Below are 67,373 nucleotides of genomic sequence, written 5' to 3' on the forward strand. Positions count from 1 at the left end.
ACCTATAGCAAATGAATGCAATACAGTTGTACAATACAAAATATCCAGTTAAGAAATGAGACACATGAGATTCATATGAAATGATGCCCAGCAAAGCTGAACTGAAAGAATATACACAATGACCGTAACAACGTAAATAAAAGATTCACTCATAAATTAACATCCTAGAACATGTAAGCAAAACCTCCTATCCCACAAGCAGAGAGGAGGGAGACTGCTAAGACCAGTCTTTATATATTATCAGACTGCAGGGGAAGTGTAGAGTTGTTTTTCTGCCGCAAAGGAGGATTCAACCTGGATCTAGAAATGACTGACATAAAGAGAAAAGGCATCAATAAAACATTTTTTAAAAGGCATCAGCTTCATTGGGATCTCACGTTGAGCAATAAAATGTTTATCAATACAAGGAGATAGTACATATCGCTCTTTCTCATCTTAGCTCCACCACTCCTCACTGACTCTACATCCTCACCTCCAAAACTCTTCATGAGTTTTCATGAGGTTGGTAGGAAAATGTCCCTTCCTAACTTCTCAAACACCTAGCTCATACCATCTGCCATAGAGGGATGACTGGCTCATTTGAGGAAGGCCTAACCTTACACTATTAGCTTGAATAAGAAGTCATTCTCTCTAGATTGAGATTTTTCCAGTACCAGAAAACTATAGCTACAGTTACATTTTTTCTTCTTTTGGTAAGCCTATTTGAAGAGGAGGTTGGAGAGCAGGGATGGTATCTAGCTCCATCTTTGTAGCACCAGGGTACTGTGGAGTGCCTTGCGTAGAGTATGGGCTCAGGAAAATGTGTGTTGAATTTGCTGACCTGAACTCTTCCAGATTTGTGACAAGGGTGAGACACTGAATGGCTCTGTTTTTGGAATCCTTCAAAGCACCAGCCACTTAGTTAGTAACGGTACCCCCCTGGCCATCTTAGAACAGATTCATTTGGATTGATCCGGAATAGGCACTTTAAATGACAAATACTGAAGTTAGAGTCACATGATCAACATCTTACGAATTTAATGACAAATACATTGTACTGGTAGCCAAATACCAGAACATTATCCAGAAAACAATTATTAAATAAAAAACAACCTGAAAACAGTAAGGGAATTCCATGCCCCCCACCCCACCCCATCCGCAACACAAAATCTGTTATCCTGAAATTCTTTAAATTATCATTTTCACAAATTACACTGCATTCAAATGTGCACAAGTTCAAAAATTACAGTTCAGATTGTCTTAAAAAACAAATTCTTAATTTAAATGACACATGCATAGCCTCTGATGAAGCTGGAGAGATCCCACAGAGGGGCTATGCAACAGCTCCGGGCGGGCTTAGAGTACTGGCAGAAATTCTCATCTTGTTTGTTTCCAAATCCATGCACGAGCTTTGAAAAAACTTAATCTCAATTAAAACTACTTGACTAAATTCCTAAAGAATCCAGATTTTAAAAAAATTGACCCTGTGGTGACAAATAGATTGATGGATAATAATTATTTTCATACTGCTTAACACATTCAAGGGTGCCACAGAGAGGGTAAGAACATTCTAAAAGAAAACTAGAGACATAAAACTGAAAACTTTGGGAGAACCGAATACAAGCATACTCTATACACATGAGTTCCTGAAAGGTTCCATCGATCATAAAATAGAATCAATCAGGAGAGAAGCAGTTATTACACCTTTGTCCCTGCCCCCTACCCCAACCCTACCCCACCCCTTTTGGTTAAAATCTTTTGTTTACTTAAAGTAGGGCAAAACAGCATTTGAGTTGTAGCTGGCTCTTTTCTGTGGGAATGAGACAAAGAAGTACAGGTAAATGAGATTCTAAAGCAACCTCCTCCCCAACTTATTTCAATGATAAATTTCCAATCTATTCCCTCTGCCCTGCCACTCCCCACCCCAAAAAAATTCCCAGAGAAAGGAGTTGATCTTTTGACTTTCAGAGAAGTTAATGTTATATAAAGGCAAAAAAGCAAAGAGCTAGTTTGATTTCCCAAACTGGAGAAATGGCCCATGATCAAGAGGGCCTGTTATTAAATAGTAATAAACAATGTAGCCAAGAGGCATCCAGAAGTTTTTTCCCCTTAAAGCTATAAATTTAGACTGTTAAGTCAAGATAATCACTGGACACCTCTTTTGCTTTTATTATCCCCTAGTTTTGTTTTGTTTTTTGAAAAAAAAATCCCTTCTAAAACTACATTCATAATTCAAATGTTCATTTGCATTTGTGAGACCCAAGTGGAACAAAGTCATCAGGGCATGTGCAACAGATCACAATTCTCAACAGAATTCAATTAAAAATGAAATACCTTTTAAGTTGATGTTTTTTTGTTTTGTTTGTAGCAGTGTAGACATGCCTTTTTTTTCCTATAGTTCCCCCAAAGTTCTCCTGGGATAGAACTGCCCATATTAATTCTAAGGAAATCTTCAGATAACCTTTGCCAAGAGCGTAAAGGGTAAAAACAACAATCTTGGCGCTTCCTTCCCTCCAGGTTGGAATTGCCAAACCTAAGAGTCTGTGAGGCAGGTCCATGGAGATACAGGGTACTGGCTCAAAAGCCCCACTTTCTTACTTGTTCCCATTCTAAAGGTTTTTCTGGGGAAGGGGAGGTAGAAGGGTGGACTCTAGCACAGCACCCTTGATCCATAATCCTTTAGTGTTAACACATGGCTAACAGAGGTTAGTCTTACAAAAGAGGGAATACTCTCCCTGTTCCTTTCTAGAGCAGCACTAGATTTTTCCAAACAAGTAGGAATTTAGAAAAAACCCTTGAACTAGGCAACAATTAATTGTCCCAATTAGCACAGAGGCCAGATTAGACCTATTTGATACTCCCATGCCTCTCTCGAGATCAGTTTTTGACTGGGGCCATAATACTGATGGATCTTATAAGCAGTGTGATGAATGGCTATAATAATAAAAATGATAATGCACCTTTCTAAGGATAAAAGTGCTATTTGGTATTCTTATCAGCACCTACAGGATGCAGTCTTTGCTAGTGCTAGGTAAGTTTTTGCATTTATACTTTTCCCAATCACTGCCCACTGTGGGTACCATGAACAAAGTTTTCTTTTAGAGGACACCCTCTATATTTCTTCTGTGAACTAACAAGAGAAAAGCTGGATTGGAGAGAGGCTGAAGATTCAGTGTTTCTCCTTCGCCTTCAAGTGAAGAAAGCAGTAAGTGAGAAGCAAAATGAGAGAGGAACCAAAGGACAATGGACTCAGTGTATTTGCTCCCCTGGGAGCCTCAGAGGGGGCCAGCAAAGTGAGTGGAAAATGGCATCTGGATTTACCTGGGAAACAAGCAGGACACTGTACTGAGAGAAACAACCGCACAGTTCCAGACTAGGGCTGTTTTCCCTTTCATTTAAAGTTACACACGTATGATCTAATATAAATCACGGACCTAGCACTCAAACTCCAGGACAGAAGGGGGAATATTTGGTACATGGGGTAGAGAGAAGGCTTTAATGAGGACCAGGTGAGGATACCAGAAAACTGGAAGCAAAAGCTGGGCTGGCTATGGAAGCTGAATGAAGTGGCTCCTTCTCTGAAGCTACTTCTCTCTTGAAATGTGCTACTTACCACCCCAGATCCCCTGGAAGCCTCAAAATAGCAGCTAAATATGGCCCAGAGAAAAAGGGGACGGGTGGAGAAAATACAATTCTCCCTTCCACATTCCTGATGGGACACCTTGCCTTCCTTGGCTCCTGAAGGGAAAGGGTTTGTAGGTCCTGAGGAGAAAGACCATTAATTAGAGCACCTGTCACAGGAGGCTCCTAAACCAGGAAAGAAACCCTTGCCTCCTATTTCCCTCCCTACAGTTTTATCTCTCTCTCCCTTCTCCTCAGTACTAACCACACACTTCCCTAAGACCCTAATTGCTGTCATCCTATTTCCACTCCTTCCCTCTTAATACTATACTCTCTTCCCTCCCCTCAGCCACCATCCCCTTTCTTGGTGACCCTAAAACGAGCACTTGTAAAGATGGTAAGGACTTAACTGTGTGGCTCACTCCAACTGCTTTTCTCATGAGAAGGAGCAAAGAGACAATTATAAATCTCCTGAAATTGTTTGTAACACTACTAGAAAAAAATCCCTACTCCACCCTTCTTCCTCCAATGTCCCCATTAGACACTTTCTGGGTTCCACCTTACCCCTCAACTTTTCTCCAAAAGCCCACCCAGAGAATATCCAATTCTCAGGGACTCCCCATTTTGGAGAAGAATATGTGCCCTCCTCACATGTTTACTCCCAAACTAATAACTCCACCCCTCCCCAGCCCCCCACCCCCATCACTCCCTGCCAGTCCTAGCAGAGGTGCAGCTTTTGGTGCTGGGCCAAGTGGGTTTTGTAGCGAAAGCCTTTCCCACAGGTGGCGCACTTGTGCGGCTTGTCTCCAGTGTGGATGCGGCGGTGGCGGATGAGGTGGGAGCTTTGGATGAAGCTCTTGCCGCACTCCACGCAGGCATAGGGCTTTTCCCCAGTGTGGGTGCGCTGGTGTTGGGTGAGGGTAGAGAAGTCACTGAAGCGTTTCTCACACTCTGCACAACCAAAGGGCTTCTCCCCAGTGTGCACCCGGAGGTGGTTCACCAGGTGTGAGTTCCTCCCAAAACCCTTGCCACACTCACTGCAGACATAGGGGCGCTCACCTGAGTGAGTGCGCTTGTGGGTGAAGAGGTGGGAGCTGACGCTGAACGTCTCCCCACATTCAGAGCACATGTAGGGTTTCTCTCCTGTATGCACACGCTGGTGCTTCACCAGGTCTGAACGCCAGCTGAAGCGCTTGCCACACTCACCGCATCCATGTGGCTTCTCACCAGTGTGGATACGCTGGTGGTTGGCCAGATGCGAGCGCCGCATGAAACCCTTACCACACTCCCCACAAGCAAACGGTCGCAACACCGCTGCCCCAGCTCCATTAGCTGCAGCGTGGGCCCGCCGATGGCTCAGAAGGTGCGAGCTGAGACTGAAGGCCTCCCCACACTCAGGGCACGAGTAAGGTTTCTCCCCTGTGTGCAAACGCCGGTGTTTGAGCAGGTCTGCACGCCAGCTGAAGCTCTTGCCACAGTCAGAACACAGGTTGGGGCGTTCGCCTGTATGCAGGCGTAGGTGGTTTGTTAGATACGTATTGCGGCTGAATCCTTTACCACATTCTCCACATCGGTATGGCTTCTCTCCTGGGGTCCGGGGCAATACAGAGCCCAAGGTCCCTGTACCTCCCAGCCCCACCATCCCTACTACTCCCCCACATTCTGTAGCAAAGCCATAAGGCTGGACACCAGCCACGGCAGCCGCCTGGGCCAGGCGATGCATGCGCTGGTGCTGAATAAAGGCTGTGCCTGGGCTGAAGCTTTCGCCACAATCTGAACAGATGGTGGGAGCTTCCATGATGCTGGCCATCAAGCTATTGAGCTCCCCAAAGTCTACAGCCATTGGGTGATGGAGATGATGGAAACGGCGCTGAACAGACTTGCCCTCTCGGTGGCACTTCCCTACGGAGAGGCGTCTCCTCCAGGGCAGGGTGGGGGTCTCTTCCTCCTCCTCTAGTCGGCTCTCTCCAGCACTCTCATCCTCCTCCCTGGGACTCTGGGTTATGCTCTCTGACTCAGACAGTCCTGAGAACATCCCCATCTCAACCACCTCAGGATCTTCCACATCATCTTCATTTTCCTCACGGAGGGCTGCCTCTTCTTCCTCACTGAGCAGCCTGTCATCTGCTAGGGGAAAAAAGAATGCAGGTAGGATTTATTTTTCTTTGAGTTTAGGGGAATTTTTTGTAAAACCAAATGAAGCCAAACACTAATCTTCAAAAAAAATGTGTATGATATCCCATCTCAACCCTGTCTCCAGAATGCTATTGTCAACATCAATCTCCCTTGATCCTTTTGAAGAAGGTCTTGGGAGAAGACAAGATTCATGTCATTGGTCAGTGAGACCCAAGGGGAGGTCCTCTACCCCACTCAATCATTGAGGTGAAGTGATGCTGTATAACTCTATGCCCCACCCTCTCTAGAAACCCTGCTTTCTCCATGGGAACTAGAGGAGGCTCAATTTATATTTTCCCTTTTTGGGCTCTTGGAGCAGCTGTAGAGAGGGAGTTCCAGGCAGGGGAAGAAGCTGGCCATTCAAAAAGCCTCTCCACACCTTTCCAAGGTAGTCCCGAAACACTGTGAATCAGAAAATACGACTACCCCCCTCAGCCATAACAGACGAATAAGCAGTAGGAAGTTCCAAGCACTTTGCAAAATACAATTAGTCGTTCTATATAATGTCTCAATGAACCAAGCAAAGAGCCTGGAAATTGAAAAGCCAAAAAATCTAGGCCCAAGTCGTTGGCCATTCACACACTGGGTGACTTTTGGGGAAGTCACTTCATCCTTCCGTGCCTCCAATTCTTCACCCCCAAAGATGGGGGAAGGGGAGAAGTGGAGAGAGAGAAATAAGCTTAATGGTAAGCATGATCAGGGGGCTGACCAACTTTACCCTAGGTCGCTGTCTCCTTCCCACATTTAATCTTGTCATTGCAAAACTGAACATGACTGTGAAGCATATTTTGCAAAATGCTACATCCATGGGGGAAGAACAGAGCTAGAAAGTAAACACAAAGAGCAAAGCTAAAGGCCCAGGTTAGAGGTCCAGGCCAGACTTCATCCAGTTTCTTGCTTCTTATTCTCAAGCAGAAGGTATTACAAGAATTAAGCCCAAGGCTGCTCAGTTAGGAAAAGCTGCATGCCTCTCTGCATTGTAGGGGTTTGGAAGAAGAGGCTGGGGATGTGTTAGAGGAAAGAACATAGTCTTAATATCCCAGCCATGAGATATGTTGGGTAACTTCCATACCCTGGGAATCCAGGAGGTGTAACGAAGCCAGCCAGTGTTCTAAGACACAAACTTATGAAGACTAAGGCAAAGCATACCCCTTCCATCTAGGAAGCAGTCACAGCTTCCTTCCATTTACATCTCTTCCCCCATACCTACCAGCATCACCTCAATCAGGTCTGGATTGAGGGTAAGGATCCACTCTCGGCCCGACACTGGAAAGGGCTAGGAAACGGCAGAATCCAGGTGTTACGGAAGGAGATGCCAAGCTGGGTCTCCACAGCATGTTGGTGGTACTGTAGCCCATATTGCCTCAGTCTCCCCCAGAGGCCTCATTCAACACCTAATGCAACTGCTGGTTACAATACTAGAGGAGTTAGAACTGAACGTACTTAGGGCAGCTTCAACGGAAATTCCAGTTTTACATATAATGCACTCCTCACCTGTGTAGATGTCTGTCACCATCTCCCTCTCCTCTGAGTCCTCCTCTCTGTATTTCTCGTCCAGCAGGTCCGAGCCCACCTCCCTCTCCTCCGAGTCGTCCTCTCTCTCATCCATGTACTGCAGGTCTGAACCCATCCCCCTCTCCTCCGAGTCCTCGATATCTGAGCCCATCCCCCTGTCCCCTGAGTCCTGGAGTTCAGACACACCCAGTTCTTCCTCTTGTTCCATCCGGGAAAACCAGGCCAGGAATTGATCAGAGATTCCTGCTCACAGACGAAAATACACACAAACACACAAAAATAAAAAGTTAAATGATTTTGTGGGTGATTTCATTAATTCAACAATTCAACAAACATTTATTAAGACTCTACTAGGGACAAGGTACTGTGCTAGGGATACAAAGATAGAACACAGGTCCTGCTCTCAAGGAACATACTAATTAATGATGATGAGAAGAGATCAAATATGCAAATAGCTATGATACAAGGGAGGGTGAGAAAAGATGAGAGGAGAGATGTGGGGAAAGTTTTCTAGGAATGTGCACGTTCTAGGCAAAAGGAAGATAAGGAAGGGAGAGTATAGGAGAACATTTCATGGAAGAGGTGGCATCTGAGTGTGTCCTGAGAAGATAAAAATAGGGGCCAGAGGGGAAAGGCCATTCTAGACATGGGGAAAAGTGAGCAACGTCAAAGGGAAGGCACAGGTGAGATGGAGATAGAGATACAGAGGCCAGAATGTACGGTATGTAATGAAGAATAGTCTGAGATCATACTGGAGACATAAGTTGGAGACAGATCATGGTGGGCCTTGGAATCTAGTCGGGAGTTTGCACTTTATTCAGTGGGCAACAAAAAGTCTAGAAGGTTTTTGTGTAGTGGAATGACACAGCCCTAGTGACATTCTGGAAGAACATTTGGGCAGTGTTTGAGCAAAGGATGGATTGGAGAAGGAATATACTGGAGGCGAGAAGACTAATTGGTCTAGTTAAGAGTCTATTATAACATTTTAGGTGAAAAAAGACGAGGGCCTAGGCAAGTATGGTTGTAGTGGGAATGGAATGCCACAGAGGATTCAAAACATAATAATAGGGCTTTGAAACTGGGAAGAGGAAAGGGACATTGAAGAGAGAGGAGGAATTAATAATCAAAGATGACTCCAGGTTTATAAGCTTGGGATACTGGGGGATGGTGGCAAATGGAGAAGATACGGAGATGAAATACAGTCTTGAGGAGAAAATGATAAACTCAGTTTTGGATACAATGGGTTTGTGGTACATCAAGGTGGAACTATCTAGCAGTAAGTTGGAAATACGGGAGCGGTGCCTGGGGAAAAGTTATGGATGCAGAGATAATGACTGCACCCTTGGGAGCAGATAAGATTACCTAAAGAGACAACATAAAGAGAGAAAAGAAGAGTGTCTAGGGCAAAATCTTTGGTGAGCACCTGTGTCAGAGAGGTAGAAGAACTGTAAAAATGCAGTGTGACAGAAGCTCTGTGTGGAGTGGATAAGGAAGATGAGGTCAGTAAAAAAAGACCACTGGATTAGTTTACTGGGAGAAAACTTCCGGTACTGGTGGGGTGGAAAGCCAGACATCAAGGACCTTAAGGAAACAGGGGCAATAAGATGTAGAGTATAGGTTCCCAAAGTGGGCATTACCATCCCCCAGGGGGAACTGGAATGATGGGAGTGGTGGAGATGGGTGGTAGTAGTCTTGGGTGCAATTGGGAGGTGTTGAATAAAAATAAGGAGGGTGGTGGAAGCATAAGGAAGAGATTAGAAAATTCTGAAAAACTGTACATGTTTCATCTACTGTGGACAGTGTTACAGTCTTCATGATTAAATTATTTTCCAAATAAACACACAAAATGCAAGTTATAACCAATCAGTGGTCAAGTCCGCTGACAGGTCTTAACAAGCAACTGTCAGCAGCTAAGCCTATGGTGCATTGTCAGGAAGTCCAGCATGTGTCAGCAGGAATGTGTGCATGTAATGACTTTACAATACAAAACTATAGTAGATACTATATAGTAATATTGCATCATCAAAATTTCAATGTAGGAAAAAAACTCCACAAATTTACAATAAATTATAAAATTTAAGATGCATTGTTTTTTAAAAAAATTATATTTTTTTGAAATGATGCAAATTTTAAAAAAATTAAAGAGTTAAAGAAAGTAGATTTCCAGGGGTGTGCTAAGTAATTTTTTTTTTTTGAAAAGGGCACAGTAGGCCAAATAAGTTTCAGAACCTCTGGTTCAGAGTATTACTATTTGAAGTCTAGCAGTAAAGGAGAGGAGAAGGAGACAAGACGATAATTTGAGAGCAAAAAACAGTCAAGGAAAATGTTTTCGTCAAGGGTAAATAATTCTATGGTATAACGGTAAGGTCTAATTAAAAGAAGGAAGTGCAAAAGAGGAGGAGGCTGTGATTAATGAAGCAAGGAAAATTTGGTAGTGGAGGGGACTGAGTGTAAAATAAAAACAGAATAATAATAGCAGCTGGCATTTATACAGATTGGCACAACAGTTTACATCTCACTGGACTTTAAAGCATTAGCCCCACCCAGTCACTTCTTAGAGACATTATCCAAGCAAGAGTAAATGCAAGTCAGTGGCAGACCTAGAAATCACAAGATTCTTGGGCCAGGACACTTATCATCTGCTACTATTTCTTCCTTCACTTATCTCACAAAATGAGGCAGCCCTTCTCCTTCCCAAGGTAAAGCCAAGCACAAATGATTCCATTCTGTCCCATCTTCTCTAGCAGATGGCCCCCTTCATCATCTCTACCTCCACTTATCTTCAATCTCTTCCTGCTATATGGCTGCTTCCCTGATGCCTACAAACATGCCTATGTCTACTCCATTCTCAAAATACCTTCACTTGACTGATCCTTCTCTGCCACCTCTTGATTTTTATCTTTTCTCATCTTTGACACTACATTCCTTCAAAAATCTATATGCCTGTACTTCCTTTCCACACTCTTAATGCCTTACGATCTGGCTTCCAAAGTCAAAAATGCTCTCTCCAAAAGTTACCAATGATCTCTTGATTGCCAAATCTAATGGTTTTTTTTCCCCCTCTCAATCTTCATCCTTTCTCACCCTCTTCTCCTTGATACCCCATCTTCTCTCTAGGTTTTCATGACACCACTCTCCTGATTCTCTTCCTCCATATAAGAGAGCTCTGTTCTCTCTCCTTTGCTGGACTTTTACCGATGTCATGCCTGCCAAAGGTAGGTGTTGCACAGGGCTCTGTGGCAGGGCCTCCTCATTCTCCCTTTATACTAATCCACTTGGTGACATCAGCTCCATGCTAATTCTGAGAATCTACTTAACCAGCCCTAACCTCTCTGCTGACCTTAGTCTCTTATCTCCAGCTACCTACTGGATATCTCCAGCTACCAACTGGTTATCTCCAACTACCTACTGCTTATCTCCAGCTACTACTGGATATCTCCAATGACCTATTAGATATCTCCAACTAGGTGTCCAGTAGACATCTTAAGTTCAACAAGTCAAAAACTGGATTCATTAGCTTTCCCTTAAAATGCTTCCCTCTTCCTAATGTCACTTTTATTGTTGAGCCTACCACTGTCCTGTCAGTCACCCAGGCTTGAAACCTAGATGTCAGCTCGGACCCCTCACTCTCTCACATACCCCCACCCCCACTCCATATTCAATCTGTTGCCAAGGTCTTTTGATTTTTACCTTTATAATATCTTTCATATGTGCCCCCTTCTATCCTCTTGACAGCTAGGGGCAGCTAGGTGATGCAGTGGATGGAATGCCAGGACTACTCTTCATGAGTTCAAATCTGGCCTCAATTTACTAGCTGTGTGACCCTGGGCGAGTCACTTCACCCTGCTTGCCTCAGTTTCCTCATCTGTTAAAGGAGCTGGAGAAGGAAAATGGCAAACCACTTCAGTATCCTTGCCAAGAAAACCCTAATGGGGTCACAAAGAGTAGGACATGACTAAAATACAACCGAACAATAAAAACAACAAAAATCCTCTAACACTTCATCACCCTGGTACAGGTCCCTGACACCTCATATCGACTACTACAATAACTTACTGGTTGGTCTGCCTGTCCCTTCCTACTCCTGTCCACTCAACTGTCGGAAGTGCCTCTTTCCAAAGATTCTAAGGGTTTGATCATGTCATGCCCCACCCCCCTAAACTGCAGTGGCTCCTGATTACCTTCAGAATCAAATATAAAACCCTCTATTTGGCCTTTAAAGCCCTTCCAACCTGCCCCTTCCCCCAGCTTTCCAATCTTACACCTCACATTCCATATACTCTGTACAGCAGTGTCAAACTCAACTAGAAATAGATCCCTATGTTGGAATACTAACTCAGAAAACCACAGATTAACATTATGTTGTATTGTGTTTTTACCCATTTTGTCCAACATTTCAGTTTACAGTTTAATTACAGTTTAATCTAGCTTGGGCTGCACTTGGGTGTTCTGCTGGCCACCTGCAAGTGAGCCTGACGTCCCCGCTCTGTGAATTACTGCCCTTCACATACTCTATGTGACATTGATGCTCTTCAAACAAGCCAAGCCATGCCACCTTCCAACTCTGGGCATGTTCCCTGGTTGTCCTCCATGCCTGGAGCTCTATCCCTCCCCCTCTCTGCCTCCTGGCTTCCTTCAAGTCCCAGCTAAAATCCCAACTTCTACAGGGAGCCTTTCCCGACCCCTCGGAATTCTAGGACTCTCCCTCTATTGATTATTTCCAATTTATTCTGTCTATAGTTCGTCTGTATGTAGTTAGATGCATGTTTTTTCCACCACTCAGACTATGAGCAGGGCCTGTCTTTTGCCTTTCTTTGCATCCCCAACCCTTAGCACAGTGCCTAGAATACAGCAATTGCTTAATATAAGCATTTATTAGGCATCAACTTATATATTATTTTTGTGGTTGTTTCACTTGTGTCTGACTCTTTGTGGTCCCATTTGGGGTTTTCTTGACAAAGATCTTGCAGTGGTTTATCATTTCCTACTCAGGCTCATTTTACAGATGAGGAAACTGAGGTAAACAGGGTTAAGTGACTTGCCCATGGTCACACAACTAGTAAGCGTCTGAGAGGCCAGATTTGTGCTCAAGTCTTCCTGCCTCCAGGCCTGGCATCTATAGCATCTTGAAACTGTAACATATTTGACAGGAATACTCAGTATGCCCCTATGTGCCTTCACGTTCCCACAGTCAGTCAAACATTTGTACCTACTGTGCGCCAGGCACTGTACTAAGTGCTATCATTCCTTATTCAGGTCTTCTACTCTCTGGATCAGGCTTGGTCCCATTTACCTTGCATTCCCAACAAAGAAAAATGCCTCATAGAATGAATGACTAGCACATGAACTGTGTCAAACAAATACATTACAATAACATCACAGATCCCTGGTCTGCCATTTTAAAGATATAGGCTTGGTACCAACAGAGACAAAAATAATCTATTTCCGCCACCTGTTACTCCATGCATACAGCAGACCAGGTTCTGGGCCAAGGTTATCCTGGTTAAAGGCCTGAAGAAACACCAAGGGTTTTCCTCCCCTAGAATAAGTCATCAGGCAAGGTTAACCTTCCCCAGAGACAAGCACGCTTTGAACTTGACTAGGCTGCTCCCGAGGCCTAAGCAAGTTGCTGTGGTCAAGTCTTATCATTTCTACCTACAAAACATCCCTCCTTCCAGGTACCCTTTGGATCTCTCACACAGCTACCACCTTGGTGTAGGCCCTAATCACCTCACTCTTAGATTAATACAAGAGCCATTTCGTTGGACTCACAGCCTCAAGTCTTTCTCGACTCCAGTCCACCCTCCACTCAGTTGCCAAGGCAGTTTTCCTAAAGAGCAGACCCTCTTCCCACCCCCTCACCCTTAATCAACTTCAATTTCTCCCTCCATTAGATCAAATATAAAACCCTCCTTATGGCTTTTAAAGGCCTTCACCACCTTTCCAGTCTTGTGCCTTCTTCCCTTCCACACAGACCATGATCTAGCCACCCAGACCCAACTGGCTGTGTCCCTACACAGACCACTCCTCTGGATGCTTGCCCTATTCACCCCTACCCCACTAGTTTCCTTCAAGACTCAGCTCCAAGTCAACCTTCCATCTGCAGTGATGCTTTTCCAGGTCCCTCCACTGCTAGATGATGCCCTCCCATGTAGACTGTACACTCCCACACACATCTTGTGCATCCAAGGTTGCTTTCACGTTGCCTCCCCCATCTGAATGTGAGCTTCTTGGGGGCAGAGACTGTTTCTATATTCCTGTCATTAAGCACAATTGCTAGTACATATTAAACCCTTAATAAATGCTATTTGACCAGCAACCTCCTAGATGAAAGGAAGTTAACAGTAATTAATCATTCTTCCTGCAGCTAACTGTGATTCACAAATTACAAACACATTTGTATTTACAAAGAGATTAAACAGATACAGAGACAAAGCTACATCTACCATCTTGATGCAGATTAAACAGTGGGACTATAAAAAAAAACTGGCAAGATGACACCATGTCCAGGAATTGGTGGGATAGTCAAAGAGTTCCAGTCCCTGGGTGTGTCTGTAAGAAAGCAAGGGGCATTTATCGAACAGGAAAGCAGAAGGAAGTTCGAGTCGGTGGCCAGGTGCCTGTGCCGTCAGAGTGGGAGCTGCGAACTAGGGAGTGAATATGGATGAAGGAAAGTAGGTCTCTGGGTGCCAACGCCTCCCACCCCCACTTCTCACTGTAGCAGGAGAGTGAGGATGGAGGATGGGTACCGAACAACTGTGAACTAATTCTGTGTTTAGAATGACTGAGTGCAGGGAGTGCAGTGTATTCTAGAGCCAGGAAGAAGCCTCTTGTCTGTGTAGCTGGGCAGAGCTGCCAGGTAGCCTTGGAGTCCTAGTGTCCATCTCTATGGACAGAGTCCAGCATTTTAGTGGCCATAAGGAGAACCCCCTTTACAGAGACTGCATATTTAAATGGCACAGATCTGAGATCCCAGTAAGGAAAGGAGTGGAGGAAGACAAGCCCAAGCTTTGGTGTGAATGAACTTACCTGAAGCTGGAAGCTTCCCTAAGCATCCCAAAAGGTACCCCTCTGTTTTACCCTTCTAGTGAAAAGGCAGCAGTCCAATCCCTTCCAGCTGACAAGTACTTCCTTATAATTAAGCTAAAACTGCGCCTTGTTTCTATAACCCATGGATGTCAATACTTTTTGCTCAGGAGCCAAGCAGGCTATAAAACAGATCTTGCTTCCAACCACGCTGACCAAACCAATTATTCTCTGACCCAGGTGCCTGGAAAGTATTTTACCTAAACCTGTAGGCTCCTCCATATCTGAAGTGAACAGCTTAGGAATCTGACCCAGCTACCCCCTACTGATTCTGGGCTTAGTCATTACGGAACCTGGCAATATGGATGCCCTGTCCACTGGTTCTTCCCCTATTTATGCTGGGTTAACTCTCAGCTCCTAGTCTCCTGAGAAAAAATCTTTTTCCCTCCCATGTCCTCCCCACACACATTCTTCCCTAGCCCTGTCAGTACCACCCCTAGTCAATTACACAACAATTGTATGTCATTGTAAATCTTCCTCTGTCCCTCCTTTATACATACTCTCTCTTTGATATCTCACCAGCTGTCATGGATTCAATTATTATCTATGTACAAATGACTATCAAATGTATATATCCTGTTCTAATCTCTCTCAACTCCAGTCCTATGTCATTTTCCCACTGACTTCTCCAATTGGATGTCTTGTTGATATGATCAAACTCAGCATGTCCCAAAAGAATTTTATTTCCCCTAAAACTCATTACCCTCCTCCAAACCTACCTATTCTTCAATTCAGTAAACATTTATTAAGTGCCTACTATGTGCCAAGCACTGGAGGAAACCACCACTCTTCTAGTGTTTCAGATATGTCATCTATGAGTTTTCACTATCCCTCACATAAATCATCTGCCAAGGTTTGCTGGGTCAGCCTTTATGGTATCTCACCCACTTTCTTCTCTAACAGAACTACAACCTTAATTTTCAGATTCTATTCACCTTTCACCTTGGACTATTTTAACAGTCAACTAAAAGCTCTGCCCAATTGTGGTTTCACAACACTCCAATCCACCCTCTTTATGGCTGCCAAGTTAAAATTCCTGGGAACATGTCTGACCACAACCTGGAATATGTCACTCACCCTGCTCAAAAATTGTCAGTGGCTCTTCCCTGCTTCAAAAAAAAATTACAAACTCCTGAGCTATGGCCTTGAGCCCTCTACTTCTTGTTCCCATCTACCTTTAGGCCATATTTCAAATAACTACACACAAAGTTCAAGCCAAACTGGTCTGAAGCTCAGATGAAGAGCTGGAACATGGCATCCTGCCACTCCCACCTATCTGGGCCTTGGGACATGCTAGCCAGCCCCCAGGACTGGGACACATTCCTCCTCATTTCTGCCTTGCTTGCTTGAAGGCACTACCTCCTAAGTGAAGCCTCTCCTATTCCCTGAAGCTATGGTGCTCTCCCCTTCTGGAAATTATTTTGAATTTACTCATCTCTGTACATGTTGTAACCAACCTAGTATGATAGAATCCCACTCCATGAAGGCAGAATCTGTTTCCTTTTTATAGGCCAGAGCTTTAGAAGGCACTCACTAAGTGTTTAGTGAACTGACTTCCACATGAGAGCCTTTCAAAGAGTTAAATACAGCAATCATGTTAACTACAAGTCATCCTCTCTAGGAATTTCAAGAATTCTTCATGTGCCCTCTTATTGTCCCTGGCTGATCACCTCTGGACATGCTCTGGTTGTCAATATCCCTTTTCAAAAGTATTCGAAAGGGAACACAATACTCTTAAGTGGGATCTGACCTTCACAGGGCCCATACTCTGGCCAAGATATTCCCGTGGGTCTTGCTTTAATCCACGAATAAAATCAAGGACTTAAGATTCAATTATCCTCAAGGTCCCTTTCTAGCCCTATAATTTAATACTGATCCTTATTAAATTTCCTCTGCATATTATCGTAGACTGTTTTCTGAACCTTAGCTATCTAACCCAATGCATGAGCCATCATTCTTAGATTCATGCCATGTAAGAATTTGATTTATAAATCTTTTTATCCTTTATATGACCTTTAAAAGCACAATGTAGATAAGTGTTGAACAGGAACAGAAGACAGCCATCCAGAGTCCAACAGAAAACCACTCAAGATGTTATTCCAGGCTGGCATTACTGATCCACCGGTCCCTGATTGGTTACCAACTCAATTAAGTCTGCCATTACCCAGGCCTCTTCTCTCCACCCATTTCACAACAGTATCGTGGGACTTTGTTAGGATATCTCTTGAAGATATACTAGGTCAGGGGTGTTCCCTTCAATGAGCTTAATAAATCCTATAAATTAGGGAAATAAAGCTATTCTAATCTTTGATGAACTCCGTGCTGGACCAACACCAACACTTTTTAAAGTGCTCATAGACCAGTTTTCATAAGTCATTTAATAACATTATCAGAAACTCAGTTCCCTTGTGCTATTAAGGCTTATAGTTTGAAGGACTCATAAAGTTTCTCAGGATTAATAAATTTTAGAGTTAAAAGGCACCTTGGAGATAACATAGTCCAACTCCCTCCTTCCTTCTTTCCTTCCTTCCCCCCTTCCTTCCTTCCTTCCTTCCCCCCTTCCTTCCTTCCTTCCTTCCCTGCCCCCTCCCTTAATAGAAGAGGAAGACACCAAGGCCCATAGAGAGGAAGTGAATTCTTGAAGATTACACCTGTGGTAGGGTCCATGTTCTTTGCATTACACTACAACTTCATCTCCATTAGAAGAAAGCTACGTTAGGGCCCACATGAATTTTGCATGTTTTCACTGTGAGCCACCAACGACCTAGAATCAATTTTATCCAGCATATGCTTACCTGTGTCCTCCACTCTTAGATGCAATGAGTGATTCCTTTGGCTTGCTAACACCTGCAAGTCTGCTTCCTGGGAGATGGGAATCTTTTCTCAGAAGCTGCATTAAAGAGAAAATTAAAAAAAAAGGAGAAAATAAGCTCTCTCAAAAATCATTTGGCTAAGGCAGAAGGCAGGCAAAGACAGTAAATAAGATTTAGTCTAATGGCAAGTTAACAAGAACTAGAAAGACTCCTTGCTCTCCGTAGGTTGAGCACCCACCCTCACCAACAAAAATGGTGGTTAGGGGAACGGCAGAATAGAACGTACAATGAGGAATGGAGAGCCATGGACTCCTACAATCCACGGGCCACCCTCCGGGAGGTCAGTGTTACAGACTTGGCTGAATCGCTGTTGTTGTTGTAGACAGAAGCAGGTGGGCCCAGAAGGGAGATGGGAGCAGCTGGTCCTTTTTGGATGGCAATGCTGATCTGTGGTCATCGGCCAGTTATTTAACTTCTCTGGGTCTCACTAAGATTATTCATTTATTTAGAGTGGCTGAGAGTATGCCAGCAATAATAGACTCTTATCAGCCCGCGGCGTGGGGAGGAAGACTCCAATAAGGTAAAGAGAGATCAGAACAAAAGATGGGCAGCTTGGTGACTCTCAAGGGACAAAGCCAGGAGACACAGCTGCTCACATTTAAACTTGGAAAGTAGTTTATTATTTGAGTTGTTCATGTCCATCCTTGACGAGAGAAGAAAATGATGACTTTGGCAGCTATTCTGCCAATCCATATAGCAGCTAGTAATGGGTAAAGGCAAATCACAAAGGCGAGGATCAATACCGTGGTCATAATGGTTCATCAGCAGCCAATCAGGCAGCAGCTTTGTGGGAAGATATGTGATCAGGAAGAGTCAATTATGTGGCCAGCTGAGTACACCAAAGAGCACAGGTCATATATGTGATAGTATAGGTCAAAACCTGGATTTCTGCCCAGAAATTTGGGAGTTTACATAGATGGCACTATTAAAAGTGGACTGGAAGTGGGACCTTCAAATAAGATGGACAATATAGCTTCAGATAACAATAAGAAGGGAAGCTCAATTTGAGTTAAAACTATAAAAGACCTAGACCCCAATGAAAGCAACCACTGACCCATGGAAGGTGAATTAGTCTTATCAGAGTACAACATTTGCTCTAAATCGGGCTGGATATATGCTGATAAAATTCCACAAACAAGACTCAGTCACTGCTCTTAAGCAACCTTGCATCTCACAATTAAAATGCAAAGCAAAATTGGAAAGTGCAAAAAAAAAAAAAATACAGCCAAGATGCTGGGAGGAAGCTGAGGAAGGAAGGATCACTTCAAGGTGAGGCAAAGAGCAGAGAGTTAGTAAGGGAGATTTCAAGAAGGAAATGGTACTCAAGTCGGGGGAGGAGCTACAGCAGATAAATGGAGGTCAAAGCCCATGGCAGCAGGCAGGGGGGTCCACTGAATCTGAAAAGGCAAAAGGGAATTCTGAAGCAATCTAGTCCAACTGTGCCAAAATAAGAATTCCCTTTTTAATAGATTTACCATGAGGCTGGACTGACTCTTCTGGACTTCTCTATCATGGCTCAGAAATCTCTTTATCCAGGAAGATCATTTCAGCCCTGTAATTGGCACCTCAAGAATTTCTGCATGCCCCTGGGACCTCTCCCTCTGACTGGACAGCTCCTAGAAGACTCTCTATTCAAGGAGGGGTGACCAGGTCAGGCATCTCTTCACTTCCATAAGGCTGCATTCCTCTCTAATTCTTCATCAGCCTCTTCCCTTCCCCTTCCTGCTCCCTTTACACCCACCATTTTAAATCTAGCGCTTAAATGATCTAAGACAATTCCAAAAGACTCACGATGGAAGATGCTACCCACATCCAGAGAAAGAACTTTGGAGTCTGAATGCAAATTGAAGCATACTACTGTCTTCGTTGTTTTTTTCCCTTTTGTTCTAATTTTTCTTTCACAACATGACTAATGTAGAAATATGTTTAATATGGTTGTACGTACATGTATAGCCTATATCAGATTGCATGTTGTCTTGGAGAGGGGGAAAAATTTGGAACTCAAAATCTTATAAAAGTGAATGTTGAAAACTAAAAATAATATTTTAAAAATCTGGTGTTCAAAACCTTGGGCAAGTCACTCTCTAAGCCTCTTTCTTCCTATTTAAAATGAAGAGTTAAGATGTCTCTGAGGTCACTCTAGAGCCACAAGGCTATAATCACAATCTTATCCATGCCAGATTATAGGATTTATCTCCTTTGCTACACACCGAGAATCGATGAATACGAGTGGTATGAATAAAGAAGGTCCTTAGAAAAAATAACTTTGGGGGCAGCTAGGTGGTGCAGTGGATACAGTATCAGTCCTAGGTTCAGGAGGACCCGAGTTCAAATCTGGCTTCAGACACTTTATGCTTAGTAGCTGTGTGACCCTGGGACAAAAACCAGAACTGTCTCAAAAAAAAAAAAAGGATCTGAATATTGTGATTTATGATAATGGCTAATTTTAAAGGAGAAGGTGCTGCAGAAACAGAGATCAGGAGTAACCTCGGGAAAGTAAGAATTCTGACTTTTTTTTACCCCAATATGAGTACCAACTAACAAATCTCATCAACTTTTTTTCTTTAATTAAATTGTCTATTGTATAAGTATTGTCTGCTGAGACACTTAGCGGTAGACAAAGCTCTGGATCCAGAGTCAGGAGTACTAGAGTTCAAATACAGCCTCAGACACTTACGAGCTATGTGACCCTGGGTAAGTCACTTAACTTCTGCCTCAGTTTCCTCATCTGTAAAATCGGGGGTAATAATAGCACCCCTTCTGCAGGGTTGTTGTGATGATTAAATGAGATTAAATGTGTAAAGTGTTTGCTGTAGCCAGCATACAATGGGTGCCATATGAATGCTTATTCCATTCCCCCATAAGGGGCAGGAACAAACCACTACCAATTCCATTTTAGAAAAGGAAGAAATCAGGGCAGGGAGGATGATTTAAATTTCTGAGAGTCACATAATAGATAGATTGTAAAGGAGCCAGAAACAATACCCAAGCCTTCCACCAGCTAACTCTGCTTAAGCCATCCATCCATCATCAGAGCATGAGACAGATTCTATAAACTACATGCTTCTTTTGGGGAGGCCAGAAATTTGACTCACTCTTTTCGCTGGACAGGAAGCCCAAACCAAAGGGTTAACACTCAAGATGTAGCCAGGGTGCGCTGGCCCAGGCCAGCTTCATTTGTTGTCAGATAATTAAGAGTCTAGAGAGGACCAGGATGGTAAAAAATATATAACAACACCAATAGTGAAGGACAACTTCATTCTTAAGTGTCAAGTGGATACTGGGGTAGATTAAAGCCAAGAGAATACTTAGGAACTGATAAGGATTACTGCAGATGAAGGGCAGGAAGGCAAGAACCAGGTCAAAGGGACCATTGCAGTAGCCAGGGATACAGACAGCATAAAACCAGAACAGGGTGAAATCATGGAAAGCCTGTCATATCACAAAGCTGGCAGAGAGAAACTACACATAGTGCCTCCGGCTTACTTTCTTCTAGAGGGACCGACTAGCCAGGATGTGAGAACCACATACCATACTTTCCCCCCTCCCTTCTTGGATGGTGGAGGCTCCAAAATGGTCTTGGTTTGACTAGGCATAAGTGACAAAGCCTACATCAGAAGGTGGTCAGGTAGGTTCAATTTCAACATGCATCCAGTTCCTACCTCGTGTTATCATGAGGCTCACAACCCAGTGGGGGGCGTGGCATACAAAATCATGTAAGACAAATGCAGGAGACATATAAAACAAGTGCTCTGTGACGTCAAGGAGTGGGATCGTTACCTACTACAGACAGTGGGGAAAAATAGTCAGAAAGGGTTCCTGGAGGCAGTAGCTACTGAGCTAGGCCTTGAGGACTGGCAGGATTCCAAAGGCAGACGAGTAACAGGATCCAAGATTTAGTAGTGATCAAAGAGACCCCAGAGGCCACTGAGTCCAACTCATCCACAAAAAGATTTCCCACTGTAAGAGACCCAATGACCCAATCTTCGTCTAGTCAAAAAGATACATTTCCAGTCCTGTACAGATAAGGTACCAGCATCAGGCTAAGACCGTCCATTGACAAAACCCGCATCAGCACATATGACAAATGTAGGGGACATACGAACCAAGTGCTCTATGAGGTCCCAGAGTAGGCCTACTGGATAGGGCACCTGATTCCAGATCAGGAGACTGAGGGCTCAGATCTCTTTGTGGTCATGGAGTATATGTTTTATTTTGGGGGAGTCTAGCACCTCTGGTGTGAGGGCTTGCCAAGCCCTTTTCAAGGCTGCTCATTCACCACTGGTGTCTACCTGATGCACCCAAATCTCACCTGTGACTCCAAGAAACTGTAGCATGTGCAGCAGCTACACCCTGGTAAACCGACTCAGCAGATGGCCTTAGCTGGGTTAATGGGTAACCCACAGGACTCAACCCCACAGGTGAGTTAAGGAATGTCCAGGCATGTGAAGACCTCCCCCAGTGGAATGGGTGGATGAGAACAATTTGTTCCAATAGCCATGAAGGCGGCTAAAGCAGGCTCTGTGCTGCACTTAGAGCTTGGTTTGGCATTGAAGATGCCAATGTCATATATTTCATCCTGGGCCATAGCCAGTTTTCTTGACTTTTGTGCTGCCACTCCAGGAAAGTGAGGCCAATGACTCTGTGCAACTCTGCCTCACTTAAATCCAATTCACTCACAAATCAAGATATCACTCAAGATGTGGCTTGTCCTCTTAGAAATTGAAGGACAAAGAACAAAAAGAGATCAATGGAGCTGGGTGTGCTGGACCCCGCCCCCCAGCTCTAATTCTGTGCGATAAGGCATGGGAGAGGCAAAACTGAGGGGAACAGGGGGAGTGAGAGCGTGTGTGGTACACAGGACACAAATGAAGAAAAGCACCATTATGACTCCACCTGAAGAGAGAAGAGAAAGGAGGCGTGGTGACCCAGGCAGGAGGCTGGAGGAGAGCTCCTCACCTAATCAAGCCTCTGAGTGCCTTGCCCACACCCTTCCTGCCCATGCATACAGCTGGGAGTGGGGAAGGGGGAGGAAGAGCAAGGAAAAGAATCATGGGCCACAGTCACTGGGAGATGGCAGGCAGCCAGCGGAGCCATGCTGTCAGGGGAAGGAAGAGGTTCTGGGCAGCCGTCCAAAACTGGCTCCTCCTCAACCTCCTCCCCGGCTCGGGCTCCTTTCCTGTCTAGGAGCCGACCTCACTACATAGTACCCCTTCTTCCCCCTCTCCAATCACCAGCCTACTTCTCCAACAGCAACAGCAGCAGCAGCCCAAGGCTTCCAAGTCTCCCCCTTACCTTACCTGCCCCTGGCCCTCTGAGGACTGGCTCCCTGAAGCAGGGAGGGCAGAACTCTCTTGGTGGTCAGCCCCAGGACTCTGAACGATCCTTCCCAGGTGCTCTGAGCCCCTCTTGTGCTTTCTGCTCAATGAGCCCTTCAAGGGGATACAAACATGTCCTTCATGCACCTCTCTCCCATCTTCTGCCAAGGTGAGGGAGGACCTTGGGTGTGGAAAGCTCAGACTAAGCTGGTGTGTGGTTAGTGACTGAAGCATGTTCCCCTCGTCCCATTTTTTGCTTCGTAGAGGAAGAAGAGGCACATACTTATGACAAAGTAACGTAAAAATAAGAATATGTCAATATATTTAGATGTTTATGAAATGAGTCTGCGTCTTTATGACTTCTGGACTGGAGTTGGGAAGGTATACCACTTCCTCCTATGTCTGTTGTTCAGTCAATTTTTAGGAAATTTCCAACTCTTCATGACCCATTTGGGATTTTCTTGCCAAAGATACTTGGTTTTGCCATTTCCTTCTCCAGCTCATTTTGAAGAAATGAAAACTGAGGGAAACAGAGTTAAGTGACTTGCCCAGGGTCATAACAGCTAGTAGGTGTCTGAGGTCAAATTTGAACTCAGGTCTTCCCTATTCCAGGCCAGGCGCTCTATCCGCTGCACCACCTAGCTGCCAACAACGTGGCAATGCCTCATCTGTTTAAGGTGATGACAGAAAAAGGCCAGTATAACTCACTGTGTACGACAGGCATTTCTTAAAAGAGTCGATAATCTTTTAACTTACATCATAAGATGCTCACTTTGAAAGGAAATCAATCGAAGTTCTTTCCATAAAATGGACAATGCTTCCTTACAGCAATAGTAAACTCTGATTTATCTTTCAGGCAAAACTGGCCATTCACACGCTAGATTTGTTTTACGGGTATTACATTATTCTTCCATCATCACACTTCCTGCCTTCCGTTCAGGAAATAAATAGAATCATGATCACAGCTCAGTCCGACCGGAGATGGAGGACAAAGTTTAAATCAGCTGTCATTTCTGGGGCACCAAATCAAATGAATAAGCAGGTATTAATTAAGCCCCTACTATGTGCCAGGCTCCCTGCTTGCTAATCAAGCTGGGATACCAAGAGGCAAAAGACAGTCCCTGCCCTCAGGGAGCTCACCTGGGAATGGGAGAACCAAAAGGCAAACAAACATATACAAACAAACTACACACAGGATAAATAAGAGATAATTAACACAGGGAAGGTACTGGAATTGAGGAGGGTTGGGAAAGGCTTCCCAGAAAAGATGGGATTTTTGCTGAGACTTAATTGAACTGGTTCTTTGTTGAGGACAAAAGTAATCAGAGCCTATTCCCCAGGTGGGGCCACTCCTTCCATCATACAGACCCTCACTACTCTCCTGGTCAGGATAAGAAGCCACAAAGGAGAGGTAACTCATCCCATCAGCGCCCTTCCCACCTTTTCAGGGATGTGGACCACTTTATACGCTAAGCTAGGTGATATAGGGAATAGAGGGGCTATTTTGACACAGGAGTCAAGAAGGCCCCAGCTGGAATCCTGGTCTGACCCTGGCCAAATCACTGAACCTTTATTACACTTTCCTGATCAGCAGAATGGGAATAATTATTGTATCTACCACATAGAAGTGAGCATCAAATGAGATAACTTATGTCCATGCTTTGCAAACTATAAAGTGCTAGATAAATGTTATTATTCTTATCAAGTTGGGTACTGGCGTTCAAAAAATGTCAGCTGGGCTCCTTCTTCAGGCACAAACCCATTCTGTCCAGCGAATGCCCTCAAACTCCCAGTCTACAGAGCCGGGCAGGGCGAGGTACGGAAGTGCATTGTCATTCGGGTCACCCAGGGTTATTCTACTGGAGCCAGGTGTTTACCAAATTTCAGGCCTAGAAAACCATGCTATTTTTAGATGGTCCTTCTCTTGGTGGTTTTCTCTTATTTATCTGAGGGCCACAATATATACTTAGCAAAAGGGAAGACTCAAATCCATAGCAACAGCGAAGTCAATCTGTAGCTTAACTGGTCATTGACTTCTTAGACTTCCAAGTGTCTCTGGTGAGGAATAGCAGTAACGCCTTTGGGGATCAGGCATTTCCCATCAGATTGGTTGGGTTAGGGCCCCTCTGTCTGGCCTGAAGCCCTGGCCGGTCACAGCTGCCAAGCCTCCACCCTCCACTTCCCTCCGCCCCATATTGTAAAGAACTGGATCTATTCCCTCCCTTACTGAGAACCTGCAACATGCTGGGTTCTCCCATTCATATCCACAAAAATGCATTTACTCATTCATATTTGCTACTCACTATGGACGGAAGTTTTAAGTGGGCTAAATATACTAGATTCCAAGAGCCTAAGAATCTTTGCTCTTATAACATTTATACTCTATGCATATAGTATGTTGGACTTCAAAATTCACTATTATTCTACGTGGGCATTTCCAATCTGGTCTAGAAGGCCCAGGATTTAAGACTATCTCAAAGGATCAAGCTATACACAGCCTGCTTTTTTTAAAATCCATAAGGCAAAGAAAATACAGAGAGTAGGTTGAAAATGTTTATTTCAAAGTAAAATCATATTTGTGTCAAATGATTCTCTTCTAGTGTTAAGGAGCAAGGACATGAGTAGCTGTCTCAAGGGAATATTTTGAGGCCATCCTCCTAAGCGAGCTAAAAGAACTACTTGAAATGATCAACATTTCTCATAATTTCAATACTCTACAGTACCTTTAAAAACAGTAACAACAAGTCACCCAAGGAATTACACTAGGCTTTTGAGAGACATATGGATAATAAAAGCTGACTTTAAGGTCTGCAAAATCATATAACTTTACCTTGTCTGATCTTCCAAACAGCTCTGGGAGGTTATATTATTATATGTATTATAATATCATCGACCACATTTTACAGATGGGGAAACTGAGACCCTGAATGATTAAGTGATTTTCCCAAGGTCACACAGCGAAGAACATCATGGGGACAGCATCTGAATCCAGATCTGCCTGAATGAAATTCTTTCCACCAGAGCTAACTGCTTAAACTTAGATTACAACAGAAAATTCAAGGCCCCCATAAAGTTGTTACCAAGGAGACCCCCTTGGATAAACTTAATAAACCACCTTGTTTTGAAATAATCTGGGAATCAATCTTGTCAAAGCTGCCAGACAGGACCAGGCGACCTCAGAAGTCTTTTCTTAGTCTGAAAGATTCTGTGATCAGATTTCCACTGGAATAACTGGCTTCCAAAGACAACTTTTATTAGCCAGGGAGGGAAGAGAGGAAAAGGACCACCATCAAGGAGAGGGTAGAAATATGTATACAACTAGATTTTTTTCAGAGAAGAAGATCTGCAAAGTATGTATTCAGCAGCCCTAGCTTCCTCACTGTACCTTCAACTAGAGAAAATGCTCTTCCAATTCCCTGCTTAAAATAACCACAGAGCTTTGCTGGAGAAGAATGGCAGATATGTTCCAGCCCAATGCATTCCAGCAATAGGTAAGTGATCCCTTTGTACAGACAGCTTTGTCATAGGCAGAGAGCTATAATTGTAAAAATTATAGCTGTCTCCCAATTCCTGGATTTTCTTGTATTATCATTAAGTTCTGGACTGAGGATAACAAGGTATGTGAATTTGGGCAAAATCATGCCTCTCCGGGACTGAGTTTCCCTCATCTGTAAAATGAGGTGGGCTGGTCCTGATGATCTCTCTGAAGCCTCATTTCCAGACTTTCTCAGCTCAAAATGAGGATTTCCATTCAATTTCATTTTTAACTTTTATTGGGTTATTAATACAGCGTAATGTAGTAGAAATGGCAAACAGATCTGGTGAAAATGACTAGGAATGGAGAGCTTTACTCAGCCTCCTCTTAGTGACAGCACTTCTAGGTGGAAAATGCTGTGGCCGTGACACAGGCAACCTAACATAGATGCAAGATAGTCATGCCAGGTTAACCTCATGGCATACAGTAAGTGCTATGTAAATTATCTATTATTATTATGTCCTTTTTGATCGGATGACTGACATTTTGCTTTATTTGGGTCCTTGGACAAATGGTTACACCATGTTGTAATGTAAGGCTATAAGCCAAGACTAAAGTGGAGAGAGAGCTGGTGTATGATTTTCTTGTTTGCCTATAATTGTGCGCTCAATGCAACCTCTGAAGCCAAGGTGTGACAAAGTATAGATCGGTTCTCTGCTGCCTGTGCTAATTTTGGCCTAACGATTAACACCAAGAAAACACAGATTCTCCCCCAGCCACATCATCCATACATGGACCACTGGAGAAATTTCCAATGCTGTGGATAAGTTCGCTTACTTTGGCAGTATACTTTCCAGGGATGAGGTTGATTCAAGTATTGCCAGAGAGAAGAGCATTCGATTGCCTACCAAATTGAAGGTGTACAGAGCCCTTGTGCTGACCTCACTGATACCAGTGTCATGCCAGGAAGTGGAATCAATTCCATTTGACTCATCTTAGGAAGATTTTGAAGATCACCCAGCAGGATACAGTACTGGACCTGAGGTCCTTTCTCAAACTAAACAGCCAGGCATTCAAACTCTACCGCAGAGAGCACAATTCCAATAGCCTGGCTACGTTGTCTGAATGCCAAACGTACATTTGCCTAAAAGATTATTTTATGGAGAACTCGCACAAGGTGGGTGTTCACATGGTGGTCAGAAGAAGCAGTACAAGGACACTCTCAATGTCTCTGAAGAACTTTGGAATTAACTGCGTGATGGTGATGTGGGAGACACCAACAAAGGACTGACGGCTCAGCATGGTGTGCTGGATCAAAGAAAGCACTGTGCTGCTCTATAAGCAAAGCAGAATCACAACAGCTCAAAAGAAACAAGAGACACACAGAGACATCTCCACTCCAAATGTTCATGAGTATTTGTGCCCAACCGGTGGTAGAGCCTTCTGAGCTTCTACTGGACTGATCAACCAGTCAGACACACTGTAGCTTGACCCCAACATAGTGATGTTGTCTTGGTCCTCTTCCAGAACAAAGGACAACAACCAGACAACCAACCAACACTATGTTGAATTATCTCCAAGACCCCTTTTGGCCCTATGATTCTTATGACCATTTGGTAGTAATGTTCTCCAGATACGTTAAGGTGGACTGGCTTTTTAAAAATTATGTACCAAAAATAAAAAAAAAAATTCAGTGATTTTCCCCAAAGGGGAGGGGAGGAAGCACCTTTGCTTTTGGAATATCCACTTGGACACCAAAGACACTAAGTAAAGTACATAAAGATAACAACAGTCAACATGAATTTGGGGGTGGGATAGGTATTGGGGGATAGGAAAGGAAGTCTGTGAAGAGCCAAGCCATTTTAAAAAAATATGAAAAGCAACAGCATTTTTAATCAGAAATGAAATTTTTTTTTTTAAAAAAAGCTTGTTTGTTCTGTTTCCAAAAAAGCAAGGAAATAGGATGCTTTCAAAAAACCAAGAGGAAATTAATTAAAACTGGAGGTCCTTTAGCAACAGCATTTCCATAGCGTAAAATGCTGTGTTTCTGGCACAATCAAACTAACACACTGATGCAAGAGCCCAATATAGCACATTACTAACAAGTCACCCCCTAAAATGACATCCTCAATCAATGGAAAGTGGGTGAGGTGGAAGAGAGGACAGTATGGGAATTAATTGCTGTGGTGATCTGTGACAATGTAATTTCCATGTAAAGAACAACCCCAAGTTCACCAACTCTAATCAATTTTCTCTATCAATTTTTATCAATTTTCTCTCTACATATATAGAGCCTCTTTCAGAGGAGCTCAAGCTATTGACAATCTCATTCATACAAAACTCTATCCAAGGCGATGAGAAGATGGTACCATTCCTCATTTTACAGTTAAACCAAGAGACTGATACACGTTCAGTGTGTTATCCAGGGGCACACAGCAAGTCAGTGGTGGAAAGAACTCACCTCTTAGTTTGGGGAGAGGTGAACACTCATTTATATAATGCCAGCTACATATGAGACACTGCACTAAGTGCTTTACAAATATCACCTCCTTTTATTCTCCTAAAAACCCTGCAAGGGGTTATCATCTCTATTTCATAGTTTGAGTTCACTGTTTTGTTCAGGAGATGACGAGAGGCAGTATGGGAGAGCAGAAAGACCACTTACAAGCCAAGAGACCCAGAATAATAATAACAATGATGATGATGACGACTAACATTTACGTAATCCCTTACTATGCGCCAGGCTCTGTAGATACAAACACAAACACAAAATAGTCTTTCCCTGTCATCACAGAGTTTATATTTTATTGGGAGTGAGAGTAGAGATTGACACCACCAAAAAATGTGGGGGAATAAAGAGCATCAAAAACTGGAGGAATTAGGAAATTCCCTTTGTAGGAAATGACCTTCGAACTGGGTTGTCTTTAAGGAATCTAGGGATTCCAGGACAAACAGGCACTGAGCTAGTGCCTGCCCTTCTGAGACCACTTCCCCTCTGTATGTATCTTTCAGACACATAGTTACTAACATGTTGTTTTCCCCATTAAAATGAGAGCTCCCTGAGAGCAGGCAAACATTGTTTCCACCCTCTTCTCCTTTCCCGTCTTTCAGAACCTTGCCAGATGTTCGGTAAGCGCTTAAATGCTTCTTGATGAATCGATTCTAGAAATGGCTCTGAAAAGTCCCAGGAGCAGGAAAGGGAATGTAGTGCAGAGAAAAGTCATGTAACATCTCAGGGACCCCCCGCCCCCATTCTTTTGTCGTTAAAAAAAGATACTTTTTTTCTTGTGGGGTACTGGTCAAAAATGCTTTGTAAATCATAGAGCACCATGGACATGAAGAATTATTATTCTCCTCTTTCAATGTGGAGACATTCTAGTTTCCTGGTGAGAATTCCTTATACCAAATATATCCACTTGAGTTCATTAATTTTACTTGGTGAAACTTCAGATCATCCTTTTTCTAAAGATTTCTTGTGGGGGCAGGGCCAAGATGGCAGCTGGAAAGCAGGGACTTGTGAAAGCTCTCCCCCAGGTGCCTCCAAACACCTATAAAAAATGGCTCTGAACAAATTCTAGTGCTGCAGAACCCATGAAATAGCAAAGGGAAGCAGGGCTCCAGCCCAGCACAGCCTGGATGGTCTCTGGGAAGGGTCTATCACATGGAGCTGGGAGCGGAGTGCAGCACAGCCCAGCATGGGCCGCACCAGGACCAGCCAGACCCGGGAGCTGGGCGGAACAGGCGTAGCACCCTGAATCAGTGAGTTGTGGCAGTTACCAGACTTCTCAACCTACAAACGCCAAAGACAACAGGGAAGGTTAGTGGGAAAAACTGCTTGGACAGAGTGAAAGGAGTTTGTGGTCAGCCACGGCCAGTGGTGCAGCTCAGAGGCTGCTTCCAGAGCTACAGCTGCAGTTGCTTCCAGCCCCAGACCCACCTGGTGGGAGGAATTAAGGGGTGCAGCTCAGAGGCTGCTTCCAGAGCTATAGCTGCAGTTGCTTCCAGCCCCAGGCCCACCTGGTGGGAGGAATTAAGGGGCAGATTAGAGCGGGAGTGCAAAGCCTGCTTTGCCCTGCCTGGATCTGGGCTGCAATCCTGGTTGGTGGTTCTTGGGGGAGAAGGAGCGCTGGGGTGGAAGAGCTTGTTATGTAGAAGTAGCTCTGAAAACAGCAGTACAGCCCCTCAACCTTGGGACAAAGTACTCTCTACTCTACAAGCAGTCATATCCTGACAAAAAGCTCAAGCGTCAAGTAGTTGTCTGGGAACATGAACAGGCAGTGAAAACAGTCTCAGATTCAGATTCGGACTTGGGAATCTTTCTTTGGTGACAAAGAAGACCAAAACATACAGCCAAAAGCAGTCAACAAAGTCAAAGAGCTTACATCAAAAGCCTCCAAGAAAAATATGAACTGGTCTCAGGCCATGAAAGAGCTCAAAAAGGATTTAGAAAAGCAAGTTAGAGAAGTAGAGGAAAAATTGGGCAGAGAAATGAGAGTAATGCAAGAAAACCATGAAAAACAAGTCAATGACTTACTAAAGGAGACCCCCAAAAATAATGAAGAAAATAACACCTTAAAAAATAGACTAACCCAAATGTCAAAAGAGCTCCAAAAATTTTGCCAATGAGGAGAAGAATGCCTTGAAAGGCAGAATTAGCCAAATGGAAAAGGAGGACTAAAAGACCACTGAAGAAAATACCACATTAAAAATTAGACTGGAGCAAGTGGAAGCTACTGACTTTATGAGAAAACAAGATATTATAAAACAGGAATGAAAAATGGAAGACAATGCGAAATGTCTCATTGGAGAAACCACTGACCTGGAGAATAGATCCAGGAGGGATAATTTAAAAATTATTGGACTACCTGAAAGCCATGATCAAAAAAAGAGCCTAGACTTCATCTTTCAAGAAATTATCAAGGAGAACTGCCCTGATATTCTAGAGCCAGATCTGAAAAAGATCCCAAAAAGAAAACTCCTAGGAATAGTATAGCCAAATCCCAGAGTTTCTAGGTTAAGGAGAAAATACTGAAAGCACCCAGAAAGAAACAATTTGAGTATTGTGGAAACACAATCAGAATAATACAAGATCTAGCAGCTTCTACATTAAGGGATCAAAGGGCTTGGAATATCATATTCCGGAGGTCAATGGAGCTAGGATTAAAACCAAGAATCACCTACCCAGCAAAACTGAGTATCATTCCCCAAGGCAAAATATGGACTTTCAATAAAAGAGGGATTCCAAGCTTTCTCAGTGAAAAGACTAGAGCTCAATAGAAAATCTGACTTTCAAACACAAGAACTAAGAGGAGCATGAAAAGGTAAACAAGAAAGAGAAATCATAAGGGACTTGCTAAAGTTGAACTGTTTTGTTTACATTCCTACATGGAAAGATGATGTGTGTAATTGATGAGACCTCAGTATTAGGGTAGCTGAAGGGAATATACATACATACATATATATATATATGGACAAGGGCACAGGGTGAGTTGAATATGAAGGGATGACATGTAAAAAAGTAAAATCAAATTAAGGGATGAGAGAGGAATATATTGAGAGAGGGAGAAAGCGAGAGATAGAATGGGGTAAATTATCTCACATAAAAGTGGCAAGAAAAAGCAGTTCTGTTGGAAGGGAAGAGGGGGAGGTGAGGGGTAATAAGTGAATCTTGCTCTCACCAGATTTGACTTGAGGAGGGAATAACATACACACTCAGTTGGGTATCTTACCCCACAGGAAAGAAGGAGGAAGGGGATAAAAAAGGGGGGATGACAGAAGGGAGGGCAGATAGGGGAAGGAGATAATCAAAAGCAAACACTTTCGAAAAGGGACAGGGTCAAGGGAAAAAACTGAATGATGGGGGACAGGATAGGAGGAAGCAAAATGCAGTTAGTCTTTCACAACATTAGTATCGTGGAAAGGTTTTGCATAATGATACATGCGTGACCTATGTTGAATTGCTTGCCTTCTTCGGGAGGGTGGGTGGGAAGGGAAGAGGGGAGAGAATTTGGAACTCAAAGTTTTAGAAGCAGATATTAAAAAAAAAAAAGTTGTTTTTGCATGCAACTAGGAAATAAGATATATAGGTAATGGGGCATACAAATCTATTTTGCCCTACAAGAAAGAAAGGGAAAAGGGGTTGGGGGGTAGTGGGGTGACAGAAGGGAGGGCTGACTGGGAAATGTGGTAATCAGAATATATGCCATCTTGGAGTGGGGTGGAGGGTAGAAAATTTGTAATTCAGAATCTTGTGGAAATCAATGCTGAAAACTAAAAATATTAAATAAATAATAAAATATAAATTAAAAAAAAGATTTCTTGTGCAGGATGCTCAGGACCAACATCAGCACTGATACACACACACACACACACACACACACACACGTGTATAAGTCAGGTGTCCTCTTTTCTGTCTCCCTCATTTTGGGGGAGTAGACAGGAGGGGAGAAAGAGGTCACGTTCTAGAGCTAAATTGCCACCCACTACCCAGAATCTGAAGAAGTTTCTGAAAATTAGGACTATAGCTTGGAAAATGAAAATCACAGAATTGCATAGAATTATAGGAGCCTTTTAGAGAAAGTTTCAGCTTTACAGCCTAGAAAGAAGCTAAGTGATTTATCTGTCCAAGGTCACAGAGCTGCTTGGTAATCTCTCCCTCTTTAAATTCCTTGTGTCACTTAGCACATTCTCTCTTGTATACTAGTTATTTGTGCACATGTCACATGTTGAATGTTCCCATCAGACCGTAAGCTTCTTGAGCATGGAACCAGTTCTATCTATACCCGTGCCCCTCCCTGATATCTAACCCAGGGCCTTGCACACAGAAGCAGCTTAATGTACGTGAGATTAATGGACTTCGCAGACTAGAGACTAGAACTCCCCCGATACCTAGGTCAGTCCACTTTCCAAGACAACAAACACAAGCCACTAGGAAAGTATTCTTGGCTGCAAAATCAAATCTGAGGATCCATTTTCCTACTACCTTGATTTCACTTATTCAGCCCACCATAGTGATTCATTATACAAGGGAGACTTTGCGCTTGAGGCCAAGTACCTGTGAAAGCCTCTCCAAGCTGTATCTGGAGAGATTTCCAGTTCCTGTTAGGTTCTGATTTTAACAGCCAGTCAAATATTTATTAAGCACTAACCTACTACATAGCAGCAGAACACTTGGCCACCAAAAGTTAACCTTTCCTTTCAATAAAAACCCTTTTCTTTATGAAAAAGGACCCCCTCCAAAAAAAAAATCCTTAAAAGCGTATATGTTAATTCAATACAACAAACATTTGAAAAGAATCTGTTTTTTGAGGAACCAGGAATACAAAGCCAAAAACCCAAAGCATTCCTGCCCTGAGGGGAACTATATTCTCCTGGGGAAGGATACAATATGTTGCTTGTTCCCACGAATGCTCAGTGACATTGTCAATCAGTCAGTCAGTCAATAAAGCATTTACTATGGGTCAGGCTCTGTCCTAAGTGCTGGTGATACAAAGAAAGATTTAAGACCATCTTTGAATTTAAAGAGCTCACAATCTAATGGAGTAGAAAACATGCAAACAACTATGTACAAGCCATACAGGATAAATGAGAGATAATGAATAGAGGAAAGGCTCTATGGGTTGGTAGTTAGCTATCAGGCACCTCCACCCTCCCCCACGACAAAAACTCTTGCTTGCATGAGATGGTCCTTCAAGATTTCTTCTGACTCACCCCTGGCTATTCTGCTCTCGGCATATCTCCTGGAGTTGTTGGGCAGCAAACATCACGCTGACTATTCTTTGGTCCTTTCTGAAGCCACAGTGACTCTCCCACAGGGGACCATCTTCCAGATGATTAATCAATCAGTCAATTAAGAGGACTGGGGTTAGGAGAGAGATCCCCCTGTGATTGTCACAGAACAATCTTTTCCTTTACAGAGATGGACAATGGAGGCATCTTTCGATCCTTCTTGAAATACACAATATTTTAATTAAATATGTTATGCTATATAATAAATTTAGTTATATTGTAGACAAAAGGAACATCTAAGAAAAGATGGAGCAGTTGCTCCAAGTGGATGGGACAATGTTACTGCTGGGAAGGCAGAACAGCTCAAGTCTTAATCTGCTTGTGTTGTATTCCAAAGAGAATGATCTTTAAGCTGGACAACCTGCAATAAAAATGGCCAGCAGGGAGCTGATACCTAAATAAATAAGAAAATAGTAAGAAAGCCCCTGGCTGTTCTCGCTAAGTTCAAATTCTTTGGCTCTGATGAACTACACACAGCCTAGGGGCATTGAAAGCAAGTGCTCCCGGGGATTTCTGAAAGCTTGTGGAGAATGGGACCATTACCACAGAACTGGAGAAAGGAGAGTATCACTCAATTTTCTAAAACCCGGAAGGGAACTTCCCAACTATAGGGAAGTGAGTTTGACTGAGTCCTGTCAAAATTCTAAAATGTATTATTAAGCGGAAGTGACCATCTAGAAAAGGAAACAGTGGTTACAAAGAGTCGGCATGGCTTAATTGAGAGCAGGTCATGCCAGGCTAACCTCATTTCCTTTTTGGAGAAGATGACTAAACTAGCAAATAAGAGGGATGCTGGAAATATGGTTTGTTTAGATTTTGGCAAAGTCTCCCATGCTATTCTTTTGGAAAGTATGGAGAAATATGGGTTAGATCACAGTACGTTAGGTGGACTCTTGGTGTCTTTGCCCGTTAGAATGTAAGATTGTTGCTAGCAGAAATTCCTTCTTTGTACTTGCATTCCTACTGCCTAGCAGATAGAATGTGTTTAATAAATAGTTGTTGACTGATTGGTTGAGTCCATTCAACGAGTAGCTGGTCCGCTAATGTTCAATGTCAACTTGGAATAAGGTCTCCATCAAAGTATCCCAGGGATCTGTACTCATTCCTAGGTTAAAAATCTGACCGGGGTAGCTAGGTGGCGCAGTGAGTAGAGCACCGGCCCCGGAGTCAGGAGGACCTGAGTTCAAATCTCGGCCTCAGACACTTGACATACTTACTAGCTGTGTGACCTTGGACAAGTCACTTAACCCCAATTGCCTTGCCACAAAGCAAAATTAATTAATTAATTAATCTGACTAATGATTTTTTAAAGGCTTAAGAAGAATGAATGATCATCAAATGAGCATAGGGCAGAAATCTACAAAGGACAGATAATACAGCAGATGACAAGTCAGGATTCTGAAATATCTGACAAAACTGAATATGGGATTAAATATAATTAGATAAAATAGGAATTACTGTGAAGTTCTACAAAAACTTCAGAAATACATAGTTAACAGATTTGGCTAGATAGAAATTCATCTTAAAAGAGCCATAGGAAGTTTAGTCAACAGCATGCTCCATAAGTCAACAATGCAACATGGCAGCAAAGAATGCCAATGCAAACTCAGGGCGCATTAGGAGAGGCACAGGATACAGGACTAAGGGAAGGGATAGTCTGATTAATGGCCCATCTGAACAAATCTGAAATAATGATTAATAACAAGCACTATGTCTTAGGAAGGACATTGACAAGCTATTGATCATGCAACCAGGATTGTGAAGAACCTTCAAGTCATGCCATATTGGGATTTTCTTTAGAAACCAGGATATTTAATCCACAGAAGACTTGGCCTGTGAGGAGGCTGGTGGGCTGGGGAGGAGAAAGGTGACTCTTATAGGTGTCTTCAAGCATTTAAAGATTGTTCCATGGGAGAGGAATTAACTTTCTGCTTGGCTCCAAAGGACACAACTATTAACAATGTGTAGAAGTTTGCAAAAATGGCAGATTTCAGCTCGATGTAAGGAGAGGTTTCCTAACCAGCAGAGCTATCCAAAAATGGAATGGGTTACTTTAGTAAGTGGCAGGGTCCCCCCTCCTGGAAGTTTTCAAGCAAAAGCTGGAGGCCGACTTACCGTTGTTCCTCTAGCTCTTTTCACATGCCACCCACTCTTGGCATCTTTTTGTCATCTCTCCCTTCTACATATCGCAAATCAATGCCATCAGTGCTACGGGAAAAGGCTTACCAATCAGTTCCTCTATGGCTTGGTTACCATCCCCAAGATTTCTCAGACCACTACTCCACTATGTGTTATCTCCCACTATTATAATGTAAACTCCTTAAGGAAAAGTATAGTACTTGGGACCTGGTAAGCGCTTAACAAATGTTTTTCATTCACTCAGAGCCTAGCACACAATGCTATATTAATATAGCTATGTAATAATCATTTGCTGAAATGAGATAGAGAAAACAGTATTAACAGTCTAAGTTCAAAAACTAGGAATTGGTTTTATGGGGGGAAAACCCAATACAATAGATAAAGACCACTGGTTAATTTGATTTAAGAAAAGAAAAAAGAAAACCAAATTACTAGTATAAAAAATGAAAAGGGTGAATGTGAATATACCACTAATGAAGATGAAATTAAAACAATTATTAGGAGTTATTCTGCCCAATTATATGTCAGTAAAATTGACAACCTAAGTGAAATCAATGAATATTTACAGAAATATAAGCTTCCCATATTAACAGAAAAAGAAATAGAATATTCAAATAACCCTATCTTAGAAAAAGAAACTGGTCAAGCCACTAATGATCTCCTTAAGAAAAAATCTCGAGGATCAGATGGATTCACAAGTAAATTCTATGAAACATTTAAGACCAGTTAATCCCAAAACTATATAAACTATTTGAAAAAAATAGGTAAAGGAGACCTACCAAATTCCTTTTATGTGGTTTTGATACTTAAACCAGTGAGAACAAAAACAGAAAAAGAAAACCACAGACCAATTTCCTTAATGATTACTGATACAAAAATTTTAAATAAAATACTAGCAAGGAGATTACAGCAATATATCAGAAAGGTCATAGAACTATGATCAAGTGGGATTTATACCTACAGGAATGGTTCAATATCAGGAAAACTATCAGCATAACTGCACATATCAATAACAAAAATCATGATTATATCAACAGATTCAGAAAAAGCCTTAGACAAAATACTAGAATGCATAGGAATCAATGGAGCCTTTCTTAAAATGATAAGTAGTAGCTATCTGAAGCCAAATGCAAACATCTGTAACCGGGGAAAAATTGAAGCCTTCCCAATAAAATCAGGAGTGAAGCAAGGATGCCCATTATCACCACTATTATTCAATACTGTACCAGAAATGCTAGCTATAGTGATAAGAGAAGGAAAAGACACAGAAGGTATTAGAATAAACAACGAAGAAACAAAACTATCACCCTTTGCAGGTGATATAATAGTATGTATACTTAGAGAACCCTAACAGAATCAACTAAAAAACTAGTTGAAATAATTAATAACTTCAGCAAAGTTGCAGGACATGAAATAGATCCATGTAAATCACCAGCTTTTCTATATACTACAAACAAAATGCAACAGCAAGAGACAGAAAGAGAAATTCCATTTAAAGTAACTGTGGACAATATAAAATACTTAGGAGCTGAACTTCCCAAAAAACAAACAAAAAAACCCCCCCAGGGATTACTGAACACAATTACAAAATGTTTTTCACACAAATAAAGACAGATCTAAACGATTGAAGTATTAATTGCTCTTGGAGAGGTTGGGCTAATAGAATTAAAATGACAATTCTACCTAATTTACTGATCCAGTGCCATACCAATCAAACTACCAAAGAATTATTTTATAAAGCTAGAAAAAACAGTAACAAATTTTATCTGGAAGAACAAAAGGTCAAGAACATCAAGGGAATCAATTAAAAAAATGTTAAAGAAGGCTGCCTACCACTTCTAGATTTCAAAGAAGTAATCATCAAAACAATCTAATATTAGCTAAGAAATAAAGTGGTGAAATCAGTGGAATAGATTAGGTACACAATACATAGCAGTAAATGACCATAGTAATGTAGTGTTAGGGCAGCTAGGTGTGGTGCAGTGGATACAGTATCCTGCTTGGAGTCAGGAAAACCAGTTCAAACAGGGCCTCAGACACTAAACAGCTGTGTTGTGTGACCCTGGGCAAGTCGCTTAACTCTTATTTACCTCAGTTTCCTCATCTGCCAAATGAGCTGGAGAAGAAAATGGCAAACTACTCCAGTATCTTGGCCAAGAAAACCCCAAATGGGGTCATAGTCAGACGCGACTGACACAAGTAAACAAAAGAATACAGTGTTTGATAAATCCAAACTTTCAGGGTAAGAACTCAACATTTTACAAAAATCGCTGGGAAAACTGTAAAGCAGTTTGGCAGAAACTGGGCACAGACCAAAACCTAGATAAGGTTAAAATGAATAAAGGATTTAGATGTATGGGATGATGTCATAAGCAAATTAGGGGACCATGGGAAAATCGTACTTGTCAGATGTACAAGGGAAGAATTTTGACCAAACAAGAGATAAAGAGGATTATTATAAGTAAAATAGGTAATTGCGATTACATGAAAAAAAAAGCTTCCGCACAAACAAAACTAATGCAGCCAAAATCAGAAGGAAGATAGGAAACTAAAAAAAAATTTGCAACAAGTTTCTCTGACAAAGGCCTCATTTCTCAAATATATAGGGACAGGAGTCAAAATTACAAATTAAGAGCCATTCCCCAGCTGATAAATGGTCAAAGAATATGAACAGTTTTCAGAAGAAATCAAAGCTATCAATATTACATAGAGAAATGCTCTAAATAACATGATTAGAAAAATGCAAATTAAAACAACTCTGAGATACCACCTCCAACCTGTCAGATTGGCTAACATCACTGAAAAGGAAGATGACAAAAGCTGAAGGGGATGTGAGAAAATTGGGACACTAAAGCACTGTTGGTAGACTTGTGAGCCAATCTAGTCATTCTACAGAACAATCTGGAACTATGCCCAAAGGGCTATAAAACTGCATACTTTTTGACCCAGAAATATAGTTACTAGGTCTATATCCCATAGAGATCAAAGAAAAGAGAAAAGAACCTATTTGTACAAAAATATTTCTAATAGCAGCTTTTTTGTGTGTGGTGGCAAAGAACTGGAAACTAAGGGGATGCCCATCAATTGGGGAATGGTTGGACAAGTTGTGGTATATGATTGTGATGGAATACTGTGGTGCTAAAAGAAATGACAACCAGAGATAATTTCAGAAAAACGTGGGAAGATATGTCTGAAGTCATGCAACGTGAAGTGAACAAAACCAGGAGAAAAGTGTACACAGTAACAGCAATACTGTAAGGATGATCAACTGTGAAAGACTTAGCTACTCTGATCAAGACAATTCCAAAAGACCCATGATGAAAAATGCTATCCACCTTCAGAGTTCTCTCTGAGGAATTCTGAACATAGATGGAAGCATACTTTAAAAAAAAACAAACTTGATTTTTATTGTTTTGTTTTGCTTGTGTTTTCTTTTGCAACGTGGTTAATATGGAAATATGTTTCACATGACTTTATATGTGTAACTGATATCAAATTGCTTGCCTTCTCAAGGAGGGGGAGACAGGTAGGAGAAAATTTAGAACTAAAAATTTTTAAAAATGTTAAGAATTTCTTTTTACATCTAATTGGTAATATTTAATGGAATACAACTAATTTCTAAAAAAAGGAAAAGCACTTTCCATCTGACAAAAAAAAACTAAGTTCACTAATGTTTAAATATTAATGTGTTAGTTAATTTTAACTGGCTCTCCCCCTCAAAAACAGTTACTGAATTTTTCAAGTCTATTCATCAAATGCTTTAGATTTAGAGATTCATCTGCGTTTCCATTAAACGAACTTTCCCTTCACTTCTCTATCAAAAAATCATACACATAAATTATTTTTTAAAACTCTTCTTTCTCTGCCTCCTCTTCCCTACTTGTATGATTTTTAAAATGCTATAAACTTCTCTGACCGAATGCCATTCTAAATAACTGATATGGCCCCAACTTTAATCAAGGGTGGGAATGAGAATTAACATTCCCTGCTGGACTGAGATTATATACTGATTCTTAAAACAATTTGGTACTACATACAAATAACATTTAGGCACTGTGATAGACTATGAGAAAATGAAAATTATGCTTTTAAATTCATGCAAGCTAATAGTCACAGTAAAAGTGATGCACAAAGGGCAATTTGTCTTTTTTCTTTTACTCATTCCTCCCCACCTCTAGACTTCCTTAAATCATCCCCAATACCTGAATATGGAAGAGCACTCTACTTAAGAGTCACAGAAAGAATGGTTTTTGTTCTATATGCCTTCATGCGATTCAGCAGAAACTTCCAGAAGACTATGTGTATAGATAGAATTGTTGGAGAGATACCTAGGGCCTGCCTCATCACCAGTAAAAACAGAATCTATGCCGTAAGGGTATCTGAAAACCCTGGGTAACATTAGCAGCCATCCATCCATCCACCCACCCCCTTTCCTGTAATTCAGGGGCTCAAGAAATACTTGCTGTCCTACGAGCAGGCACTCACACAATACCTTCACATCCCTTCCAAAGGTCTGCACTGTTCAGAGTTATGCTGCCTTAGACAAGGGCAGTTGGGGCTGCGGGGCCAGCCATGATCTATAGCAACTGGGAGAAGAAGTAAGCTCTTTAAAGCACAGTTCTTATACAGCCCATTTCTTTCCTTGCATTTGTATCCCCAGCCCAGGCATGCACAAGGTAATCAATACGTGTTTGATGATTGACTGATTGAAGATCCAGGGCAAGCACAGATCTCCGTACCATTCCCTAATAGCCCTCTGCCATGACATATGACCGCAATTAAAGTCTGGACAAAAGCCAGAGATGCCGTCTTTCTCGCTAGTTTGCTCATGGAAAAACCAATGTGATGCTTCCCCCACCCCTCCCCCCAGCCTTCTCCCCACCCCTGTTGTTTAAAACCCCCCACATTTGAAGAGTCAGAGAAAACCCTCTCCTCCTTCCAGTCAGGCACAATTCAAAGAGACCCTTCCTGGAATAGATAGTGGCAGGAAAATTTAATTGCAGTATGTGGAAACTACATGGTTCCTACTTGAAAGCCTTGCCTAGCTACAGAAACTTTCCATTAAAGCTCCTTGATCATATTAGTCAAGAGAATAAACCATGGCAGATTCTTCCCGGCTGATTTCCAGAAGGCACTAACTGACCTGTTTTGAAAGCCGGGTAGACAGAAGTGAAATGAAGACAAAACTAGATTCCACATCAAGAAAACATTCAGACCCCTTCAGGCTCACCTCCACTGGCATCTTTGGGTGAGCTGCATGAGATACCAGGGAACAGATTAATGGTTTGCACTGCCTGGATGTTTATTATTATTGCCCGTTCCATTGATTCATACTTCTTAAATACTCACGGTGTGCTAGGTTGAGTTATGAACATTGAGAAGCCAGGGTTCCTATCAGACACCTCGTATTTCTGAGAGTCCTCACTGACATTCCAACACCATGCTAAAAGTTTACCCAGTCTATTCTCATTAGGAAGGCATTTTTACCCACCTCCCAATTCTCAGCCACATTATTGCAGAACTAAAAAAAAAAAACTTTGAGGGTCATTTAGTCCTCTCTCTTCCTTTTACAGATGAGCAAAGATGAGCTTCAGTTATGTGACTTGACTAAAGCATGCTAATGGCCAGCATCGAGAACACAGTCACCAAATTGCCTTCTTCTTGGGATCATCACAGGGTTGGTTTTCTGGCTCTGACACAATGAAAGGTCAAGGAGTGGGAAGAGGAAGACAAATAGCTGGTTTTCCTCTCAGTGTAGAAGGACTGGCCAGTGTGGAGACGAAGAAGCCAAGTTCAAATCACAGCTCAAACACTTCTGTGACCAGTGGAAGCTACTCTGTTGCCAGGGCTTCAGTCATTTGCAAAACAAGGGGAGATGCGGGTCTTACCCAGTTCGGATAAAAACTAACCCAAGAGTTACAAGGTCTAAAAAGCCTCTCAACAATCAATCAAAAAGCATTTAAACACTGTGCAAATAATTAGGATGCAAATTAAAAGCAAAAACTCTACAGGTGATCCAGTAATTTAAAAATTGAGCTTCAGGACCCTTTCGGGCAAGTGCTATTATTCCTGAGACCAAGAGAGATTAAGTGACTTGCCCAGGGTCACACAGCTAGTCAGCATGTAAGACAGAATTCATTTCATATTCAGGTCTTCCTGACTCCAGTATCAGTAAGATATTAACTTTACCACCCTAGCAACCTCTAAATTTATGACTTAACTTTCAAGTCCCACTTTGCACTGGATCTGATCAGCAAAGTTGACCAAAATTGGCCAAGGATGGGAAGCCAATGAAATGGTCCCCAACCTCAGAGAGCTTATATTCTACAGGAGGGAAGAAGTAACATCTACATAAACAATTAAACACAAAACATAGAACAAGGAATTTCCTGGAGCAGGGCACCTAGCAACAGGGAGGAGGAGGGGGAGAGAATAAGACTTCACTTGAACTTGTCAATCCAACCAGCCTTCTCTTGCCAGGGTTTATTCCCTTTCCCTTAAATGGATACTTGTAATTAGGCAAATGTTTAGATTCTTAAAAAACACATTTTTTTTTAAATGGGGAGGAGGGAAATGGTGGGAAGGATGGAATCCTACCCACTTTAGCCATACAGTATCTAGGGTTGTCATCAGTGTTTAACTGAACCATCTGCTTTTTTCCAGCCTCATCATGTCCCTCACTCCCAATCCCAAGGATTTAAGGCCAACTACTACTTTCTGTTTCCTGACAGCTGCCCACCCCTTACAGTTACAAAGGGCCAGTACAGTTTCTCATCCAACAACCAGCTAGAGTGAGGGGGCGTTGGGGGAAACAGAAGTCCCTCACTTGTTGCTAAAAATAACCCAAGCTCGAGAAAGGAAGTGATTATCTTCCCATCTAACTAGACCCATAGAATCGTTCAGATGACAAACTTGGTAGAGATTTGAAAACTGTTGACAGATCAGACTTTTCCCACCATGGCACCTCCCCCACACCAAAGGACGTTAACTATTATTGGGGTGGGGGGAGGGGAAGGGGCTGGAGGAAGGAGGATTCCAGTAACTCAGAAAAGTTAGATGACCCTTAAGGGCAAGAAAAAAGGGCCGGAAAATAAAGATGTCCTGGCAACCTCCTTATCTCCCCCTCCCCTCCCCCCAGAAACAAGCCCTAGTGATTTATCCAGGTTTGGAGGGAAGGTGGGAATGAGAGAGAGAGAGAGAGAGAGAGAGACAGAGAGAGCAAGAGCTCAGCTGGCTAGTTCCCTACTGCTTACTACCTAAAGGCTTTTGAAAGATAGTCCCATACTCCTTACCCCACCCCCTACCCTCACCCAGTAAATCCGGAGGAACAAATCTAGAATTTAAGAAGCAGAAGTGATCCTTGCCCTCAGGAAGCTTACAGTCTATCTGTAAGACATTGGAAAACTTTCAAACCAGTGTTGAGTTCAATAAAACTTTACTGCAGGGAGCAAGTACACACACGGAAGGATATAAACTGCGTAAATGAAGCAATTTTAGGTAGAGATAAGAGTTCAATTTTCTCACATGTAAAATGAAGGAGGTTGGTGATAAAAGAAAAAAATGTTATATCTGGGAATAAGAGGACCAGAGTTTAAATCCTGACCCTATTACTTATTACCTGTGACCTCAATTGAATACTTGACCTCTCATGAGGTCAATTTCTCATCTATAAGGGAAAATTAGGGAGTTTTGTCAAACTGTATCTAGGGCCACAAAATCATACCTAAGGATCCCTGCCGGCCGCATAATGACTCAGAAAACCTCATATTAATATTATCTATATTTTATTGTATTTTATCTGTTTTATTAAATATTTCCCAATTATATCTTACTTTGGTTCCATTGCACAGAAGTATTGTGGTCACATGTGGACTTCAGGGCCTCTAGAATCTCTAAGATCCTATCCAGCTTTCTCCCTCACTCAATAAATTTCAGTAAATTTCCTATTATCTCCAGGAACAAAAGGCATTTAAAGTCTTTCACATCTGGCCTCCTCCTACATTCCCAATCTTCTTACACATCATCCCAGCCGCCATCTTCTTTGTGATCCAGTGACACTGGCATCCTTGAGGTTCCTCCCACAAGACACTGTACTAAGACTCTGGGCATTTTCTCCAGCTGTCCCCCATGCCTGGAACACTTCCCTCCTCATTTCCACCTCCTGACTTCCTCCAAGTCCCAGCTAAAATCCTATCTTCCACAAGATTTTTCTGGTCCATCTTAAAACTAGGGCTTTCCCTCTGTCGATTATCTATCTATCTATCTATCTATCTATCTATGTATAGGATATGTATATAGTATATATATGTGAGATATATATATATATATACTTATTTCTATACGGTTGTTGGTACATCATCTCTTTCATTAGATTGTTCTTTGAGAGCAGTGACCATCTTTTGCCTTTCTTTGTATTCCCAGCTCTTAGCAAAGTGCCAGGTACATAGTATATGACCCCTTCATAAATACTTGCTGCTTGTTGATTTTACATGATATAGCTTAGGCAGTAATCAACCTACTTCCTTGATCCAAAGCCCTTCATTCAGTTCCCCCAGCTACACACCCAGTCCAACCCTATTCTCAAGCTTTTCAGCCTCTTTGCCTTCTTGCATTAGGCTCTAGGTTATTTTGCTTATTACTCATACTTCTACATTTGTGCATAGACCTCTAAGGCTGTTGTTCCTTTCGCTTTGGATTTTGTCTCCAGTGAATTTCTGCTTATCTCTTTTGCTTCCCTTTTCCTACAATGCAGGAATAAGTCTTATTTTTTTTTCATAGTAGATCTCCAAATTAGCCAAGAAATCAATCCTCTTTCACATCTACAGAAATAGCCCTCCACCCCACCCACTCCATCACTGCAAAGAGAGGAGGAGAAAAGCCTAAAATGCTTATTTCCCTAGGATCTATTTTCAACTCAGAGTCATTTGGTCCATCCAAAAGAAGTCAAACGGGCACCTTTGTTTTCCCACAGCAGACCACAGTGTGGAACCTTTTATCTTTCTATCAGGGACATCGATGAAGATGGGAGTGAAAAATGGAAGAGAACCAATCTAGGGCTTTAAAGATTCTCTCCTCTTCCTCCCCACTCCCAAAACAATCTTCAAAAATCACCTGACTTCTTTTTTTTCAAATTAAGATCACGAAACCAATAATTAAAAAAAAAAAACAGTGTCCGATTAGAGAGAATCATTTTAAGAAAAACTGCAGAGTTCCAAAAAGGGGGATAATATAAACGCTTGGGCAGAAAGGGGTTGGAAGATTAAATTATGGTCAAGTCCGTGCAAAATGCTTACTCTGTCGCTGCGCCCATCCTCCTTCATCCTCCCGGGGCACATAGGAGACATTCATCACTCACTTGTCTCCCCACATAGTTCCCAACTCCCCAAACCCCAAAGCCAGCTGCTTCCCAAGGTGAAGATCCCAACTCTGCCCCTAGGGTTCACGCTCCACTCCCAGAGAGGGAAGGGGCCCACCTGGAATAGAGAAATGCGTAGGTGCCCCTGCCCCCATCCCTCTCCACCGCGTCCCAGTCCGGGCTCCTGTGCCCGCAGTACGGTTCTCCCAGGCAATCAACTAGCATACATTAAGCGCCTCCCGTGTGCCAGGTACCGGGCTAAGCGCTGAGAACACAATGAAAAGCAAGAAGACAGATACACAGGCGGCGATCGAAACATCACAGTGGGGCAAAGGGAAGCGCGCTGGTAGGGTGGGACGGAGAGGACCCCGCAATGCAGCCACCTTCCCCTCACCAGGTGCCCTCACCCCTAGAGCCGTCCTCGGCCCGGCTGGAGGTGAGACAAGGGCAGCGCAGCCAGTCCCCAACTAGAGCTACGCGCACACAAAGCCCTTCACCTTGCTTTCCAAGCTCCTCCCCAGGCTCCGTTCTTCCAAGGGTCTCGGATGCCCCCTCCGGTGGTCCGCAGCACGGTGCCCCCCCCATCTCTCTGGGGCTCGCCGCCCCCAACCCAGCCCAGCCCAACCCCGCCTCCCCACTCTGCAGCCGGGAGGCTCCGCGCGCCCCCTCCCCACTGGGATTGCTGCGGTGCCCACCCGGAGTTGCAAGTTCATGGGCTACCGCGGCGCGGGGGAGCGTGCGGCGCTTACCTGAGCGGAGGCGGCGGAGGGAGGAGAAGGAGAAGGAGGACACGAAGAGAAGGAAGAAAAGGCGAGGCTGAGCAGCCAGTGCCCCGCAGCTGCACGGGTGGCAGAGCTCCTGCCCTAGTGCAGCGGCTGCAGCGGCCGCCGCGGGCTGACTCCTTACTGGGGCTTCCTGTTCGGCTGGACAAAGGACATTTCCTGGGAGGGGCGTGGGAATGCTCCCAGCATGCCTCAATTTGTAGTTCCCAGGGACTTCCTGCCCGCAGCCCCCCACACTCCCGCATCTCCCTTTCCCGCAGGGACAGTCCGCGCAAGCCTCCCAAGCCCAGCGCAGCAGCCCTGCGTCAACCCGCGCCTCTACGGCACGCGCGGACGGTCGTGGCTGCCTCAGCCCTACACCGCTACCTGCACTCTTCCCTGCTGATGATCCACGCAGCCTTTGGGGGAGTCAAGTTGCGGGGCTTGTCGCGGTGTGCTGGAAGGATCCTTTTCTTTCTTTCCTAAGGGACTGGAAGATGGGGTGTTTGGTATTTGAGTGTTATTTTTTGGGCTCGATTTCTAGATTTGTAATATTTTATTTTCTACTAAAAACGCAGAAATCCTGCTTTAGGAGCGGGGCAGAGCTGTCATGAAAAATGTAAAAGCAATGTACTTGTGGGATTAATCTACTCTAAAGGAATCAATCTTGGGAATCTTCTGGTTCCTCACCTTTCTATGACTAACAGGCCTGATTGTTGCTCCTTCTCCTACCCTCTGACATTCCTATCTTCGCTGTTTTCAAGTATGCTGAGGGTGCTGATGGCTTGGAATCCTGAGGGACCTTCTGTGCCTGTCTGTGGTGGCCCCTACATGTCTCACCCCTAAAAATAGACCTACTACCGTTTCAGAATGTTAGAAACCAAGAAAGAAGGGAGTGCCTTCTAAAGAAAGGGGTGGGGGGAAGTGAGTAGGCATGGATGGCTGCTGAATGAATCACAGAACCTCGGGACCTGAGAAACTGTCCTGTTTCTCTGGAGCATTCTCCTACTCACTTAGAGTGTGTATGTATGTTTGTATGTATATATGCACATATACAAGTATACATATACATATATTCACCCATTTACTTACATGCTGTCTCCCTCATTAGAATGTTAACTCTTTGAGAGTTGAGATTATTGTATTTTTTCCCCTTTCTTTGTATTCTCAAGCCCTTAGCATGGTGCTTATCATACAGTGAGGGTTTGCTTGATAAATGCTTTATGATTGCTTAAACTTATGGAATAAATCACAAAATCTTACAGTGGACTACACACAAATTAGTGCCAACCTAAATTGGGATCATGGATTAAAAGCTTTGCTGACCTAGAATCCGACCCCCTCCTTTTACGGATGAGGAATCTGAGGAGCAGAAAAGTCACTGTGGCTTGCCAGTTAGTGTCTAAGTGATTTGAACATCAGTATCCCTCCTAGCAGCAAGGCAATCCTTTTATTCATCTCTGATCAGCTTTCTATCAGATTCCGCACAGTGCCAGTTACAAAGCATAGCCATTTTCTCCAGTCCTAAAGTCCTCACCTTCCCCTTCTTTTTCTCCTCTCCCGAGTCCTAATTTACTGATGACATGGATAGAAAAGGATTTGAGTTCCTTCTAAGACTCCTCCAGTCTTAGCATTTTTCACACAAGGGCGAGTTTCACAAAACAACATGAAGAGAACTCTCAAATCAACTTGTAAAGACAAGTTCAGTTGAGGAAAGACAACCAAGCCACCAGGCTGGATACAGCTAGGCCACTGAAATAGGGTGGGAGAGTTCATGTAACCTGAAGAAGCATCTAGTGAGGCTCCTCTCAACCAGCTATTCTTGCTATCTAGGTGCTAAGCTTTATGGTTCCTAGATGTTCTAGGAACCCAAGGAGTATCATTGCTGTCTGCTTATCTCTCTTAACCATGCTCCAACAATAACTTTGTCCCACGTCAATCAATTAATCACCAGCATTTATTAAGCCCTTACTAAACAATGGGGATACAAAAGAAAAAAAAGGGCAAAAAGAATCTGTCCTCAAGAAGGACAGTTCTACTGGAGGAAATATAGATTAGAACATGGAAGATAAATACAGAGTGGCTGGAGGAGGGGATGGCATTAATAGCTGAGGGGAATGGGACAAGAGTTCCTAGAGACTCGACGAGGACCATCGGGGAGGTGATGCTGTGACATGCGAGTGAATTGGATTCAAGTGAGAAGGACCGTGCAAGGTCATCAGCCTCACTTTAGCTGGGGCATGAGCTGAGTCTTAAAGGAAGCCAGGATTCTCATATTCCAAAATTGGGAGGGAGAGTACTTCTGGTATGGGGAACAGGCAGTAGAAAGTTATAAAGACTTTGGGAGATGGGAGTGCCACATTAGAGGACCAACATGTGGGAAGGCATGACTGAATCACTGAATTGAGTTGTAGTTTGTGAAGGGGAGTAGAATGAAAACTGGAAAAGTAGGAAGGGACCAATTTGTGAAGAGCTTTAAATATGAAACAAAGGACTATATTTGACACTGGATGAAATGGAAAGCCGGTGGAAGTTACTGAGGAGTGGTTTGATGTAGCCAAAAGTATACTTTGAGAAAATCTCATTGGCTCTTGTATCTTCTTTCTCTCCTTTCTCAGAGGGAAGCATTCTTCTTCCTCCTGATCTCATCTTCCATTTCTTCTAACCTTGTTCCATCAATCACCTTCTTTGTACCGGCTCCTCACCTTCTACAAACAAACCTGTTTGGTTCTCATTAAGACAAAGAAAAACCTTCCTTTGACTCTGCAGTTCTTTCAAGTTGTCACCCTCCCTCCCTCATCCATTCACTCCCAAACTTTTCGAAAGGGTATTTCACTTCTGTGACTGCATTTCCTCACCACCCACTCCTCAACCTTTTGCAATCTGACTTCCCTACCAATACTTTTTTCCCCAAGGTCATGCATAGCTAATGACTTTCTTATTGCCAAATTCAGCAGATCTTTCTGGTCCCCACCCTCCTTGACCTTCCTGCAGTATTTGCCATTGCTGGCCAACCTAATTCAGTTCAATTGAACAAATTTGATTAAATACAAGCATTCAGTAAGCAACTGCTTCGGCAGCCCTCTCCTCCTGGATATGCTTCCCTTACTTGGGCTTCTGTAACAATGCTCTCTTCTAGTTTTCTTACTACTTATGTGGCTGCTTTTTCTCAGGTTCCTTCCAGAGTCTTTGTCATTCTCCTGCCACCAAAATATGGGTATGCTTAAACCCCTGCCTTTGGATAGTAGCAGAGAAACGTGGCAAGAGAACAATTCATACAATAACAACATTTTCAAAGAAAAATAACTTTGGAAGACTTAAGGATTCTGACCAGTGCCATGACTAACTACATTCCAGAGGATGGATGATGAAACTTGCTGCCTACCTCTAGACAGAGAGGTGATAGAGTTAGGGTGAAGAACGAGACATTTATTTTTTGATACACCCAATGTGGGAATTTATTTTGCTTTATTATATATATATTTGTTATAAAATTGTATTTTTTTTCTTTTTATTGGTGGAAGGTGGCAAGGAGAGGAAGGTTTCAGTAGGGTTGACTGGAAAAAGAAAAAGAAAGGAAATTTAAAAGTCGTTGAAGCATTTTTAATGCACAGAAGAGAGCAAAAGGAAGGGTAGGAGATCTTGCATAGGGAAGTGGGGGAGAGACAAAATACTGAGTCAGGTGGCAAGAGGAGCTCCTCTGGATCTAATTATCATCTCTATGCTGATGATTTTCCTATCTACTTATCCAGCCCTGCCTCTCTGCTGACCTCCAGTCCAACATCTCTAACTGCCTATTAGACAGCTTTAACTGGATAGACATCTTAAACTCAATGTTTCCAAAACCAAACTCATCCTTCCCTCCAAACCTGCTCTTCCTCCCAGCTTCCCTTGCTGAGAGTACCACCACTTTCTCAGTCATCCAGGCTTGAAACCTAGGTGTCATCAATGATTCTTCATTCTCATTAACTGCCCCCCCCCCATCACCATATTTAATCTCTTGCCAAGTCCTGTGGATTTTACCTTAGTAACTTTCCTTGACATGCCTACCACCCTGATGCAGGCTCTCATCATCTCACATGTAGACTATTACAGTAATCTGCTGGTGGATCTCCCAGGCACAAGTCACTCAAGCTCCAGGTTATCTTCCACTCAAGTGTCAAAGTGATCTCCCTAAAGCACTGTTCTGACCATGTTACTCCACCCACCACCCACCCCCTACTCAATAAACTTCAGTGGCTCCTTATCACTTCCAGGATCAAATACAGAACTTTCTGTTCTGGCAGTCAAAGTCCTTTATAACCTGGCCCCTCATTACCTTTCTAATCTTCTTAAATCTCACACCCTACCATCCAGTACTCTGGAATCCAGTAACTTGGAGCCTCCTTGCTGTTCTTTGAACAAGACACTCCAACTCCTGACTGGGCATTTTCACTGGTTGTCCCACTGCCTAGAATGTTTTCATTCCTCATCACTGCTTATTGGCTTCTCTGGCTTCCTTTCAATCCCAATTAAAACCCCATCTTCCATAGAAATCTGAAGAATAATACTCCAAGGAATAACGATGTTAGTTCTTAAATGCTACCAGACAAGAAGTTAGCCTAGAGGTAGGTAGATGGTATAGTGGATAGAGCACTGGACCTGGTGTTGGAAAAGACCTGAGTTTAAATCCACTTTCAGATACTTGCTAACTGTGTGATCCTGGATGAGTCACCTAAACCCTCTCTGCCTTAGTTTCTTCAACTGTAAAATGGGGATAATAATACCATCTATCTCACAGGATTGTTTTGAGAATCAAATGAGATGGTATTTGCAAAGTGCTTACTTAGCACAATGCCTAGGATGTTAGTAAGCAATTTTCATTCCCTTCTCTCATCCTATTTTTTATGATTAAAAAAATGTAGAAAAGTTTAACAGTTGAACTGATTAGATAAGTGAGACCTGCAAGTAAATGTGCACAGCAGTCAGTGCATAATAAAATAAAAACTCTAAACTAGAGGGAAAGAAAATCTTGATTTGTTAAGAATAGCCAAGAAAACTAACAGGTAGTTGTAAGGTTAATGGGGAGTAAGATCTTCCCAGCCCATCAATAGGCTTCACGTGGAGCCTATTAAGGGAAGCTTGCTTGCTTGTAGGAAGGATTACACACCTTTTGCTAATTTCTAATTAGGCACTGATTCAGGAGGGTTCTAGCTCTGAGCCTATTAGCTGAAAGAGTATATATTATGAGAGGTGAGCTTTTGCTTTGGGGGCTCGCTTACAAGAAGGATCTTGTGGTTCTCTGGCGGAGACTCTGAGTGGCTGTATGTTCAGAACTACCCTACTGCTCAGAGGTAAAGGCTCTCTCGATCCAGTGGTGAATGTAAAGAATATATAGCAGTATTGTTTTGATTCAGGCAGTAGAACCCTGTCTGTTGGTCTGTAATTAAAAAAAATTGTTGACCCCCCAAAACAGCTATCTTTTTTAGTAAAGCAGATCTAAGAACCTGTGCTAGCCGCCATCCTGGGTATACCAGTGTGGTCGCCATTACAGTAGCCTGACATAAATAGGTGTAGAATGGACTTGTTGCAAGAACTGAATTTCAAAAATTGTCATTATCCCTAAACAGCCCTGAAGTTGGGGCAGCTCTCAAGGTATATTTTCTATCAAAAGATCAAGAAACAGGCATCAGTGAATAAAGAGAAACACACAAGGGAAAATGTTCCATTCACAAGGAGGTATAATTGTCTTAAACACAGGTAGGAGAGAGAACAGTCCTCAGAACAACTCATTCTCATAGGATAATTGATTTGCAGTTGGAAGGGGACTTAGAGGTCATTGAATCCAACCCCCTTATTTTATAGATGAGGCTAGACAGGTTAAGAAATCAGCCAGAAGTTGCACAGCTGGTAAGCACCTGAAGCAACATTGAAGTCAGTTTTCCCCTGCACCAGAGATGTCAAATAGGTTGGATGATAATGATGATGATGATAGCTATTATTCAGCCATGTTTGATTCTTTGTGACCCCATTTGGGGTTTTTCTGCCAAAGATACTGGAGTGGTTTGCCATTTCCTTCTCCAGCTCATTTTACAGATGAGGAAACTGAGGCAAACAGGGTTAAGTGACTTGCCCAGGATCATCACATAGCTAGTGAGCATCTGAGGCCAAATTTGATCTCAGGTTGTCTTTACTCCAGGGCCAGTGCTCTATCTACTGTGCCACCTAGCTGCTAATAATAATAATGATAATAATAATAATAATAATAATAATGGCATTAATATAGCACTTACTGCACTGTGCCTAGTGCTTTACAAACATCCCGTTTGGTCCTAACAACAACCCTGTTATGGGCATGTGGTCCACCATACTCCTGAGTGCAGCCTGAATGAGATTAAAAACTAATTGTGAAATATTTAATAAAATATACATACAATAAATCACAGATATTACATTTTAAAACTAAGTCAACATAGGGCTCACAGGGATCCTTATGTACTCATTAGTGCCCCTGCTTCTAGTTGTTTGACACCACTGCCCTATGTCACTGATGCTTCCCAGCTGGCTGGAACATCCGTCATAGGATGCAATGGGAGGAATTAGTTGTGGCTTATTCTGTTTCCCTGTCCCTCCCCAATTGCTCTTCCCCTCTGACTCTGAAGTTGTCTTTTCCCTATTTCTTTCCAAGCTACTCCTGCTACCTCCTGGAGCCATCATCTGCTGCCTACTTAGAGAAATACACTGTTAAAATCAATAGAATAAGGTTATTGCAAATACTGTTGAGAGGACTTCCCTCTCTATGTTCAGAGCCTAAATTGGTTTAATCCTGTTTTCTAACGTGTTTAACACCTTGGCCCTGACACTGTTGGTGTTCCACCAGTCTTCCTTTCTCAGGTAATATTATTGTCAATTCAACAAGCATTTATTTAACATTTACTATGTACCAGGCACTGTGCTAGGTACTGGTTGGTTGGTTGTTGTCCTTTGTTCTCGAAAAGGACCAAAATGGCATCACTACGCTAGAGTCAAGTTTCAACGTGTCCCACTGTGGCTAATCAGACCAAAACGAGCTTGAATGCTGTACCACAGGTCGGGCACAAATAGTCCATGTGAATATTTGGGGTGGATTCTCTACATTTCCGAGTTCTGTGTTTTCTTTGAGCTGTTTCAATTCTGCTTTGCTCATAGAGCACAGCACCTTCTCTGATGTGGGCACGCCATGCCGAGCACTCCTGTGCCAGTGTCTCCTATGTCACACAATCAATTCCAAAGTTCTTGAGAATGTCCTTGTATCGCTTCTTCTGACCACCAAGTGAAGGCTTGCCCTGTGTGAATTCTCCATAAAATAGTTTTTGGCAAGCATACGTTTTGCATTTGAATGAACGTGGCCAGCCCATTGGAGTTGCACTCTCTGAAGCTGAGTTTGAATGCTTGGTAGTTTAGTTCAAGTAAGGACCTCACTGTCCGGTACCTTATCCTGACAGGTGATCTTCTAGGTACTAATGGTACAAAGAAAGGCAAAAAGCAAACAAACACAAAAAACTAAACAACAACCACAAAGTCTCTGCTCTAAAAGGGCTTACAGCCTAATTGAGGAGACAACAAGCAAACAGCTATGTAAAAACGTAGAGAATCTATGGAAATAGAGTGCGTAGAATCAATGAGTTGATGAGATCACCCAGCAAGGTGTTTCAACAGTCTGGCTAGCAGCTGTTGTAGGGGTGTAAAACCAATAACAACCAGCTCACAGAACGCTGCAAGTCCAGGTTCTTTTGATCTGCTTTACTAAGGAAAGCAGCGTTAAGGGGTTAATAATCTTACTTTAATCCAGCATGCAAATACCATTCACTTAGTTCAGGGGAAAAAGCCAGCACCCTGAACTTCAAAGCAAATACAAACAAATTATAAACATTGACAGACAGACCAAATACGATTCATAGTTGCCAACATCTGAATTCATCTGGAAGGCCCTTACAGCCGCTGCCCAGAGTCCCCCGGAGTGAGAGCCTTCAGCAAATAGCTCTGTTTTCCCTTTCTATGCAGTTTCAGGTGAATCAAACATCATCCGAGCAATCAGAACTTAGGCTCCTTCTATTGGCTCTGGTGTTAGCACTTCCCTTCATTGGCCCCACCTGGAGCCCCACCTTAGTTACCAATTCACACCCACATAGGCTTAGCACCTCATAGATAGGGGTTTGGGCCTGGCGTTTAGCACCTAGTAAGACTCAGTCAAAGACACTGAATTAATCAAAGGAAACAAAGGCCAAACTCTTCAAGGATCCCCAATACACAAGGTAGCATAGAGGAAGAAGAGGACAGAGCATTGTGGGACACCCATTCTTACTAGGCATGACCTGGATGAAGATGCAGCAAACGATATTTGGGAGTCATCAAACTGATAGGAGGAGAATCAGCAGAGAATAGTGTCATATCACTGTCAAGGGCTACAGAGAAGTAAAAAGGATGAAGACTGAGAAAAGGCCATCCAATTTGGAAATTAAAAGATAATTTTAAAATTGTTGAATGATTGGTCAGAAGCTAGATTGCAGAGGGTTAAGAAGAGTAAAAGTAGAAATACTTATTGTAGACAGCCTTCTCAAGGGAAGAGATTGTGAGATTGTGGAGAAGAGAGAAGGGGCAATAGGCAGAGATGACATGATGGAATGGGATCACTTGTGCATGTAGAGGGGTTTGCTCTGGAAAGGAGAAGAAACACTTTTTCACGTGAGACAGTATGCTGAGCCAATATAAATAGTAGCATCTGAGTGGTGTGAGATAAGGAAGGGAATGGAAGAAACTCTGGAGAATGACATCGATTTTTTTTTCAGTAAAATATAATGGCAATATTCTTAGCTGAGAATATGGACGGGGGGAGATTGCCCAGTTTGCATGTTCAAGATATGCCTGGCTATCACATGTCAGGTTCCCTCAAGCGGCTATGGTGTATGTGTGTGTGTGTGTGTGTGTGTGTGTGTGTGTTTTAATCGATCTTGCCCAACTCCTCTACACACACACACACACACACACACACACAGAGGATGGGAAGGTCTCCAGGTTCCCTTGATATTAAGGAGGAGATGAGTAGTATTAAAGCTATTCAATTTACCTTGTAATAAATATACAGGGGAGTAGGAGGGAGAGAAAATAATGCTTGTTAATTAAAAAAAAGTTCAAATTTCCCTGAAGCTCCTGTAAGATTCAAATTAATACTTAAAAGTACTGGCAGGAGTAGTACAGAGCTGTACATTTTTGCCCTGAATCCATGGCCCCCCATTCACAGATTCCTGTCTTTCTTATCCTGTCAGGTATTCACCATTCTATTCCAGTTTAATCTTGGGGAAAAAAATCTGGTCTTCACTCAACACAATGACATAAGAGTTGGATTAAAGGTGAGATCTCATGGAACAATGCTTTGTGAGCCAATGTTTATATTACATACCATCTTTGTAAGTCAGCACTTATTATATATTATCAGTGGCTTCACCAAGGCAACATTATTCCCTGAGGACCTTTAATTTCAAACAATAGGAGTAAATCATCAGGGCTCCCAAATAGCTCTTTGTATCCCTAGGGATGCATAGACTAAGTGCTGTGCTGAAGTGGTTACTGTAGCTTCTACTCTAGACTAAGACAGTTACAACTCATTCTCAGAGAGAGGAGCCCCTATTTGCCAGAGCACTATCTTGTTCAGATGTAACTGTCACATCTTCTCTGCAGGAGTAGCCAAATATGACAGATGACTTCAGTGACCTAAGGGACCTGGTTCATAAAAGGGCTAATGGACCATGAGTGGGAGGTCTTGAGTTTATGTACTATTTGCTGGTAGTGGGGAGCTATTGCTTTCCTTGACTATTGATAAATGGATCATCCTTGTCCAGTTTATGCACAGCTGCAATGTTGTGCTCTTGCATGTGCTCTGTCTGTCTGTCTGTCTCTCTTTCTCCATCTGTCTCTTTCTTTCTGCCTTCCAAGGTTGAGTACTTTAGAGGCAACCTAGATTTATCAATGTACTCTGTTGTGTCAAAAGCTCTGACCAGCAGCAATGGAAACCAGTCTTGTAATCTTGTGTACAATTCAAGTCATATTTCTCATCCTTACACTCCTCAAATCCAGTAAGCCACATTCTATTTCCCTGATGCCTGCAGGCATGGATTCTTCCTTGCCTTTCCCCAAATGTCATTAAATCATCTGTGCCAGATTTGAGGCAGTATAGTAAAGAAAAAAAGGAGGCTTCTGGCCATATGACCAAAAAGATGAACTAAGCATTTTCTTTAGTCTCCATTAACTTTTGAAAAAGAGAGAGAAGAATTATTCATTAGAAGTAGGTCAATTACATTTGTTTCCACAGGACAGAAAAATAATAAGTCCAACAGTATGAATTAACAATGGAAAATATTAAACTTTAAAATTCTTACTCAAAATCCCTTCCCCACCAGTATCCATGCTCTAGCCTAGTGTACAAATTGAGTTGAGGGCTTGTGCTTTTGGACCCACTCAGATATTTGCCTCCTGTTGGAGTCTCTTCTGTGATACCTGATGTATATGCCCTTCCTCAAGCTTCCTGTTACATCTAGCTCTGAACATCAACTCTTCCCAGGGATATGAGGTATACGAGATGTTAGAATGGGAGTAGATTGGGTTTCCTGCTATCTGGAATAACCATTCTCCCTCAACCTTGTGAAAAGCAGCAAACGTTAATTCAGCTAAGTCAGGAAACTAAAGAACAGAGGGAACTGGGGCAAGTTCAGAATACTCAGCTGTACCAGGGCTGAAAAAAAGCAGACTAGAATCTATCAAGAGCCAGTTATGTCCCCCCAGAAGCTGTTTGGGACAGAGACCAATGCCATGAATTTCCCAACTTGGGAGGAGGCTGAAACAGCTTAGAAACCACAATAAAAGGGGAGAGAATTAAGAAAACAAACAATGGGACACTATAATTTTAAAAAGGCTAAAACCACCAAAATCAAGGAGCGTAAAAAGAAGAAAATTCAGTTAACAACCTAGAGTACAAGTAGAAATCAACAGAGAAAATACTAAAATTCAAAGGGTGAATGAATACTAAAACATAAAAGGGATTACAAATTAATCTAAATAAATATTGCAAGACAAAGAAACTAAAGCAATACTATAAACAATAATTTAATATAGAACCTTATTTATTCCTAAGTGTGCTTGAAACTGCAGTAAGCCATTCCAGAATGGCGGAAGAGAGAAATTAGAACCTTCAAAGAAAAAGATAAGAGTAAGCAAATGGAAGACTTTGTTTCTTCAGAGCAGAAATAATTAGCAGAATAGAAAAACTAGAAACCAAGGTGATGAATCTCTTCCAAAAAAAACAAAACAGAGAATAACAGATTAGGAATGCCAAAATGAAAGACAATCTTCTGGAAGAGCAGAGACAACATTTAAAAAATAAAATTGATTGCCATAAATGATCTCAAAGACAGGATGTAGAGAGATAACTTAAGAATCTGAGGCATTCTAGAAAAATATAAGATAGATAACCTAGATACAATTAGGTAAATTATATAAGAAAGCTGACCAGAGCTCCTAAATACAGAGAACAAAAACCCTATCAAAATAATCCACAAATTGCCACTAGAAAAATCCCCATAGATCCAATTCAAAGATCCAGGATGGTAACGATTTCAATGACAAGCAACAAATTCTGCAAGGAACCAGGAGATATGCCTTTAAATGTAAAACAAAAAATTCAAATAATAAAAGACACTCACCAGACCCTGCAGAAACCAATGGAACAACATGTCCCCAAAAGCAAAGATCAAGATGAAGGACAAGATGACATACCATGCAAACCTAAGAATTATTATCAATGAAAAAAAATTAACATTCAACAAAGACATTTGAACAGTTGTTATAAAAATTTGTGAACATATTATTCAATTTACAAACACCTTCAAACAACAGAAACACAACAAAGTAAATAAATACTATCAAGGAAAGAATAGGCAATTCAATAAATTTCCCCAGCTCTAGATACTATTAAAATTTTTTTTAACTAGAAAGAGACAGATGTCTATTGAGAAAAATCAATACAACACAGAGACCTTTTAGAGGTAGAGAAGAATTTAAAGAAATAGGAGAAGTGACAATGGACTACTAGACCAGAAACATGATGGATCCCAATCCCCCTTACAAGAGAGACAGTGTGTGACTGGATTGAAAATGGGGAGGTACAGAAAAGGGGGAATAGGAGCTGGAGGAAAGAGGAGAATGTGTGATGTCCCTTAATCAAGGCCAAAGGTGAACTTGGTTAAGAGACAATAGCCTCTCAACCAGAAGAGGAGCTACAGGAGAATGGGTGAAGGGACAAAGGAAGGTATTGAGACAGGAAGAAAGAAAGTGGGAAATCTTGACCCCATTGGGGGATGGTGTCCTGTTAAATATTATTCCCATGAGGGAGAAAGATACCTTCTGTAATGGGATATGAGGATTGTATAAATGATCCATTCTGTAGGGAGTTGGTGGACAAGCAGATCATTTCCTCTGGGAGAATATTGTGTTTTCATAAATAACATCAGTTTACATTCGAATAGAAAGGAGGGATGTTAAAAAGTTCTTTTAGAATCCTAATGTCACAAATGTTAGAGAGGTAGATAACTGAAACATAAAGTATAAACAGCTTTGTTATATTTTTAAGATATTGTAAGAAAAAAGAAAAGAGATGGAGGGAAGAGAGGATACATAAGGAAAACTGGGGAGAAAAGATAGGAGAACTTAAGATGTATTATCAGATTATGCAAGTAGACCTATACGCAAACATGAAAGGAGTAAATGGAGTGGGCATCACTTGAATTTGACCTCTATCTTAACTGGTCAAAAGAGACCACAACCACCACCACCATCCCAGCTGCACACATACGGACATACAGCAGGGGTTTGATTCAACTCAACAGAGAGACACATTCTATAACAGGAAGAGAGAAAAGGGGAAACATAAGAGGGCAGGAAATTTTAATATTAGGAAAATGATAAGTTTAACTATATTAATAAAAAATATGATTACATTTATAGATGCAGCAAAAGATTTTGACAAAATACCACACTTGTTTCTGTTAAAATAATAGGAAGCATAGGAAAAAATGGAGCTTACCTTGCAATGATAAATAGTATCCATCTAAAACCAAAAGCTACCACTATTTGTAACAGAGACAAACTAGAGAACCCTTTCCAATAAATTCAGGGTGAAGCAAAAATGTCCATTGTCACCACTTCTATTTGAGATAGTATTAGAAATGCTGACTATAGCAATACAACAAGAAAAATAAACTGAGAAAATAACTATAGGTAAAGAAGAAATAAAATGATCACATTTTGCAGATGGTATGTTATACTTTGAAAACTTTAAAGAGTCAGCTAAACAAACTTGCAGGATAAAAAAATAAACTCACAAAATCATCATGATTTTTATATAATATATTAAGATGCAGCTGGAAAAGACAGAGAAATTGCATTTAAAATTACCACTGAATGTATAATGTACTCAGGGAGAGGTGTCCTACCTTCTAAAATACACACAAAAACTATATAATTACAACAATAAATAACTGTTTACAGAAATGCAGACTTAAATAATTGGAAAAGTATTAATTGCCCATGGGTAGGACAAGTCAATATACAGGGTGTTCCTAAAGTCTGGACACATGGGCAAAAATACATATTTTCAAGAAATGAAATGAATGAAATTTTCAACAACATTTTATTTAATTGGAATATTAACAAATAACATCTTCAACACGATTTCCATCATTTGTGATACAAAGGTTGATGTGCTTTGCAAGATTCATGCGAACTCGATACAATAACTCAATAACTCCACATTGCTGTCAATTTTAGCACATTCACTCTTGGAATATGAATATGAAATCATATGGTGTTATTTGAGTTGAAGATGTTATTTGTTAGTATTCCAGTTAAATAAAATATTGTTGAAAATTTCAGTCATTTCATTTCTTGAAAATATGCATTTTTGCCTATGCTTCCAGACTTTAGGAATATCCTGTATTGAAATGACAGTATTACCTAAATTAATTAACTTATTCAATGCCACACAAATCAACGTACCAAAGGCAACTTTATAAAAATCGGAAAATAATAGAAATTTATCTGGAGGAAGAAAGGGCAAGAATCTCAAGAGAAATAATGAAAAGTAAAGGGAATGAAGGTGGCCTATATATGTGGTATCATCCTATACTACAAAGCAACAACACTTGTTAAAATGATTTGAGACTTGTAGAAAAAAATAGATCTAACAATGGAGCAGATCAGATATACAACAAGCAGAAACAAATATATCTGATATTCTAGTATTCAAATTCATTAAGTTTGAATTAATGTCGGCAAATCAGAGCTCTTCTCTGAGGGGAACAGTTTGTTGCTAACTTGGAGGGAAAGTTGAGCTAACACACAGTTGGCAACAGTGGAGCGGAAAGGGAGTGGGCAGCTTTCAGAGATTTGGTGTATAGCACTGCATTTGCTCAACTGGGTCAGAACACTTGCAAACACCAAGACTGGTTTGATGAAAATGATAGGGAAATTCAGAAACTGCTAAATGAAAAATGAGAACTCCACAGGATTTACCACCAGGATAGTTCATCCACCAAATGGAATGGTGAGGGAGAAATGCCATCTGCCTAACCCTGAGAAACTAAGGAAGGCCAGGACACACATATTACATGTATTTGTATGTATATATGTATATATGCGGACACAATACATGCACTGTATTGTGTTCTGTGTGTATATACAGGTATGTATATATTTGTATGTGTATACATGAGTTTATACTGTGCACATGTGTATATTGTATTAAATGGTATATGTATGCAGAATAAACATACAAAAACTTCCCCCATCCCCTTGCAAGCATAATTCCTGCCATATACTACCTCAGTTTGGGGCTGGGGGTAGGGAAAGGGATTAGGCTTAAAACCTAACTCAGTTCCTATATAGCATTGGTCCAATTAAGTTTATGTGTAAAGGTTCATCAGTTCTCTCTCTTGGTTGAACTGAGGGTAGTTGCCCATTACCCTCTTCCACTCCATTCTACTCCATATAATAAAGCTGGATAGGTAAGTTAGGGCCAGCTTGGAAAGGGTTTTCGATTCTGAAAGTAGGGCTTATATTTGACCCTAGAAATAATCAAGATTTAACGGAACTTATTGAGGGTAGGGGTAGAAGTGGGAAGGTGATATTGTCAGACTTTTGCTTTAGGAAAATCACCTTCATTTTTATGAGGAAGATGGATTGGGGAGAGAAAACACTTTGAGGTGTGGTGACTCAACAGGATGTTATTGGAGTAGTTCAGGCCACTGGGGGGATTAGCAGCATCACTAGAGAGAAGGATGTGAGACACATTATGCAAATAGAAATGACAAAGTTCAACAACTGGATTTGTGGAGGGAGTGAGAACAGAGTCAGGAATGACACCACGATTCAGAGCCTGGGTGACCAGGAGGATGGTAATGTAATCGAGAGAAATAAGGAAGTTTCGAAGAGAAGTGGGTTTTGTCAGAAAGACAATAAGCTTCATTTTGGACATGTTGCTTTGAGATAATTCAGTTGAAATGTTCAACATTGGGGCAGCTGGGTGGTGCAGTGAGTAGAGCACTGGCCCTGGAGTCAGGAGGACCTGAGTTCAAATTCGGCCTCAGACACTTGACGCACTTACAAGCTATGTGACCTTGGGCAAGTCACTTAACCCCAATTGCCCTGCCTCCCCAACCCCCAAAAGAAATATTCAATGTACAGTTGGTGATGTGAGACCTGAGCATAGGCAAGAGACTAGAGTTGAAGCTATTAGATGTGAGATTCACCTGAACAGAGATATATTGAACCCATAGGGGCTGCTGAGGTTGTCAAGAGATAAAGCATAGAGAAGAAAACAGGGCACAGGATAGAACCCTGGACCACACTTACACTTAGGCAGAGTTATATGGCTTATGATCCAGCAAAGGAGATTGAGCCAGAGCTCAGGTAGATGAACAGAGGTGGTGTCATATCAATCAAGAGGAGTGAGCAGCCAGGAAAAAGAGAGTGGTTCACAGTATCAAGTGATACCTGGAGGTCAATAATTGCTTTTGCTGTCATCATTCTTGACTCCTCTTTCTTCCCTCTTTTGTCCTCTTTCTGCTATCCTTCCTTCTTCTTCCCCCCACATCTCAGGACTGTGTGTCATATCTATGACATGCAAAGGCAGGAAAGCCTGGGTTCAAATCCTTCCTCTGATTCATACTCTATCATGTGATCCTAGGAAATTCATTTAACCTCAGTGCTTTAGGTAACTCTTTAAGACTCTAAGTTGCAGATGTAAGGTTGCCAAGTCACCCCTACTTTCTCAATTGATTAAATAAATCAGAAGAATGGACCAGGTATGGAAAATGCATAGACGTCTCCATTGAATTTATCAATCAATCATTCAAAGGCATTTCAATTAGGTGTATTAAGAATTGTGCTGAGATTGGCTGAAGAAATATTAGTCATGCCCTGTAGGACTTTCCTATAAGTGTGCTGGTTTAGAACCCTTGACTGTTTGAGTATCTCTCCTCTGCGTGTTAAAATTGTTTTACATGTAATTGGGAAATATTTAATGAACTAAATAAAAATATATTAAATTTAAAATGCAAAAAAATTGTTGAATTGGACAAATGAGTATATACCCAAGACACAGAGAAACAAAATAATTACTCCATGTGACACTCTTGAATGGGCTACCTAATGAGCTTTGAGGTCTTGAAGACGGGTACTAGGTATGATGGTACCTAGGGGTGGGAGAGTTGGCTAACACCTTTTTAAAAGTCTCATCCCTTGTTATTATGTGTATTTCAACAAAGGACATTAGATCAATATGGTTCCCATGGTTCCTTTTGCCTTTGCTCTGAGGAAAACATAGCAGGTTTCTCATTTTCCTTCTTGGTTGTTGAGCATATATTTATATATGTTTATTAGGTGAAAAAAATTGAATACTACAGAGAGGGAAGTCAGGCTTTGTTGTGTCAGAAGGGTTTTGGAACAAGAGTGCATGGTTTTAAAAGTCTCCTCTTCCTGACCTCCATGCATGTTTAAGAACTTCCAGAGTGGTCAAATCCGATGCAAAATTGTGAAGTAGGCAAGGTTCATCTTACTTCGTCCACATCCTCTTCCTGGGCTTCCCCACCTCCTTCTTTCTGTCATGTTCCTCTTCTTCTTGCATTTTCTCAGGGCTGTGCTTTTTCAGCAAATGGTCATACTTCCCACCAGGGAGTTACTAGAGGATACTTCAAGGCTCAAAGCCACTCAAACACAGAGGCAAAAATTTATAATGGCACAATTTCATAGAACTAGGTAGAGATGGAGGGAGAGGAGGATTTCCTGGAACCCTTCAAAAAGCATATATGTAGCACCAGCATTCTATGATAACCAGCATTCTATGATCATTATGAATGATCAACCACTGGATTACTCATGAAAAAATAGGATCTTAGCTATAGCTCTCATAGAAATGAAGGAAACAAGCATTTATTAAGCACCTACTGTGTACCAGGCACTGTGCTAAGCACTTTACAAATATTATCTGATTTGCTCCTCTCAGCAACCCTGGAAGAGAGGTGCTATTATCTTCATTTTACAGATGAAGAAACTGAGGCACATAGAAGCTAAATGACTTGTCTAGGGTCACATAGCTAGGAAGTTTCTGAGATTGGTTGGATAATAGAACAAAATGAAACACTACTAGGTCATGTTAACAAAAAAGAGATTTATTTAGCCATATCAAGTGGAGGATGTTCAACGAGGATAGTTATTGAGAACATCTCCACTTGATTCAGCTGAATAAAGTTCCTTACCTTGAAAGACCTATCGTGATCTACCAGCTAACCATCCCTTAAGGGTCAGCCCTAGCTTCCTTTCCATTTTTCTAATAGAGAGGGAAAGGTTGGTGGTGAGAAAGAGGGATTCTTCTTTGGTGATCACAATAACACCCTTGATTCAATAATCCCTTTTATGCAGATGACTTCCAAATCTACATCCCTAGACCTAATCTCTCCCCTGAGCCTTAGTCCCATATCTGAAAATCTCTTACGTCTATCTCTGCTGGCATCTCAAAGCCAGCAAACCCCCAAACTGATATTCCTCTCTTTTATTCAATTTTTTTTTATTCTCACAGCAAACTTCCCAAGTTCTGTAGGTGGCGCCACCATTTTCACACAGGATCAAAATCCCAGAGTTATCTCTGCAAAAAAACCCGTAAGATTAGGAATGGTCTCCCTATAAAGCTAGTGGTTTCCCCATCACTTGAGGTTTTCCAGCAAAGCCTGTTTGATGATTTGCAGATGTTGCGGAGTAGATGAGTTTTCATGAATTAGTCTTGATTTCTGAGATCTTTTCCAACTTTGAGATTCTTTGGTTTTATAATTCCTTAGAGACCAGCATTAGTAGGGATGCTACTAGCTCAAAAGTTCAAGGTTTAAAGCTCATAGAGGTTGAGTAAAAAAAAAAATAGAAGAAAATCCTAAGTGGGCTGGGGCTGGGACTGGGGCTAAGGTTGAGGTTTGGCTCTAAATACTATTCCTACTTCCTGCCTAGGATTCATTCATTACAAGATATAAGAAGGGTGAAATATCAAGGAATGAAAATCATGTCAAAGAGCCATGCTACTGACTAGAAGGCAAATGGAATGAGGAGAACCAGAGGGAAAGGAAAAATGCTTCAAACCCCCTTTAGATTTCTCTTTCTCAGTGCCCCCCCCTCCAAAAAAGGGTAAAAAAGGTACTTAAGATCAGAGATGGCAGGAAGCCAGCTGGAGGAACTTGTTCAGTGGCTCTCCATGGCAGTACCAGTCTGGTTACAATCTCCACACGACTACAGCAGTGACAAGCAAGGAGGGTGTTAAGTTCTAACAACGACCCACATCCCACCTTCTGTTCTGACTACACTGGGAGGCCAGCCATGGAACTTGTCACAGTGTTTGGACCACATCCTGGCTCAGGAATGCCATGTTTCTCTCTCACCCCACACAACTTTTACCCAAGCATTTCATGGGTCATAGATTTTATAGCACTGGAAGGGACCTAAGAGATTATTTTATCCCTACATGTTACAGATGAGGAAACTCAGGCTCTGAAGGTGAAATTATTTGCCCATAGCTAAATTATCGGCAGGGTTGGAATTTGTACTCAGGTCTTTTGACTCTAGAGTCAAAAGCACCCTGTACTTTTCCCCATTACATAGAGGGAAATTGTCCATTTTTGAAATGAGAATTCCATAGGCATGTGTGCCTATGTTTTTGGGGAGGAGATTTGTGATCACTTAATTTTCTTTCTTTCTTGCCTCAGAATTTCATCCATTTTATTGATAATTATTATCACCACTGAAGGTCAAATTCAATTATTGAGTTTCTGGTCCTTCCCCTAATTAGTTCAGGTAATTACATTAGGTATCTTTCTCAACAACTTAGAGTTCCTTTTTTTTCTGCTTCTCAGTCATGTTTGTAATGATCAAGCTCTTCCTTTTGTGATGCTCTTTTTAACAAGGATTTCAATAAAGACATATAGATCAATTATAAATTAAAATGGATTTTTAATGGCTGCTTAAATCTGCCTCTGCTATTTTCCACCTATTCATTGCTTCTGGTTCTGCCTTCTGGGACAAATGAGAAATTTAATTTCTCTTCCACATGACTCGTTTGAGTTATTATGTTCATATCCTATTTCTAATGGCTTGGGGGTGATCCATGGTTTTTCTCCTTCTATCTCAAATAGTCAAGTGTAAAAAACACACTTGGAGAAACTGAATTTTCATGTCAAAGAATCGTAGAACCAAAAAAAGTTCTCTCTGGATCAGCACAATTGATTTACTTATTCAGTCAGTCAATACATATTTATGGCACTCATACCTACAAAACATCACTTTGGGGGTGAAGTTGGGGTGGGTAAATTTTGAGCATCCTGGTAGAAGATAATCTAGAATAAGAATAATGTGGAATATATTATAATGTATAATATATTCCATATACAGAATATAGAATAATATAGAATAAGAATAATGTGGAATATAGTATAATACATAATATATTCCATATATAGAATAAGAATATAAAAGCAATCTGTCAATCACTAAGTGTTTATTGAGGACTTAATCTGTGCCAAACACTGTACTACTAGCCAGGAATACAAAGGAAAGATAAAAAGAAGTCTTTGCCACCAAGGAAATTACATTCTGATGGAAGAAATGACATGTACACAAGCAGGGATGGGTTGTTATTGCTGTTGTCATTATTTTATCATATCCGACTCTTTGTGACCCCATTTGGGGTTTTCTTGGCAGAGATACTGGAGTGGTTTCCTATTTCTTTCTCCAGCTCATTTTACAGATGAGGAAACTGAGGCAAAGAGGGTTAAATGACTTGCCCAAGGTCACACAGCTAGTAAGTGTCCAAGGCTAGATTTGAACTCAGGAATATGAGTCTTCCTGATTCCAAGTCCATGTTCTATCCACTTTGACACCTAACTGCCCCTACAAGCAAGGTAACTGCCAGAAAGTAACTTTAATGAACTGAGATCTCATCTGTGGGATCAGAGAGAAATACTTGGCACATAGTACATACTTAATAAATGTATATTGACTGACTGAGGTCTCATGCAAAATGTGACATTTGAATTAAGTCTTGAAGAAAGTCAAGGAATTGATTCCGAAAGACTAGATTGGGGGAAAAGAGCATCCTGAGCATGGAAAATAGTTAATAAAAAGGCACAGAGAGAGTATATAGAACATCATTGGGAGGACCAGGTCAATACTGGTAGATCTTAGGCAGAGTAAGATTAGAAAGGTGGGAATGGGCAAAATTGTAAAGAGCCTAAATGATCCAGGAGGTACCAGGGAGACACATTTATTGGCCTCTGAGGGTAATCAACAAATATTTGTTAAGCACTTACTATGTGCTTAAAGTAAACATATAAAGATGTTTAAATGATGTAGTATGTACTCTCAAGGCACTTACTCCTACTGTACTCTAAGGGAGGTACAAAATGCCATGATGGTTGAGAAGAGGCAAAGCTATTCCAGCTTTAAAAGCTGGTAAGGGAAGGGGAATGATTTGGACTGAACTGGGTTTGTGTTCTGGAGACAGACTGTAGCTGAGGAGCTAGAGCTGGCAAATGATGGGGGTAGGGGAAGGTTTGTGTTGGATGTAATAGGGGCTCCAGGAGGAAACAGATCGTGACTGGCAGTGGAAATTGCAGCTAAACGCGAGGAAGCATGGTTTCCAAGGCTGGCGGAAGTGCTCTGATTTTCAGGGGGTCCTAAATCAGCCTG

At 41.9% G+C, this 67,373-nt stretch overlaps 1 protein-coding gene across 2 annotated transcripts; it reads right to left on the reverse strand.

The window, feature by feature from the left end:
- Positions 1-1,000: 1,000 nt before the first annotated feature.
- Positions 1,001-46,343, reverse strand: ZNF697 (zinc finger protein 697). 2 transcript variants are annotated; one of them, XM_036765825.1, is made up of 4 exons: positions 46,074-46,343; positions 17,172-17,266; positions 7,270-7,533; positions 1,001-5,727 (listed from the first exon to the last, which is right to left on the reverse strand). In XM_036765825.1, the coding sequence occupies exons 3-4, from the start codon at positions 7,496-7,498 to the stop codon at positions 4,319-4,321; spliced, it is 1,638 nt and encodes a 545-aa protein (XP_036621720.1). In that variant the 5' UTR covers positions 7,499-7,533; positions 17,172-17,266; positions 46,074-46,343; the 3' UTR covers positions 1,001-4,318. The 2 variants fall into 2 exon arrangements, with proteins under 2 accessions (XP_036621720.1, XP_036621721.1); XM_036765826.1 differs by having other exon boundaries at positions 1,001-5,724; positions 46,074-46,226.
- Between the last annotated feature and the right edge of the window lie 21,030 nt (positions 46,344-67,373).

Source organism: Trichosurus vulpecula, chromosome 7 (assembly GCF_011100635.1).
Source record: "Trichosurus vulpecula isolate mTriVul1 chromosome 7, mTriVul1.pri, whole genome shotgun sequence".
NCBI lineage: Eukaryota > Metazoa > Chordata > Mammalia > Diprotodontia > Phalangeridae > Trichosurus > Trichosurus vulpecula.

Excerpts from the sequence above, each read along its gene's own strand:
- ZNF697 (XM_036765825.1), bottom strand. The coding sequence starts at position 7,498 with ATGGAACAAGAGGAAGAACTGGGTGTGTCTGAACTCCAGGACTCAGGG. Across the intron at positions 5,728-7,269 it reads GGTGACAGACATCTACACAG|CAGATGACAGGCTGCTCAGT; the intron begins GTGAGGAGTGCA and ends TTTTTCCCCTAG.